The sequence below is a fragment of the Rousettus aegyptiacus genome, unplaced genomic scaffold (genome assembly GCF_014176215.1).
Source record: "Rousettus aegyptiacus isolate mRouAeg1 unplaced genomic scaffold, mRouAeg1.p scaffold_m13_p_7, whole genome shotgun sequence".
NCBI classification, from domain to species: domain Eukaryota; kingdom Metazoa; phylum Chordata; class Mammalia; order Chiroptera; family Pteropodidae; genus Rousettus; species Rousettus aegyptiacus.
This window is the reverse complement of record NW_023416310.1, coordinates 108569234-108630181: the sequence shown is the minus strand read 5'-3', so window position 1 is coordinate 108630181 and position 60948 is coordinate 108569234. Positions and strand designations below refer to the sequence as shown.

The 60948-nt window shown below is 42.7% G+C and overlaps 1 protein-coding gene and 1 pseudogene across 1 annotated transcript; both read right to left on the bottom strand.

Moving 5' to 3' along the window:
• Positions 1-13542: 13542 nt before the first annotated feature.
• On the bottom strand, positions 13543-30676 carry GRM6 (glutamate metabotropic receptor 6). Its single transcript, XM_036225073.1, has 13 exons — positions 30439-30676; positions 30218-30312; positions 25286-25404; positions 23665-24565; positions 21024-21240; positions 20570-20705; positions 19812-19966; positions 18601-18741; positions 18298-18498; positions 16478-16623; positions 15759-16382; positions 14493-14804; positions 13543-13740 (listed from the first exon to the last, which is right to left on the bottom strand). Exons 1-13 carry the CDS (start codon positions 30674-30676, stop codon positions 13543-13545), a joined length of 3483 nt encoding a protein of 1160 aa, XP_036080966.1.
• Positions 30677-59196: 28520 nt separating this feature from the next.
• Positions 59197-59315, bottom strand: LOC118605963 (annotated as a pseudogene).
• Between the last annotated feature and the right edge of the window lie 1633 nt (positions 59316-60948).

Genomic DNA, 60948 nt, shown 5'->3' with positions numbered 1-60948 from the left:
TGCAATTAATATCCTTGGATATATGCCATTTCATACTTTGGCAAGTATACTGTAGGAAAAACTCCCTGAAGTGGGTTTCTGGGCTCAAAGGGTGAGTGTGATTTTTAATTGAAAAAAACAGTGCCATCTCACCCTCTGTATACTGGTATGCACCCACCCACCACAGAGGTGGGGGTGATGCCATATACCTTGTCATACAGAACATTAGCTAACTCTTTTATCTTAACCAGTCTGATAAAAGAGTGTCTCAGAGTGGGTTTCCCCCACCTTTACTGAGATATAATTGACACCTAAACCTTGTGTAAGTTTAAGATACACAATGTGATGATTTGATATGCATATATATTGTGAACTGTTTACCACAATGAGGCTGATTAATACATCTTTCACCTCACATCATCACCATTTTGCAGTTGTTCTGGTGAGAACAGTCAACTTTCATAGCAACTTTCAAGTGTTTGATAGGGTGTTGCTCACTGTTGTCACCATGCTGTCTATCCACTCCCAGGATTTACCCATCTTAAAACTAAGTGCAGTTATCCTGCTAGGAGTTAAATTAGGCATCTTTTCATACGCTTAAGTGTCACCATATCTCTAATTATAGGCTCGTTGGTTTTCAGAAATCGATTTATAACAAGATGGTTAGCCATGTTAGTTTTTGTCATAAGATGCAAATATATTTTATTAGTTTTTGTTGTCGTTCAAACTGTACATAATGGCATGTTTGTTACAAAAGATTTTGATTTTTATATAGAATCAATTAATCTTTTCCTTCATGGCTTCTGAGTTTTAAATCACAGGTAAAAAATACTTATCTATACCAAGGTTACTTTTTAAATTGTCCACTCTTTTCCAGTTTATTTTTTAACTTTAAAAACTATGATCCCTTGGAATCATTTTGGTGAAAGATGTGAAATCGTAGGACCAATTTAATTTTTTCCAGATGGCTATCCAGATGTTACAATATTACCCAATGCAAGAAGTTCGTCTTGTGGTGAGCATAATCCAATGAACCTTGACCAAGACAGAATCTGAGCAAGGAAAGTTTGCTTGAAGCAAGCAAGGAGAGCCCTAGGGGTGATAATTCAAGCAGTGTTTCTCTGAATACACAAGGGAAATTATACCTTTATTGGGACTAGTTATGCATAGTCATCAAAAAAGTGTAGGTCATTATATGTAGAGGCTGAGCCATTCTGGCACAGGTGCAGTAAGGGATCATGCTTTATCAAACAGCATATGTATAGAAGATGGTAGATAACCTCTGTCTGGGGAGAATTCAGTATGATAATTGAGCAGGGTTAGTCTTTGTTCCTTTTAGGCAACCTTACCTGGCTTCTGTAGGAACAAGGTGTTATAGTCTTATGGTCAGCCTTTCAGGGAGTGTCCTTGCTCTGCAAGATAGCTCAGCAAATATGTTAGTTTCACAACTCAGCAACCTCTTTCACACTATTCAGCTTACAACAACCCCATTTGTTAACTAAGCTATCTTTCCCCCACTAGTTTAAGATGCCATCTTTATCTTTTACTGTATTTCACACATATTTCAATCTTTTCCTGGACCACTCTGTCCCATTGGTCTATCTATGACCTATGAACCAGTACTTTAAATTATTAAAGGTTGATAATAATATGACTTTTTAAAATATGAATTGACCCTAAAATATAGACAATAAAATTAATTTATATTTTTTAAAGTAATTTCTTATTGCAAAATCTTGTCTTCTTTCACTGTACTTAAGAGGATAATCAAAACTTGATTTTAATGCTGGGAAGAATGTCTATGAAGATTTTCAAAGTCCTCCACTTCAATGAATGTTTAAAGAGACCTTCATTATACTTTACCTTTTAGGCCCAACTTTCAAGGATATACTTTAGTCCTTTACACATGTCCTTTTCTTCACAGTTGAATTTCCTGACAACCAACCTAGTCTAAAGAGCATCTCTAAGTAGAGCTCAAGGGTCCCTGCTTTTGGAGTGTTTAAAGGTGTCTACATGTCTTCATCTCAATGTGATTTAGTGCTTTATCTCCTTTTGCCTTTTTTTCATATGAATTATTGGATAAAAAGTCTTCTATATCATTGGAAAGAGAAGAATTGATCAGCATAGTTAAGAAACTTGACCTTATGGAACTGCACACAGAATGCAGCATTGGCACCTGCAGAAAGCCAAATGATAATGAAAATACTACATATCAAAACTAAGGCCAATCTTTCTATTCAAAATTCTAGATTACGTTTTACAGTAAAGATATTTTCAAGCTTGTCTTCAGTTTCTTAACCATAGTAAGCAGATTATTTTATTTTTTGTTCTTGAAACTATAGTTCTTTATTATTATTATGATTCACATTGATAACTCAAAGGAAGTCATTAGTAGCTTTTGTTTAATGTAAAAAAGAACCCCATCCACCCTCCAAAAAAACCCCAAAAAACTTGGGCTTAAATCTGTCATCAGGAGCCTGGTTGAAGAGCCTTATATTTTCACAAGGGAAATACAGTGCAGATCTCTCTGGAAAGCAGTTTTTAAAGAAGAAATGCTGGGCAGGGTGGGGAAAGAGGGTTTATTTGCAGGGTATTTTAAAATTTGTATCCAATAATTTCAGTATCAGAAGTCTTTACTGCTGTTGTTTTTTATTTCTACTGGTTCTTTATGATGAGTCTGTAGTTCCCTTTGTGACTGATTTTTTTTGACCCTATACTGTTCTTTGTCTTTGAATAACTGTATTAGAGGAATCTTAAGCCCAGATAGGGTATATTCTTCCAGGGAATATTTGCATTTGCTTTTGCAAAGTACCTCATGGATCACAACATGAGTAAAATATTTTGGAACACTCAGGAGATGTGAATCTGGCTACATGTACACACAAGGGCTCTCATGTGTTTATAACATCTTGGACTTGATTCATTTCTCTTGCTCTGAACTTCACAAAGCACCCTGAAGTCCTCTTGGAGCAGGAGAGAGGGGGACAAATTCATTTCTGGTTTTTGCCCAATCCTGAAATGGGTAGCCCTTTGAGAGTCCAGCTTTAAAAGGAGAGGGTCTCTCATTAGATGCTCCCACGGAGTTGACCCATGCCTTTGAACTCTGAATTTTTTGCCCCAGCAGGTTGTCAAAACCAACTCTGAAATCTGCCTGAATCTTCAAATCCCACCAGGCAGCAAGCAACTTCACCAGTCACTTACTTCTCCAGGATTACATTTCACTGCGATTTCAATGTAAAAACTTTCTATGATCTTTTCAGCTTTTCAATGAAGATTTTAAAAGTATTTTTATTATATCTATCAGTTGCTTTAACCAGGAGATTTTAGTTTCAGTAAACTTGCCTTCCCACTTCCTATAAATAGAACCCTCTGCTCACAAACCCACCCAGTCATGTGCCTCCACTCCTTTGCTGAAACTGCTCTTGACAAGATTATAGAGCTCTACATTCTTGCTAAACATGATTATCAATTCTCAGTTCTCATCTTACATTACTCAACAGCAGTATTTGATATAGTTTATTACTCTATTTACTTGGCTTTCAGAATGGCACATTTTTTTGATTTTCCTCCTACTTTACCAGGCTGCCATTCTCTCTTCCTTTCTTCCTACTAGTCCTTGGTAACAATGTCTTCTGCTACTTTGTCCTCACCTCCCTGAACACTGACTGTTGCAGTGGCCTACCACTCTTCCTTCTGTCCTTTTCTCTTCACAGTCTCTCCCATGGTGAAATCATCAAATGAATGACTTTAAATATCGTTCTGTAGACTGAAAACTCCAAATCTTACATGTTTAGTGTGAGCATCCTCAGTGTCATCCAGACTCATGTCTGTAACAGCCTACTCGAAATTTCCACTTGGATGTCTATTCAAACTCTCAACCTTAACACATCCAATGGAGCACATGTTTCCTCCTCAAATCTGCCTGGGACTGAGGCATGAGAGAACAAAGGAAAAAGAAGAAATGTGGGAGATCTCCCTTTTCTCTGAGCTTCAGGAATACCCTTTCCTGACCTTGATCCAGAACTAGAGGGATGCTTTTACTGTCCATACCCTGGTGCCCATATCTAGGTTTCAGACTAGGGGAAATAGGACAGAGAGACTTGCTGCCAGTTCACTAGTACCTCAAATTTCAGTCTTTCCCCCAAATCTGCCTGCTGTGATTTATTCACCAGAGTCCTCAGATAGCTATTTTATGCTTTCCATCCAAGTTTAAAGCAATATTCAGTGGGAGACACAGGATGGAGTCTACTTACTCCATATTATTCAGAACTGGAATCCAGAAAAAAAATTATTTTTAGACAGCATTGTAATTTTCCCTAAGCTAACTACCTTAAATTTTCTTATACTAACTCCCACAGATGTTCAATTTTTTTTCAGATGTTTCATCATGTGAATCTATTATTTTTTCTATTGATTTTACTTCTACACCGTATTCTCCATTTAGAACCCTTGGTCCTCCCCCCATTTTGGACTTGCTCTCTAAAATTGCAACTGGATCTTCTCTTCACTTTCTTGATTTAATTCACAGTTTGGTGGAGCATATCCTCCAAAGCTTTCCAAGAAAGGAAATAAAAGAGGACTTCATGTCTAGCATGTCTGAATGTCTTCATTCTACCTGTACATTTGATTGGTAGTTGACCAATTACAGTTGTAAGGGATAAGTTAATCTTTCTGGAAGCAGGTTTTCCAATACTACCCTTGTTTCTAGCCCAGTGCTTCACCTTGCCTCCTACCATGCCTGTGTACCTAAGACCTCAGGCTTTCCCAGTCAATCAACGTCACTAAGAAAGATAACTACTCTCTTTCTCCACCCTTGGTGGGCAGGTATCTATTGATGGTTTTCTGTGTCTGGAATGAGTGTGGGAGTTCATCGTTTCATAGATGGATTTTCAAAATAACTTCTTGTTCTCTCTGCTCCCCTCTTTGCACACTCCCGACTCCTTCCTATACCTACTGCTTCAAATTGCTCACTCCTTGTGGGGTACTCTGGTACAAAATAGCTCTCTCTGAACTCTGTTTTCCAAAGTCCTGCTGCTGGGTACTTTCCAAAATCCTCTTGGCTACCCTGCCCCTTTTTGTAGTTCGTTTTTGTGAGTTTCTATAATTTTTATACTTCTGCTATCATTTTAGTGGGGCTTTATGTAGGTAAGAAGAAAGCATAACTGTTTAACCAACTGCTTAAACCAAAAGTTTGTATCGATGTATTTAGGTGAAGGTAAAAGAAGAGTAGAACTTGGGCCTAGTCTTGTTTTCTACTATTTAGAATTGAAATTTGTTCTCATGTCCACTTTTGTTCTTTTTATGACATTGTTAATAGTTGAAAAGGGTATTAATAGTCAGGCATTAGCATTGAAATTTAACAATCTGGTAAATCAGAAGCTTCCCACAAGTAAATAAATACATTACACAAAATTATCTTTTAAATAAAGGATGCTCAGAGTTGGCATAGAAGAGTTATAAATAGAGTCAGGTTTTTGTGTAATCTAGAAGATTCAGTAACCTCTTTCTGGAAAGTATGTATTTCCAGAAAACTTAAGTATGTAATTTGGGAGTAGTATGATACTTATTGAACATAATGTGAAGTTAGAGTTTGATCAATTCTAAAGGAGCTAACCTTGATTAGTTCATCATAGTGCCTATGATGTTACTGTGTTATTATGAAACTTTCACATGAGAAGAATTCTGAGATGGATAAATAATGAAAGTTACTGTGCCTCAGTATCAGGAGAAGTTCTCCTTCTTAATATCATTGTTTACACGGTTCCATTATTGGTTTTATGCTGATCTTAGCCTATTGATAACCAACACTGTGGCTGGGCCAGCCCTTGTGGTTCTTGTTATGATACCCCTCAGCAATAACTAGTAGGAAATTTGGGAGAAAAAATAAAGGTTTATTACTCACAGGACCTGGAAATTACACAGCACACCTGAGGCCACACAGTGAGGTCACAGGTGGAGAGAGTGCATGGGCCTCAGTTTTATTGGGGATGAGGGTGGGCCTAGTGTTTCATAGGTTCACTCTTTATTGGTGAATTTAAAACATAAGAGTGAGAATTTAAAGCATGGGAAGAAAAAAATAAAACAAGTAGCTCAAATGTCAGTGGTTGAAATCAACCAAGATCTCTGAAACAAAGGAGCCTCAGTGATGGGAGGCCACCGGGCTTTTTATCTAGTCGTGGCTGCAATGTGCTTATTCAAAATGTGAATGCCTCTGTGAAGTGGATGCTTCCCAATCAAAACCTGAGTCAGGCATTTGCCTTACAAAAATGAAAAAACAAAAACAAACAAACAAAAAAACACTTTCAGGGTTTACACTATAGTCCTAATGTTGTTTTACCCATTTTGCTTTTTTAGAGATGAGAATTGAGAATTTATATTTAATAAATTTCTAAATATCTTAGATTTGATTTGATTATGAATTTTTAGAGTCTTGGGATTAAAAAGATCTATGAACCACGAACTATTCAAGATTATTGGTTTGATAGTAATAAGCAGCTATGATGCATCACAGAACTCCAGCTGGTACCATGAAGAGAAAAGAACAAATTATTGGAATTCACAGAAATAACAGAGGTGTTGGCAAAGGCTTCATAAAATGGCTACATGCAGTAAGTGGTCTTCAAATCGGCATCAAGTAGGTAGGAATGTGGAAGGAGATGCTTGCATGCTTTTGGCAGAGTCACAGTGTTTTTGTAAGCGTGATGCACTTGGAAATGTAGATTTGCCTGTCATTTCTGTCACTTCTTAGCTGTGTAACTTGGGACAAATCTTTTATCATCCAGTTTTTAGTTTCTTTACTGATTTAAAAAAAAAAGGAATGGACTGGAAATTTTCGAAGATATTTTTTAGTTATATTACTTCTGCCCTCCTTTGTCAATGAGTGTGTAGGCTGAGAATGACTCTTTAAGGGCTTTGTTACCTATGTTATGTGTTTGAACTTACTAAGTGGGCAGTGGGAGTGGACTAGGAAGATAAGATGGAGAGAATGTCATGATTATACATATTCATTATGAAAGTGGTTTCTTACCAAGGGTTGTTATCCGAATTACCTGTGGAGCTATTCAAAAATGCAATTATTTATGTCTGTGGCCCCATTCCTACAGATCCTGTGGTAGGAAAGTATTACGAACACCTAAAGTCAGGGAGAGGCTGGGTGTTGAGAGTCCAGTTATGCGGCTCCATAGTAATTCATCTGAGAGATAATAATACAGGTAAAGGAGGTATCAATGTTGATTCCTTCAGAAGTAGATCATGATCTTCATATTCCTCTTCATCTTTTAGGTTTCCCTTAATCATCAACTTTTCTTACCCTTCCTAGTGGTTTTTATTCTACCATCATAGCATGCTAGGTATGTTCACATCATAGGAAATATTCACTGAGCACTTACAATCAGCCATGTACTGTGCACTTTACCAACTTTATGTCATGAAATTTATGCAAAAACTCCAAGTTTGTAGAAGTGGATGATTACTTGTGAGCTAAATGTGGTTATTATACTCACTTTATAGATGAGAAATCTATGACTTGTCCAAGATCACAGTATTAGTATAAGAGGAGGGTTTTAAATGTGGTCTTTCTGATTCCAGGAACCAAACATTTAACCACTAACCTGTATTGTCACGGATCTTGGAGAACTGATTGCACTCACTGTCAGAGTCCTTGCTCACCTCCCCTCTTTATCCTTGTTATCCCCTTCCTGAAATATAAGGCAACATCGAAAGTTGTTTCTAAGAATGCTAGTGCATATGCGATTGAGAACAATGAAGGTGTCCACTACACTATTAAGTGTGTAAAACACTCTGAAAAAATACATGTACAAAAGGTGTTTCTAAGATGCTGTTAACCTTAAAAAACAAAAGAGCCAGTTATTTTACCAGCAAGATAGGTTTATTCAGGAATAGCAGAGAAACTGCCAGTTGGAACAAGTAAACTATGGTGAACTATAGGCAGATCTGAAGAGCCAAAGAATTTCCTTTTATAGATGGAAAAAGGAAGTTGGGAGAGGCCACACTGAAGAGTTCCCATGTGGCAACAGCTTCTCATTGTCCCGGCTATTGCTGGGCAAGTTTTTCCTTCCTTCTGCTAGGCAACGTAAAGTAAGCTTCCTCCTGTTTGGAGTATGAGTGGTAGTGTGTGAGAGCTCCCCCTTCAGGCCTTCCCTCCTTTATTTTAAATGAGGTTTCCTTTATTTATTTTCACACTATTCTCAACACAGTAGCCAGAGTGCTCCTTTTAAACTTTTTGGACCATCTCACTCTTCTCTTAAAGCCCTTCACTGTAACCCTCCAATGCCTCATTATCTCACCTAGAATAAAAGCAAGTTCATAATCATAATGGCTTGTGGGGCTCCACATGATATACCCTTATCATTTCATGGCACCGTTTTTCATGTCCACTTGGCTAGGCTATTGTATCCAGTTATTCAAACAAACACTAATCAACATGTTTCTGTAAAAGTATTTTGTAGATATGGTTAACACTCCAATCTGTTGATTTCAAGTAAAGGAGAGAGAAGTAATTATCCTCAATAATGTGGGTGGGCCTCATCCAATTAGTTAAAGGACTTTTAGGAGCAAATAACCAGGCTTCCCAGAAGAGAAGTGATTCTGCCTCAAGGTTATGGCTTCAGCTCCTGTGTGAGCCCCTACCTGCCACCTGCCCTAAAGGTTTCAGGTTTGCTGGACCCCACAACCATGGGAGCCAATTTCTTAAAATATATCTTGTGTGTGTGTGTGTGTGTGTGTGTGTGTGCGCGCGCGTGCCCGCCCTATTGCCCTTTTGGGTATAGGATAGATAGATACGGTGTAGATTATCTATGTATCTATTATCTATCTATCTAGCTATCTATCATTTTCTCTGTCTTCATATCATATATATGTATCATATATATATGTATCATATATGTACTATACTCCCTCTCATATCTTATATCTTTGTTCATATCTGTCTGTCTATCTATCTATCAATTATCTATTATCTATCTATCCATCCATAAAACATGGATATCTTTCTCTATGGATATAGATAGAGATCTATATCTCCATTTATCTATCATCTATCATCTATCTGTCTGTCTGTCTGTCCATCCATTCACCTATCTATACCCAATAAGAGATATATGTAGATATCTTTCTATATATTTGATAGAGATCTTTATCTCTGTTTATCTATCATCTATTTATCATCTATCTATCATCCATCTGTCTATCTATCTATCTATCTATCTATCTATCTATCTATCATCTATCTATCTATCGAGATTCTCCAGAGAAATGAATATGGCCTATTGGTTCTGTCTCTATGAAGACCCCTGACTGATACACCTGGCCTATCCTTCTCACATTTTCCCCTCCCCTCACCCTGCTCTAATCACACCAGCCTCTTTTGTAGGTCCTCAAACATACCAGCTATGCCCTGCCCTAGGGCTTCTACTCGGCTGCTCCATCTACTGGACTTCCTCCCTCAGATAACCCCATGACTCTCTGCTCACTTTCTTCAAATACTGCTTCAGTGACACCTATGCTGAACCACTCTATTTAAAATTGCAGCCCATCCTCTCTGGCCTTCCCAGCTCTCCTTACCCTGCTACTATTTTCTTTTTTCCACCGCACTTGTCATCTTCTGACATACTACATAATGTATTTATTTGTCTTAGATATTGTTTATTGCTTGTATCCACCACTTGGATATAAGTCCCATGAAAGAAATAATCCTTGTCTATTTTGTCGATAGATGCATCCCAGGTGCTTAGCACAGAAAACACCCAATGACACGTGTTAGAACAGCAATGAATGAGGAATCTGCGGGGGTCAGTAGATAGGGGACCCATTCATCTGAGATGGGATTTTGGGGTTGGTCAGTTGAGGGCTTTGCTTAATGAGTGGGGTCTCTGTGGCAGTGACTGGTAGGACTAGCGGGTTCGGTGGTAGGTGAAGGGCATCAATGATTTGGGCATCTCTGTAGGGATCATTAAGGAGACTCTGGCTGTCAGTAACTGTGGGAAAGGATACCTATCATGCCCAACATCACTCATCTAGTAAATGGCAGAGCTGGAATTGACCTCAAGAAGTCTTAACCTTAATGTTGTACAATTTTAATATGTGAAAGCTGACCAAAGGAAGCATATAGTGGCAAGAGCAAGCCAAGGTCTGTGAATCCTGGAAAATTTTCCCTTTCTGGAAAATCAGAATGAGAAAAAGAACACAAGAGTTGATATTATGGGTAAGTTCAATATTCAAGAGCTTTGGTAGGATAACTGAATGATAATTAATCTGCCAGATTATTTCAGGAAACAGTAGATGGGACCATGACATTCTAGACTAATGTACCCTTCCTGCTATTTCTGTTTCTGAGTATGCAGGCAAATATGAGAAAGAATCACAGCCAGATGCAGGTGCTGGGAAAGGGCAGGGTCCACAGCAATGTTCCTCTAAGTATAGGGAGCTGGTGCCCTGCAATGATGACTTTGATATTGGTGTGTAGGATGAGAGGGGAAAGATAAGGGGGCAGAAAGACCAGTCAGTCATTATCCTGACATAGTAATCCATGAAAAAAGTGATGAGGCTGAAAATGTCCATATCCAGTCCCTTCACGAACCTGCCTCTCTACACCTTGTCTGCTTTTTCCACTCACGCAGTCTCTCTCTTTTCAGAGCCTTTTCCATCTCAATTCCTGCCCTTTGCTCCATAGGTTGAAAGGTCATCTCCGAAATGCCCAACCTATTTGTCATTGCTATCAGTACACTGCTGTATGTCCACAATGAAGCAGGTTTTCCTTCTCAAAGCCCAAGAGATGGAAAATGTTTACACTTAGAAAATTTTTATATTTAGAAACAAAGATGTCACTGTAAAAGAGTATTCCTTATGAGGTTTCACTCTGTTAAATGATGGCAGAAAGATTCACTTGGAATTGTGCATTTATTACATTTTAGATGGAGTCTTGCATATTGATAATTGTATATAAAAAAGAGAAAATCCAAGTCAAACTTTTGAGAAAAGTTACATTTATTTAACCAGAATCACTGAATAAAGTGAGAGGCAATGAGTATAATGACTTTGGAGAAATTTTCCAAAAAAAAACAAAAAAACAAAAAACCCAAAAAACCCAGAATGTAATAAATGTGACAAGCTGTAATAAATGTGTCAAAAATTCATAATAGTGAAAAGTCATTAGAATATAATTAATATAAAAAGGTCCTCCTATACAAGTTGCAACACAACGGACACATTGAATAGGTGAGTAAAAGCTTATGTCAAAATGTAATCTTACTCTGCATTAAAAAAACTCACTGGAGAGAAATACTGATTGTCTTGTGGAAAAGCCTCCAATCCAGAATCCCATTTCCACTGGAATATAAAATTCATACTGGGGAGAAATCATTCGAGGGCAACAAATGTGAGAAAGCCTACAAGTATAGCTCAGCTCTTATTCAACATAAAAGAAACCATGTGGGTAGAATGCCTTATGGATTCCAAATATTTGGGAAAAAAAACTTTATTCATGAGTTCAGATTGATAGATTTGGCATCAGAGAATGCAAAACTATGCATGCAAATAGCAGGGGAACTTCAGGGATTTGTGAGCCCCATGGAGTATCAAAGAAATGACCAAAGGGAGAGACCTTACATACACTGATTGTGGAAAAGCTCTCTTCCAGCAGTCAAACCTTTGAACTCATTCAAGAATTCACAAGCGTACTAAATACAATAATGCCTTTAGGAACAGAGGATGACCACTGCAGACAGAATGGCTCATGCTGCAGACAGATATGAGAAGGCTGTAAGAAGAAAACAAAATTCATTGTGCATCAGAGAATTCACATCAGAGGCAGGTAGAAAAGAAGGTGGGAAGTGAGTAGAAGTCCTCAGCAGGAAGCCAAGACTCTGAGTCAGAAACCTCACATCATAGACCATATGAGGAGAACACTGAGTCATAGAGTTCAGAATGGGAAACCACAAAAATATGATAAATGTGGAAAATTTCAACTAGAAGCCCAGGCTCATTGCACATCAGAGAATAATAATGAGAGAAACACCAAGAAAACAGTAAACGCAGGAAAATCTTCATTCGAAGATCAGAGCTCACTGACTCTCTACAAGTTCATATAGTCATATAGGAGAAAAACTCTAGCAAAACACTAAGATGGAAAAGCCTTCAGCAAGAAAACACAGTTCATTATATATCAGAAAACCCACTCAGGAAAGAAGCCCCATGAAATAATGAATTTGAGAAAGCATTCAGCAAAACGTGAATTTATAATTAACACAGAAGAGAAACAAACCCTGGGAATGCAACATGTGTGAAGGAGAATCTGTGCACCAAAATATTACTCTGAGAAGAAGCCCTATTCATTTAAGGAACACGAAAACGCCTAGTCCCAAATTCAAAACCTTCATGCTCCAGAGAGTCTGTACAGGGAAGGGTCTCTATGTTGCATGGTATGGTTGAGCTCCAAAATTAGTGTCAGACATTAGATGCTAGAGCATTTACACTGATAAATAAAAAGTGTCCGTTTTAAATTTAAATTGTACCCTCAAGGAAATAAAGTTACATCACTTAAACCAAGCTTTTTATAAAAAAATGAAATTACTGAAAAATGAGCATCCATGCATCTGCAGTGCAAGCATTTTCCTCCCCATGCCTCATGCTCTCCTTTCAGGGAGGACTTCCCAGAGAGTATTGGAGAAGAGTTATCATATCTACCCTATGTTATCCACTTGGAACTAATCCTCACCATGGACACAACTCTCTCTCCATCACTGGTCCCAACCTGGAACTCCTGGGCACAGTCTTTCAACAGGTATCAGAGGAGGGCAAATGCCACCCTCTTTAGTTTATTCTCACACCTGCACCACCACACAAGTGCATCTGATTTTCTTGAGGTTTCAGGGGTGGTTCAAAGAAGTACAGATGGGAAAAAAAAGGTCATACTTTGAGTGTGAGATGCTCAGATCCTAGGGGACTGATTCTAAGGAAAATGCCTTTACAGAGGAATCATCTTGGGGTGCACCCAGTCCCTCTGCTCACTGCCGTATCCCCACAGGCCCATCCTCCCTCACATAGTTCTCCCCAAGGCTCCATCCCTCTGTGCCCAATTTGCTCAGTCTGGAGTGCAGACCTACAGTCTCTTCTTGTGCAAACTGCTCCTCCTGACCCCAGCCCTGCCATCTCACTCTGGTATGTTGTACTCTGCCAAGTCCCTAGGTTCTGGTGGTTGATAAAGGGGTGGAAGTCTCACTCACACAGGGACTCACTGCAACCTCTCAACCTCAGAGTAGATAGTGTGAGTGTGGTCCCACTCTAGAAGTACAAGCCTCTGGGTGGCCATTTCCCAACATGAGTAGAAAGCGTTGTGTGCAGTGAGGAAGTGTGATGCTGACAGGCACAGAAAAGCAGAATAACATGTGCTCATGTGTCCAGGTCCTTCTGGAGGCCAGCCCATGCTGTTTGAGATGGCCTCCATGAACCCCCTTCTCTGATGCTCTCTGCAGGCCTGGACCCCTCACAGCTTCCATTGTGAGGCAAGGAAAAGAAAGGAAGAGAGAGGAGGACACAACTATCTCCCTACTTAGGGGCCTCTGCGTCCTCGCCCTTGGGTGAGGCTGCCACCGTGGATGTTGCCTTGAGGCTCCGCTTCCGCTTCTGCACGTTCTGCTCTGGGTGGAACAAGATGATGTAGGTTTTGGGTACATAGAGCATGCCGAGGGACACCGATGCACTCAGGCTCAAGGACACAGTCAATGTGGTGGTCTGGATGTAGATCTGAGCCATGGAGGAAGAGACCAAGTGGGACTGTGACCTATTCTCTCCCACCTCCACCCACACATAGCCCTGAGAATGAGCACTTATAAAGGACAACTGCATAAGCAAAGGCCCTGTGGCATGAAGAAATGGTAGTCACAGTGTGGCTCTCATGTAGGCAAGAAGGAAGGTGAGTGAAATGGCACTGAGTGGACCAGTGACTAAAGGAAGAGTGTTTCATTCACAGAGAGTGACACCTGGGAAAATGGTGGGTCTAGATGCCTAAAACATACTAAAGCATGGTAATGAGTGAATGAACATGTTTTCAAATGTACAAATGAATGAATGAACCAAGATTGAATAAAGGAGTAAATGGGCAAACAAATGGATGACAAGAATAGATAAGCAAATGTTGACTATATATGTGAATAGATGAATGAATGAATAATGATCAATCAAATGGACCAATACATTAATGGATTAGCAGATATAAAGTATATGAAGAGTAATCGAATAAAAAGTTAATCGATGGTTAGAAGCATGGATGAACAAATGAATGAATGAACAAAAGAAGAGGCGAATGACCAAATGCACAAGCGGAGGGACCCTGGAAAGACAAATGAGTGAACAAGTATCTGAGTACATGAATGAGTCAACCAACCAAGCAGTCATTCATATGTGTGGCCCAGCTCTTGGGACAACCGAGCCCTTCCCTTCTGTGGGCAGGCAGGAAACAAATATGGTAGCAAGACCAACAGGAGACCCCAAATTACCTTTTCAGCTGACTGGGCAGTGCCAAAGAAGATAGGCACAAAAGCCAGCCAGATGATGCAAGTGGTGTACATGGTGAAGCCGATGGGCTTGGCCTCATTGAAGGTCTCGGGCACGCCACGGGCCTTGATGGCATACACTGTGCATGTGACCATGAGCAGGAGACTGTAGCCAAGGCAGCCAATGAGAGATAGATCTGACATGTCGCACTTGAGTACCCCTCTGGCCTGCTCCGGATCCACTGTCCGCTGCTCCTCATAGTCAATCACACTGTGTGGGGGTTGGGCCCCCAGCCACGCCATCACTCCCACCACCTGCAGGAGCCAGCACTACGTCAGAGACACACTCAGCCTAGCCACCAACTGAGGTCTCTGGCAGGTTAGGATTCCTTGAGGCTCCTGGCCTACTGGGAAGGAACTAACCTGGCAAAGGCCTATGACATGGTCCAGTGGAGAGAAGGGGTTACAGTGGAAGTAAGTGCTGGCAACATCAGGGGTGCTTGGGTAAGGGCCCCCTGGATGTCCTCTTCCTGCAGTCTAACCACTACTAATGCCATTTACTGAGCCCTGCAAGGTACAGTGACCCTAAATACATTTTCTCCATGTACAGAATGGGACCCCTTAAATCTGTTGTGAGAACCTGCTGCCAACTCAGAGGAAGAGCAGTGTGCGGACCACTGACCAAGGGCCAGGCGCAGCAGAGATAGCATCTGCTCATGCTCCACCAGGCAGACAGCACCATGTCCATTCTGCAAATGTGAGCCCTGGCTTGACCCCATCTGGCAATATGGCAAACCTAGTTCCTGGGGATCCCTTTCTTCTCCGGATCCAGAGAACGGCTGAACTAGATGTCATGACATCATGGGTAACAAAACCCTCAGTGTGGCCCACCCTAGGAAGGCCCTGCATGGAGGGCAGTGAGAGTGTGGGCTGATGTTGGGCAGCTGGGGAGGTCATCTGAGTCAGATACAGGTCCTACCAGGGAGAAGACAGAGTTTCAATTCTTTCAGGGTTCAGTTGACAGTATTAAGTTCACTGTTTTACAAAGAAACAGCTGGATGCTGGTGCCGCTGCCTTGGCGACCCATTTCCCTTGCAGGAGGGTGCAGGGAAATGGCTACCCTCAGTGCTGTCTCTTCACAGGAGAATAGGAGAGCCCTACCTCCTGAGGCTGCATGTGTTTTAAACACGGGAACCAAAAGGAAGAGTGACTCTCTGATATTCCAAGTGGAGGTCAGAGCCCCCATCACTGAGGAGCCTGGGGACCCACCTGCACAGAGGTGAGGCTGAAGGTGATGACGAGCTGTGAGGTGGGGCTAATGAAGGGCGGGGGTGTGACGGAGCGCTTTCCCTGCTCGAAGATGCGGTAGATGCGGTTGGTCTTGGTGAAGAGGGCAGAGTAGCTGAGGGTGGTGCCCAGGCCAAGGAAGAGTCGCCGGGCCGCGCAGACAGCCGCCCCAGGCTCCGCCACCATGAGAAAGGTGATGGCGTAGATGAGGAAGATGCCGGTGAGCAGCACGTAGCTGAGCTCACGGCCCGAGGCCCGCACGATGGGTGTGTCGTTGTGCCGCACGAAGGTGGCCACCACAGTTGTGGTGGCCGTGATGCCCAGCACGGCCAGGAGGAGGGGAGGGGCAGCCCAGGGCGAGGCCCAGGTGAGGCGGACCACGGGCGTAGGGCGGCAACCTGTGTGGTTGTGTGTTGGCCGCATGTCACCGGGGCAGGCCTCGCATGTGAACTCGTCCACCTGGAAGCGGTACCCGTCACAGGCCTCACAGTGCCAACAGCAGGGCACACCCTTCACCATCTTCTTCCGCTCGCCCGGCCCACAGGGGAGGCTGCACTGAGACGGTGGCACCTCCCGGGAGTCTCCCAACCACTGTAGAGTGTCCACCTGCGACAGGACACAGGGCCTGTGACCTAGGCCGCCTGGACTGGGGTCCTGCCTATCCCCTCCCCCTCCACCCCAGATCAGCCTGTGATACTCACATCCAGCCTGAGGGTCTCCGCCCACTGGCCTACCGCCTGATAGCCTCCGCTGCCCGCACTGCCATTGGCCGCCTGGTACTGGAAGATGTCATACCGGCCAGGTGCATCCCCATTCTCGTTGAACATCACCGGAGTTCCCGCGCTGCCTAGAAGGAGAGCCTGGCATCCTCAGCTACTTCTCCAGCCCATCTCAGCCAGCCTTCTGGAGAGGCCAGGGGCCCAGCCAGGATAAAGGCAGCACTCAGCAGACACATGCAAAAATGCTCAATGTCATCAGGGAAATGCCATCAAAACCACAGCCAGGTACCACCTCATGCCCATTAAGACGGCCGTTGTCCAAACCACAGAATATAACAAGGATCAGCATGAACTAGAGAAATTGGAAGCCTTATGCATTGCTGCTGGGAATGTAAACTGATGTAGCCACTGGGGGAAACATTATGGCAGTTCCACAGAAAACTAAAGCACCACGTGAGCCAGCAATCCTACTCCTGAGTATAAGCCCAAAAGACCTGAATGCAGGAGTTCAAAGAGATACTGCTACACCCGTTCCCAGAAGCATATTCATAATAGTCAAAAGGTGGAAGCAACCCAGGTGCTCACTGGCGGTTGAATGAGTGAATGAAATGCAGTCCATCCACACAATAGAAAATTATTCAGCCTTAAAAAGGAAGGAAATTCTGACAGATGTACAACATGGATGAACCTTGAGGACATTGTGCTAAGCGAAATAAGCCAGACTCAAAAATATAAATACTGCGTGATTCCACTCACACGAAGAATTTAGAGGCGTCTGGATTGTAGAGAAGGGAAAGTAGATGATGGGAGACAGGGGCTGGGGGAGGGGACTGGGAAGTGGCTGTTTAACCAGAGAGAGTTTCAGTTTTGCAAGATGAAAAGACTTTTGGAGATGGGTTGCACATAACTGAACTGTACATTTAAACATTGTTAGAATGGTAAATATATATTAGGCTATGCATATGTTACCACAATTAAAAAGGAAAAGAGAAAGCTTAAGTGTCCAAGCAAAAGGATGGGTTCAGAGTTGCACAAAGGTCTGAGTGTTGGTACAAAACATGTACTGATTTGAACAATTGACTGTATTTCTTTTAGAAGCTTGTTCTATCAGCTTGGAGAGCTGGTCTAGAGTGAATTAATTTGCACTATTTAACAGAGAGCTTGGCAGAGAGAAGGCACTCAATATTTGGTGGGAAACCTGAGTTTTAATTATATAAAGGATGGTAGCTGTACCAGAAGAATAGAGTTAACCCGCAAATCATGAGCACAGCCAAGTCTGTTTAGGTCTTTTCAGAAGCCCCGCGCATGTGCCAGGTCCTCTGCTAGTACCAGGGCACGCATAGCTTATGTCTTGTGCTCAGGCAGGGCAGGGCCCAGCTGGGGAAACATTTGGAAGCCTGAAACTCAGAGTGGGCAGCATGTTCGCAATGTAGGCGGTGCCTCCTCACTGACTGCCTTGTGCCCCACATATGCCCCGAGACACCAGATGTCTCCAAGCTCTGTGCAGTGGAGGCAAGAATTGTGTGTGACCTGCTAAGGGTTCTAGACATAAAGGGTCACAGAGAAGTTCCCTAACACCTGAATTTTGCAAGATGGGGCAGGGGATGCTGACACCTGGGGAAGGAGGAATATTAAAAAGTAGTTCCCAGAACTTGGCTCAAGTCACCAGCTCTCAGGCCCAGGTGCTCCCTGACCATGCTGCCTCTCCCATCCTCTCAATTCTGCCTCGTCCCAAGTCCCACAGAAAAACTCATCCTAGTGGGCTTCCCCTCAGTCATGTAAGGGCTCTGTCACCTACTCACCATTGAAGCGGACAGCTCGGATGTACTGTAGCAGCGTCCGCCCGTCGGTGGGCTCCATTGCTGGGCACAGGCCCGTGTGGCCAGGACAGAGTGCCTGGTGCATGCTGTGCAGGGCATGGGCAATGGCGTACACAGCATCGATCACAAACTGCACCTTCCCCTCTTGCTCATAGGTGGAGTCTCGGCCAATGCGTTCCTCACCTGTCCTAGGAAGGCCCAGAGGAAGTGTGCCCGGACCCTGGATGCCCAACCTGGCTTCCTACCTCTTCCCTCGCCTCCCTCACCACCCTGGGCGGCTCTCACCTGTGCATTTGCGGGTAGAATCGTCTGACTGGGTACCTGAGCTGATCAGTTTGCAATTAAAGTTCTCTTCCCAGAACTCCGCAAACCAGATGTTCCTGCGGTTGTTCTCCAGGGAGCGGGTCATGAAGTACTGGTCAAATCCTGAGAGGGAGGAGGGAGCGGGGTGGCGACCATCTGAGCCAGCTGACGTTCTCCTGTGTTCCTTCACCATTTGCTCACTTTGCAGCTAGGAGTGGCCACGCGACAAACTCTGGCTCATGAGTTAAAACCATCTGGGGACTCCAGGATAGAATTTGAACCCTGATGAAAACTCAGAGCCTCACCACACAAAAGATTTGTGCTGCCTCTTCTTTCCTGGTTAGGATGCTGCTGTGAAGCTGTAATGGGTGGAGCTTCAGCAGCTTCTTTGTAAATATGATGTTACAAGCATGAAGACACATAGCAACCACAGTTGAAACAGAAGCAGGGACAGAGCTCAAGGCTTTGAGAACATGATTGACTCACTGCCCCAAATCTGAGGTTGCTTTCTTTCAGACCTCTCGTCTTGTGATGAAATGCCTCCATTGCTAAAACTACTCGGTGTATTCAGTTGCAAGTGGCAAACATGGGAAAAATGGGAAAAAAGAGTGTGAGGGTGGGTGAACACCCCAAAGGCATCAGCGTGGGTGTTGGGGCTCAGCGTTATAAGCGTCCCTGCTTCATAAATAGCCCTGAAGCCTCTCATCAAGATGTCTTAAGTTCGGGCTTGGAGAAAATGAGCAATAGTGTTGTAAAGTGAACATTCCTGCTGGATTCTTCCAGATAGTCATAGGTGGGATGGTGAGAGGGTGGGGGATGGGGGGAAAGCCTCATCCCTTTGATCAGCAGGATAGTATGTCCCACATCTTTGGTTTCTCTCCCTCCCACTCCCACCCTCAAGTCACAGTGCCTTTGGCAGAACCAGAATACGGGCGTTGAATTAAAAAACAAACAAAAAACATGAATAATTCTTCACCCTATATTGTGGGTGTGCTTTTCCTATTTGCCAGCTCATTCAAGCACTGTTTGGAGGGGTGTGTTGACAGAGTCTCAGACTCATAGAACCTGGCAGTCCTAGAAGGGAACTGGATCACAACACGATTTTGCAGATGGGGAAAATGAGTTCCCTAGGAGGAAATGGCGGGGAAGGACAGTGGGGTGGGGTGCAGTGGGTAGGGCATCCTTGTACTCACCATCGATGGAGGCCCTTTTGGGCAGAATGGTGACAGCCCCCACTGCCACTTCCTCTAGGTTCAGGATGGGTGAGGTCTTAGCTCCCCAGCTGTCTGAGCCAACCCACAGGAAGTGACCAGTCAGGTTGGCCTGGCGGGCAGCCTCCAGGACCCTCCTGGCAGGAATGGCTGGAGTGAGTAAGGGCCTGAGATCTTCCTCCAACTCACCCTGGGTTCGTTCCCATTCTTCTCTCTCCATCTATTCCATCCCACATCACTCAGTAGACTCTCCTTTATCAGGAAACATGGGGTACAGGGTGTTTATGACATGTGCCTGGGCTTTTTGGGTCGTTGAGGGTCCAGCCAGGCTCTGGGCTGGGCCTGCCTTCTTGTACTCTGCACTGTGTCCACTTCACATGGCCTGGGAGCAGAGTCACCAGTCTCTTGCACAGCCTCCTGCTGGCTCTGCCCCTGGAGCTCCTTCTCTGATGCTGGTCTTCTGTACTGAGATCTGCCCACAGTGTCCCCCCAACCCCGTGAATTATAAAAATGGACATGTTTTCTTGCATGTTTCTCTGGCTAGACTTGGAGCTTCTCAACCCAGACTGGACCTGGTTCATTTCTAGGGGCACCAGACAGACATGGCAACAGGAGAAGTGTGCAGGGGGAGGGGGAGAGGGAAAGCAGGAAGGGAGGGTGCGCATGTGCGAGTGTGTGAGGAAGCAGGGCCCTCAAGAAGAACCTCTGAGGAACAGTGACCGAAGCGCCCTCTGTCCCACCTGATGTCGTCCTCATTGGCAAAGATGATGATGCCCCGGGCGTTGGGCGTCTCCATGAGCCGCTTGATCACCTTGTTGAATTCTCCAGGCTTTGGTTCTCTGGGAATCTTGATGGACTGGGCAATACAGACCCCCCCTGGGTGTCGGGGAGGCCAAAGTCAGCTTTCGTCCATCCCACCTACCCACTGGGGGTTCCACTGTGCATAGCTGTGTAGTGTGATCACTCAGGGGCCTGGACTAAGGTCTGAAGGGATAAAGCCTAGCCTGGATCCCACCTGCCAGATCATGAGGCAGGGGCTGAGTCCTTCAAAGGAAGGGGCACTCATCCACAGAGGACTTCATCCAGGCTCCCACAGTGTACCCAGTGCCCCCATGGCTCTGCCTCATTTGATGGCCCCTGGCTCACCCCCTCTGTAGGCTTCTTGGTGCCTCCAACCCTCCTGCCCCAGCTCACCAGCCTCACGTGAGATCTGTACAAAGGCCTCAACCCCGCTCTCGCCGTAGTTGCCCTCGGAGGCCAGTGTGGACACATAGTTCCATCCCAGTGCCCGCACGATGTCCACCATGGCCTGGGCCTGGTAGGAGTCGGGTGGCACCACTCGGGAGAAGAAATCGTAGCGTGTGGAGTCACTGAGCTCAGGGGCCGTGGAGGCGTAGCTGATCTGGGGGATCTGGGAGGGGGAAAGGAAATCCAGGCTGTGGAAGGAGGGTCAGTGACCCCAGGAAGGGAAGGCTGTAGAGACTCTGGGCATGGCAGATTTGGGGCAGGGAGCTGAGAACCAGCTGGAGTGGCTGGAAGATGTGGGGAAAGACATGCATCTTGTGACTGAGTCTGATGGAACAAGGGAGAGGAAGGGGCCATCATAGACAGGTGCACGGGGTGTGTCTGGGCTAAGGGGAGGTGGGAGCTCAAAGCCAGCGTGCAGCCAATCCAGCCACTAGACTCAGGCTGTGTCTTCCATGGAAAGGGGCATCTTTGTCAGCTCCAGAGAAGATAAGTTTTCCCAATTCACTCAAAGGAGTCATCTCTGTGGGTGGGGACAGCCCCAGGAGGGGTCAGAGAAGGAAGGGGAGCTGGGCAGGGACATTTGACTCAAAGCCGTGTCCAGCCTAATGGAGGGGCTTGTTGGGAACTGTGTTGTTTATCTGTGAGCGTCGGAGCGATGGATGCCAGAAACGAAAGGGCCACGCTGGTCCAGGAGAGGCAGGCGGTACGTGTGAAAGGAGAGGGGGGAAGGCTGAGGAAGCTGGAAGAGGGGGCTGGCAGAGAGAGGGGTAAATCAAAACCACAGAGAAAGACACAGTAATCAAGGAAACAGCAAGTAGGAGCTGGTGAGGAGGTCGGAGAGGGGGATGGCTCTGGCAAGAGGGGGCTGGGTGGGTCTAGGGGAGCGGGGTTGTTTTAAGAAAGACAGAAGGAAAGTGTGGAGTGCTGTGAAGACCTATGGAAAGGGGAAGGTACAGCAGGAAGGAAGAAGGATGGACAGGAGGAGAAAGAAAAAGGAGAAAGGCAAAGAAAGAGGAGAAATCAGAGAAAAGGAGGCAGAGAGAGGCCTGCTGGCTGCAGTACAATTAATTACTGGAGACTGTGGGTACTCTGGCAATCCAGACACTTTGTTTGTCTCCAGAAAAGCCTCCTCATGCAGGTCGATCCCCATTTAAAATGCCTGAGAGCACAGGATGTGGTTGAGAAGTGAATTCAGAAGCTCTCATTCTTGCTTCAGGACCAGGAATTACAAAACAAATCGCAAGGGAGTCAAATCTGGCTCATGGTTATGCTTCACGCACTGCGTCTTTATTATTTCAATGTTTGAATTAGTAACCGGCATCTAAAAGTGGGGGTGCAGCACCACCTTAGTCTTGGGCTGACAGGGTCCCGCTCACTCAGCTACAGTCCCAACTCCAACCCTGAAGCCCTTGAGTTTGAGATCTCTGCACTGATCTAGAGGGAGAGAGACAGAAACCAGAGTTGCAGGCAGGGAAGGAGACAGAGCCCACAAACGTGAACACACACACACACAGGGTACCTCTCTGGGTACCTCTCTGAGTCTGTATGCTCTGCACCAATGCTGCCATCCAGTGGAAACTGGGATGGGAGGAACGAAGTAGATGTAGATGACAGAATGGGGCCCAAAGCAAACTTCCACCCAGTGCCCATTGGGTAGACACAGAGGCCGCTCCTGGGAGAATCCCATAAACTCAAGAAGGACAAGACCCTCCCCTAGCCAGACAGAAGCAAAGCCTTCCTCTTTTCCCAGAAAGACAAAAGGACAGAGTCAACCTCACCTTGCAGAACTCCAGCAAAACTGGCCCAGAATTCCCCCACCGCTGTGCATGTACAGAAACCCTAATGCCAAAGGACTCCAAATCCCTGATTCCTAGGGCCCCCAAATCACCGCCCCTCAGATCTCAAGGAAGATGCTACCTCCCACAGAAGACAGTTCTCCAAAGATGAGGGCTCGCAGGGCCTGTCCCAGCATCTCCAACAGAGCAGGGCGCTGGAGAGGAGCACTCCAGAAAGGGGACTCCAATGTCGCCTTTCAGAAGTCCCTTAAGAGACCACTAGAGACAGACGTTTTGAAACTGAATTTAAATGAAAGGAGGGGCGAGGTCCCAGAACTTACTGGTCTACCCACCACCCAGAACAGCCAGCAGCTGTTTCAGCTGCCAGTTGCCCCACCAGGAGGAGAGCCCTGGTCTCAGGGAACACGTGCTCCTCGTCGCCCAGAGCTCTCCGCAGGGACCAGGGACAGGACCTCGGTGCACAGTTGTGCAAGTTGTGCCCCAAACGAAGACATCGGCACAAGCAGCGCGATGGGGGCTACGGTCCACTCTAACTGCCCTGTCAGCCCAGGAGGCACGTTTCCTTGGTTCACAAAAAGGGCCTTGTGCGCGTGCGGCAGCGGGGGAGGGCAGCACAGCGGGCTAGGCAGCCGGAGAGGCGGGGTGCACCGACTCCGCGGCGTGTGGTCAGACGCACAGGCTTTCTTTGAAGTAGCCGTTTGTGAACAAGAGCGATTTCTGCAAGGACACAAGACCTCAGGGCGAGGGCAGGAGAGAGGGGCTGGACAACGAACGCGTCCCGCAGCCCTCACCGCAAACAGGCGCAGCACGTTGGCGACCATGATGGAGACGGAGCTGGCCGAGGCGCCCACGACAGCCACCACGCGCTCGGGAGGCGCGGCGCGCAGCGGGGGAACGCCGCCCGGGCAGCGCACCGCCGCTTCGTCACCGTCGCCGCGGCCGCGGATCAGTGCCTGCACGAAGCTGAGTGCCTGCTCCAGCGCGTAGGTGTCCCGCGAGCAGGTGTCCAGCAGCCGCGCGCCCAGGCGCACGCCCGGCAGCAGCTCGGGGTCGGCGTTGACGCGGTCCAGCGCATACAGCATGGCCTCCAGTCGGTGCACGCCCTGCTCCTTCTTCAGCGCCCCGCACGCCCTGCCCGCCGCTCCCCGCGCGTGCACAGGGAACAGCCCGCCCAGCGTGAGACCGCCCGCCAGGCGCACCGAGCCCGCCGCGCCTGCTGTCCCCGCGTTCGCCAGTACCAGCACCAGCAGCGGCGGCAGCAGCAGCGCCAGCGACGGCAGCTCCAAGGTGCTCCGGCCAGGGGCCATCAGCTCGCCGGCTGCGGGAGGAGACCTGGCCGCGGGGCGGGGGAGAACAGGACCGAAGAAAACACTGAGAGCCTGGCCGGCGACAACTGGGGAAACTGGAGCCCTGAGCCTAGGGAGAGGAAGTCGCACAATAAATGTTGGCTGAGGCAGAGGTGGGACAGCAACTCGGCCACCTTCTCGGGCTTCCCCCTTGCTCTCTGACACTCTGATCCTTACCCTTGCCGGACCACTGTCTTCAACGCGCCAGCCCTTCCCTTCCCCGACAGTCCTGGGACACTCTACCTGGGACTCATCCCCCATGCACACCCAGGCTTGCTCCGTAGCCACGCTCACCTGCTCCAGCTGCTGTTGAGTCAGGAAGCTGCGGTGACAGATGCAGAGAGCCCTATCGAGAGAGGATTTAAGGACTGTGGGGAAGGGATGAGAGTCTGCTCTGAGGGCGCGGGGCGGGGGCTCCTGAGCAGCGGTGTGCGCAGACTGGCTCTCTCACATCTTCCCCCTGGGCCTGTTTCCTCCGTGTTCGTATGTGTGTGTGTGTGACCTGACTGTCTGACTGTCTCTCCTGGGCTGTCTCTGATACACACACTCTGTCCTCTGTTTCTTGGTCTCTTTGTCTATTTCTCTCTCTAGTTCTGTCTTTACCTTCACTCTCTCCGCTCTTCTCGTTGTCTCTTTCTCTTGGTTTCTCTGTGTCTCAACCTTTCTCTGTCTCTGTTTCCCTCTCCTTTGTGGCCACCTCAGCTGTCTCCTTGCAGAACTCTGCGGGAACCCCTTGAGTGCAGGGAGAAAGGAGCACAGACTGTGAGCTGACTGACCTGGGCCAGAGGGGGGCGGGTGGTGCTGGGAAACAAGCCAATTTTTAATGTCAGCAAGGACCCTGCCTAGCACACTCACAACAGCCTTGCAAAAAAGAGACTTTTACCATCAGCCTCATTTTGCAGATGGGAGAATAGAGACTTAAGGAGTCAAGTGACTTGCCCAAGGTCAAATAGTTGGCATGTGTTAGCAGCAGGATTGGCACCCAGATTGGTGTGAAACCATCAGCCCACATGGCCTCTGATGGAGAGAGAAAAGGGCCAGTGTGCCTTATAGCTCATAGCCCCACCTCCTGCAGCTGATGCAGGAGCCCTCAGGGATTGCTCCTGTGGTCCTTTGCAAGCTGTCCTGGGCTCTGGGGTCTGAAGTGGTGACTCGCACCATGTGAGGCTCTGTACCTGAGTTTCTCTATCTCAACATTAAGGGCCAGAGATGAAGGAAGTTGACCAAGACACTTTTATCATCATCTCTGTCTGAGGCCCTGATTTGGCTCTCTGAGAGCAGAGCACATCCTGGAGACAGGTGGTGAGCTCTTAGTGCTAGGGATTAGCAGGCTTGTCCTGTTGGGCCTGAGCCGGCTTGAGCTCCATTAGACAGGGTGGATTAGGGCAGCCACAGGGATTTGGTCAAAGCTGGCAGTGGGAGCAAACAAAAGCCATGTCACTCTTCTGTCTTCCTTCACCATATCCAAGAGCCCCAATAGTCTCTGTTTTCAGAGCCATCCAGGTACCTCTCTCTGGCAGAGGCTGGGAGTTGGGAAGCCTGAGTCAAGTGTGGTCTCTCCCCACTTCCCAAGTTGGAAAGGATAAGGCACTAAGCTGGTACTTGATATTGCACAGATCTGTACAAACATAATGCTTGAGGTGGATGGGCCAGCAGCTGGGCTCACAACCCATTTCCAGGCCTTCCCCAATCAGGACTGATCAGACAGGGCCACTGCTGACATCCTGAAGCAGGTTCCCCACACACAGGATCAGAGCATCCCTCTGGCTCCTGAGCACTGGATGGACCATCAGCTGGCTGGAGCAGAAGCCCTCACAACGGAGCGAGAGGGAGGCCAGTGGGTCCGATCAGCATGCTGGAGCTGGAAGGGGAGAGAAGGGTGTGCTCCAGAGACAGGAAGAACTGGCTATGAGGTAAGGGAGAAGAAGGCATGGGAGCTGGGGCACCTGGGAGAGGGGCAGCATCCCTGAGATTGTGAGGAGTAGAACCAGGCAAAGCAGGACCATGGAGAGCAGAAATAAGAGTTTGACTTTTGGACACAGGAGAATCTTATTTGAGATTTGAAGGGTAGGTTGAGCTTATGGTTGAATTCGAGAGTCTAGAATTGAGGAAAGGGTTTAAGACAGGAGGCAAAGCTGATTTAGCATCAGCAAGGGTGTGCTAAAGTCTTGGAACGAATGGAATAGCTCTTGCACTTTCCTAGGCTGAAGGTGTGGACAGATCCTCAGGCATTTCAACATCTCAATCAAGAGGCTGAGCAAAAAGAGGATGCTGGGAGGGAGTGGCCAACTTAGTGGAGAAGGGACAGGAGAGTGGGTGGCACTGAGGCCAAGAAACAATGGTTGAGGAAGGCAGAAAAGTTCGTCACAGTTAATTCAGCCCCATGCAGCAGCCAACAGTTGTTCACTTCATCTAGATGAGATGGCTGAGGCAAAGATACCTCCCCCATGGCCACACAGCACAGGGGACATGGGGCTGCTCAGACAACCTGGGATAAAAACCCCAATAGTCTTTACTTCTGAGTTCATGATTTCAGCTCCAACTTTTTCAATTGACAAGGTTCAATGCAATTAAAAGCCCAGGGCTGCTGTCTGCAGTATGTTTTCCACAACTGTAGTCCCAGAGCTAGATGTGAGATATATTTTTTAGACTGGCCTCCAATTTAACAACCATGTGACTTTTATTACACAATTCACTGAAAACCATATGCTCTTGGGTTCATTTAATGGTTAGCTTCAAAGCCCCTGGTCCCTGGATTGGGTGGTATACATATTTCACCTTCCTTTATTTAAAGAGAGTGTCCGGGACATGTTTTGTGAGAGAAATGGTGCATATGGCACAGTCTCTAGCACAGCGATGTTCAAAAGCATGGTGTCTATACCTGAGAATGTCCCTCTGACCCTTCCCTGAATCTCCTATGTGTTGGACAAGTGTGAGGCATGTGTGCCTTAAGAAGCCTGCCACCCTGTTGCTTCCATGCCACTCCTGCTTTTTGCTAGCACCTTTGATTCAGGACAGGGCAAATTTCCCCGAGACCGAGCACCGTATAGAGAGAAGAGAGTTCTTTGGCGGAGAGTGACAAAAGAATTCAACACACATGCCAAAGATAGAGTCAAAAGGAAAGTTTATTGGAGAAAGGGTAACACTTCATAGGCAGTGTGGTCTCGTCTCAGAAGCAGAGAGTGAAAGGGACCAAGAGAGACTTGGAAAGACAGTGAGCAGAGGCCTAGAGGGACAGAAACAATAGAGATGAGAGACAATAAAGATGAGAACAGAGAGACAGAGTAAAGGCACTGAGAGGGCCCCTGAGTATTCAGGGAATTCAGTTTATATGTCATTCTTTAGTTCCCATTTTCTTTTATATGGACATACAGTAAGGAAGGGGAAGAGTATGTAGCAGTGAAAAAGTAAGAATGTATAGAGTGAAAGGCCCGCCGGCCATTTCCAGACTTTAATCTATAGGTTTCCCATGGTTTTAGCCTTAAGGACTGACTCTTGGGTCCTGTTTCCCCTTCACAGGTGTGGTGAATGGATTGTTAGCAATCCCAGTAGATTCCTTTGTTCTAAAGGTGTCCTCTTGGTCTGGCTGCAGGGCTGATCAGCATATTGCTATCTTTGAATGTGGCTTGATTAACATTTTTAATTCTCTACATTACCTTTTCCTAATCATCACCTCCCGCACTGGGAATGGGAGCATCTGCTAGTGTCCAAGCCATGAGGCGCCTCTCTGCAGCAACGGAGTGCACCACAGGAACTGGGCTGTCACCAAGCCACAGCATCACCTCCTCCCAGGATTCCTGTTGACTTCTGGCCTCCAAGGGCCAGCTTATCTCATCCAAAGGCCAGTATGTCCCATCTATGGGCCAGTTTGTCCTACCCATCGGTCCCTGGAAGCTTATAGTCCCCAAGCATTGCGCTCTCTAGAGCTCAGCTGCCAGGTGACAGTGTTGCGGAATTCTTGAACAGAGAGATGAGACACTGAAGCTATAAGCAGTGTATATTGATGCCGGCACCTGCTCAGCAGATTCTTATCCAAAGGCTGAGCCCCGATTGTAACATGGCAGGCAGTTTTATACAATCTTGTACTTCCGCATTCTTACACAGCTATAGATATTCCATATAAGGGAGGAGAATATAAAAAGAACATTGATTGACTGCCAAACTATGAGGAAACCGGCTTAATCATCAAAGTGGGTTTTCGGACTGCCGCATCAGCTGGAGAGTCCTGGGAAGGGGGGAGAGGTGCAGTCAGAAACTAATTCGTTCAATCAGGAAGTGGTCAGGCAAGGTCAGGCAAACATTCCCCACTTTGACGCTCCGACCTAGTCCTGGATCAGAGAGCATCATCTTTTTCTTCTAATTCTTGGTTCAGGGGCTAGCACTTCCATAGCATGAGGACATTTGCTGCAGTTTTTCTTTCTACTATTGCCTTATAAGGGGAGGTAGTTGACTGGACAACATGAGGCAATAGACGTGGGAGGAGGAGGCAGGTCCCACGTGAAGAGGAATTTTCCACTCAAATGGCTAACTTTGTTATCAGCTCTTTGTTCTGCTTCTGTAAACATGCTTGCTGCATAGGCCAAAGAGTGATCTCAAAATCAACTGAAGACTTACCCTTCCCTTTGATTGTTCTGTCTAGATAACAAATGTATTGCCTAAATTCTTGTTTGAAAATCTCATGCTCTGTAACTGCCTGTAGCCCATAGCAACTCCCCCACCCCCACCAGTAACCCATAGCAACTCCCGAGGTCTGTAACCAGCTGAGGACAAATCAACCAATCAGCTCATGCCAACTGTAACAGCTATAACAGTGTGGATACAAAAGCAAAATCTCCCCTAACTTCAGGACCCACATCTTCAGAGCACTAACTCTTCTGGGACCACTGGCATAATAAACTTGAGTTCTCCAACTCTCCGAGTGTTGCTTGGTTTCTCACCAGTCTGATTTCTGCAATTTTTCTGCAACACGAAGAGGAGAAGTACTATCCCAACTAAGGTCTTAAAGCCATCGAAAGCAAAGAACAAGCCTCCAAAGAGGCTACTGGGTCCCATCCTGATGTGATGTTGCTTCCAGGCTTCTACTGCGCATAGATTGGTCAGCTTACAGTGCAAGCAAAGCAGGGCTGATGTCTTACATTAGTCTGTCTGCACAGTTGGTGTCTTCTTCTGGAGGGTTGCCTTGAAGGGCTCAAAAGAGTCTGGAATACATTCCTACACTGTAGCTGCGGGCTTAAGTCTGCTGTGATGAATCAAAGGTGTTATTTCAGCAACCTTAAAAGAAGTGGAGGTAGAGAAAATGACAGTAAAGGGGCCTCACCACAGGGGTTTTAGGAGCTGAATGTTCCACTCTTTTACCCAGATGGAGTCTCCTAGCTTAAAAGGATGAACTTCAGTGGTTAAACTGACAGAAAACCTTTCTCTAACCCATTGGTTGAGAGTCTAGAAGGTGGACCCTAGGGCCTGAAGCTGTTGTCTCAGAGTCAATTCACCTATTTCCTTGAGGTCTCCTTGTAGTCCTTTGATGAGTGGTTGTGGCTGCCCATATAGATCTCGTAGAAGGGAGAACCCAGTCTTCTTGGTTGGGGCCGACCCAATTCTTTAATAGTGCCATGGGAAGGATGTTGTCCCAATGTAGATGTGTCTTCTGACAAATTTTTTTCAACTGAGTCTTAAAGATCCTATTCATGTGTGCGACCTGTCCCAAATTCTATGGTCAATAAGCAGTACGTAATTTTCATTTAATATTTAAATACTTGCCTAGTAGCTACACTATTTCTGCTACAAAGGTTGGCCCATTATCTGAGCCAATAGTAGTTGGTAGGCCAAATATTGGAACAATTTCTGGGAGGAGCAGTCTGGCTACCTCCACTGCCTTCCCAGTCTAGGTGGGTAAACCTCTACCCAAATGGAATAGGTGCATACAAAGACCAAGAGATACTTGAGGTCCCGTAATCAAGGCATTTCAGTTAATTCCATTTGAGCTCCTCAAAGGGGGTACCTCCAACACTTTGGACCCCCAGTGGGGCACACTGCCCTTGCCTGGGGTTGTCACAGGCACAGAATTTGCACCATTCACATACCGCTCGGGAGATGCTAGAGAGCCAGGGGACATAGAAGTACTGGCCCAGAGTGGTTTCTAGGGCAGTGCGACCAAGGGGAGTCCTTTGGTGAAAATGGTTGACAAACGCTGGCATTAGGGTCCCAGGGACTGCAATTCACCCGTCCTTGAACTTCCACCATCCATCGAGAGGAGGCTCCCCTCCTCAGTCTTAAACCAGGCTTCTTCTTGAGGTGAGTACTTGGCATCCCATTCGGTTAAGGGACTGGGGAACAGGGAAGCAGTTAGAGTCGTAGGACTAGCCATCTCCTTGGCTGCTGCCCATTTGGCAACAAGGTCTGTCCCGGAGTTGCCCCAAGCCATCAGAGCATCCCTTTTAAGATGTCCTCTGCAGCGCATGACTGCTACTTTCTTGTGGGCCCACACAGCATCTAAGAGTTCTAGAATTTTCCTTTTCATATTTTATGTCTTTTGCCCCGGAACTGATTAGACCCTTCTTTGTACAGAGCTCCATGTACATGGAGGGTGGTGAAGGCATGCTTAGAGTCAGTATCTATGTTAGCACACACTCTTCCTGCCAGCTGAAGGGTGGGGGTCAAGGCAATGAGCTCTGCCTTCTGTGTTGAGGTTCCCCTAGGCAGAGGTTTTGCCCCAATAGTAGAATGTAGGGTCACCATAGCATATCTTGCAAAGCGTTCTCCTTCCTTCACAAAGCTGCTACCATCAGTGTAATATTCTACATCAGGGGCCTTGAGGGGCTGGTCTGTCAAGTCGGGTCGGCTGGAAAACATTCTATCCATGACTTCAATGCAATCATGGTCTGGCTGGCTGGGCCCAACAGGTAGCAAGGTGGCTGAGATCAAGGTTCGTATTACCTCTAGGCGGATATGTGGATTCTCTCACAGCAGTCCTTGGTATCTGACCAACTGGGCACTAGTTAGCCAATATTGTCTCTTGTACTCCAGTAATGTTATTACTGAACGTGGTGCTCAAACTGTCAGTTCTTGCTCATAGTCAGTTTGTCATCCTCTGACACAAGGAGGGCCGTGGCCGCAAGTGCTCGCAAGCAGGGTGGCCAGACCTGGACAACAGAGTCACGCTGTTTGGAGAGATAAGCCACGGGTTGGTGCCAAGATACTAGCAATCAGATTAAGACTCCCTGCTACGACAATTGTGTGTGCTCATGTACATATAGAAAGAAAGATTAGGTCAAGTCTGGGAGTCCTAGTTCGGGGTCAATTGGTAAGTGTCCGTTTGATTTCTTCAAAGGCCTTCTGTTGTGTAGATTCCCAGAGCAGGGGCTCCCATTCTCCCCACTTTGTGGCTTCATACAGGGGTTTGGCCAGGATGGAGAAATTAGGTATCCAGATTCTGTAGAAGCCAGCTGCTCTGAGGAATTCATGGACTTTTTGCCTGGTGCTAGGGACGTGAATTGATAGATCATTTGTTTCCTTTCTGGACCAAGTTGGCTCTGTCCCTGCGATGGGTGAAAGCCAAGGTATTTGACTTTCTTGGCAGATTTGAGCCTTCCTTTTAGAGACCATGTAACCCGCTTCCCAGAAGAAATTGAGGAGAGGTGCATTTCTTCTATGCTTCTTTATAGGTCTTTCCTGCTAAGAGAAGGTCATCTACCTACTGGAGTAGCATACAGCTGTGTTGGTCTGCCAAGAAGGTATTTAAATTCATGGCTAGAGCTGTCCCAAAAATGGTCAGGGAGTTCTCGAACCCCTGAGGCATTCATGTCTATGTCAACTGGCCCTTGTGTCTGCTTTCAAGGCTTTCCCTTTGGAAGGCAAAGATGACTGGCTTGAGGAGCCAGGCAAGTGCAGAAAAAGGCATCCTTGAGGTCCAGACAGGTGACATAGGTGCCCTCAGTGGGGATAAGGCCTAGGAGGGTATATGGGCTTGGGATGACGGGATGCAGAGTGACAGTCTCCTGGTTGACTACTCGTAAATCTTGGACCAGCCAGTATTCATTGTTCCCTGGTTTCTGAACTGGCAGGAGAAGTGTATTCCAGCATGACTGGCAAGGATGGAGAATTCCATACTTCAGAAGTTTATCTAAATGTTTTTGGAGTCCCACTTGTGCCTTGTGGGGGATGAAATACTGTTTCTGGTGGTCTGGCTCAGCTCCTGGTTTTAACTCCACTACCACTGGAGGAATGCGTTGGGCCAGTCCTGGAAGGTTGTCTTCAGCCCACACTCCCAGCACTTCGAAAGGAAGCTTGGGTCCCTATTGAGACCCTCCTATGAGACTATAGAGGTATCACTCTTCTTCTTTGGGAACCCTGAGTGATGTAATCCTTGCTTCCCAAGGTTAGGGTTGCTTGCCCATGTGAGTCAAAGGTAATTTGTGACTTCAAGGAGTTGGCTGATGTTCATTTCAGTGAAGCCTTCCAGTTTTTTGCAGTTTGTGCCGAAAGTCTTGTTCAGCCTGCATGACAAAAGATGCTTTGAACATCCTCTGGTTTTTAGCTGCTTCTGGGTCAAAAGGGGGTGTAGAGGTGGAATGCCTCACTAAGCCTCTCATAGAACTGGCTTAAGACTCTCTTATGGTCCTTGGAGGACCTCTGAAGTATTGCTCATATTCATGGCTTTCTTTCCACCTTCCTTCAAACCACCTAGGAGAGCCTCCTGGGATTGCGCTAACATCTGAAGTCCCCTGTCGTAATTGGGGTTCCACTGGGGGTCTTCTTCAGGAAACTGATGCTGCACATAGGTTTGCACATTCAAGGTGCCTTCTGGGGCATGTTCCTCTAGCCATTTCAAGGTGGCCTGGGTGACATGCTGGCGATCTTCAGTGTTGAAGAGAGTCAGGAGTTGTTGGTAATCAGCACGAGTGGGTTTGTGAGTCTGGATGATCGATTGGAGGAGGCCAATAATGGCCTGAGGCTTCTCAGTGAAGGAGGGGGTATGATTCTTCCAGTCAGAAGATCCGGTAGTGATGAAGGGTTGATAGATAAAGGTACGCCAGCCTCCCTGAATCTGACGACATCCTGATCATAATAGATGGGATCTCAGGTTTCCCTCAGGGAAACTGAAGCGCTTCCCTTCTGACTGGAGCCTCCTCGGGCTGGGCTCTGGTGGGGCCGTAGGGGTCAAGACAGGAGATTGTGGCGAGTTAATGGAGGCTGGTGTGGATGGGGTGCCAAGAGAAGTTGAAGGATCTAGAGTGGATGGTTTGAAAGGAGAAGCTGGCTGTTCAGAGACCTTCAGAAAAGGTGGGTAAATGGGTGTGTAAGGTGGTGGGAATTCCTCTGGGTCTTCCGGCAACACAGGTTTTCTTTCCTTCCACTCTCCCTGGAGGATGCCAAGGCTCAGGCTAGGAGGACCCTACAGTGCTCTTCTAGGCAGACTCTCTACCAAGGGGGTTGGGTGAAAACTATTGCCTCCTAAGAATTGATAAAAGGAATTGGTCTGGGTGGCCAGGTTGACTGGTAATGACTTGAGAGTCTTTTGCAATGACTTCCCCGAGAGACCCCTCCACTGGCTACCCAATGCCAAAAGAAGGCCAGTCAATCTCACAAAAGGTGTGGGGTTTCTGTGGGGTGAGTTTAAATCCATAATCTCCTGAATACTCTTTTTGAAATTCTTAAGCCTACAGCCTAAAGGTGTCCATTTACTCTGTTGTCCAGCCATCCTTCCACCCGTGGTCGGTGACACCCATGCACTCAGAGATTTGCTTCATCTGTCTCCAGCTGCTTCCCTTATGGGAATCTTTCAGGCACCTCTTAGCAGTGGGTGGATTGGTATAAATCCCAACCGGGATCACTGGAGTAAACTTCTGACAGAGATCCAGTGACTCTACCGCAAGCCGTATGAGGTTTGCCACAGAACCGCGGATAGGGGCTCGACTCTCACTTTTGTAGTCAGGACACGTCTCGGTCACACACAAACACAAACCAAACACACTCTACTCTCTGTCTTATGTACCTGAGAATTCACGGTTTCCTCTAACAAATGTAGGGTACTCAGGTGACCTCGGGAGTTGATCAGACTCCCCTTCTGTCCTCTAATGGACAGGATGTTCTTGGGACCCAGGTCCTTAGCACTCAGTCGGGCAGTGCTTCTGGGCTGGTTCCTACACCTCTCCGGGTTCTGTTGAGCTCTCAGAGCCACACCCTGATCTGCTGGAAGACTTGTCCTCTCCTACAGACAATAGGTCCTCTGGTGCACCAGGTGAAGTTCACTTCTCCCAGCATCCTGGGGGCCAGACCCCAAAGACAAAGAAAGTGAAAAACTGCCCTCTCCAGATCCCAGACAACCCCCCAGAAATGCTGCAGGGTTCTTGAACAGAGAGAAGGGACACCAAGGCTATAAGTAGGAAGAAGCATTTATTGATGGTGGCACCGGCTCAGCGAATTCTTATCCGAAGTCTGAGCCCTGATTGTAACATGGCAGGCAGTTTTATACAATCTTGTACTTCCACATTCCTACACAACTATAGATATTGCATATAAGGAAGGAGAACATACAGAGAACATTGATTGGCTGCCAAACTATAAGGAAACTGGCTTACTCGTTTAAGTGGGTTTTTAGACTTCTGTGTCAGAGATAACAGCCCAGTCAAGAGAGAAGCAGCCCAGGACTGGAAGTGCAAGGATAAATGAGGCAAGGATAAATGGAAAGACGCTGCCAGACTCCACACCTCAGTCCTCAGAAATGTACTCACAGAGCCAGTGACCTGACCCTAGAGGGGAAGTGGGCCCGGCAGGAACACATAACCACAGGCCACTGCAGCCGTGACTGACCACATTCACCACATGTGCATTCTCAGAGTTTTTTGGAATCAATGAAATAGCACAGAGTTTTTTAAATGCTTAGGATAAGTATCGGGATAAGAAGTCCTGATACTCCCTGACCAATGATTCAGTGTCCTAGTCTCTCTGGATCCCTTAGATAATTAGGGGCTTTCTAGAAGTCATTCTATTAACATAACTAAAGGCACTGTTACTGCTCTCAGCACTTAGAAAATTCCAGGAGTTTTAGGATCTCTTTGTACCCAAAATGGGGACAAAGACCAAATACGTGTTTCTTATGAGAAATCATAACATCACTGCCTTCAACATATAAATGTGGGGAACACATTTCAGTTCATAGCCCTCAGACTGGGTCTGAGGAACCAGGGTAAAAAGCAAAGGAAGTTCAACTCAACTGGACTCTGACGGCTCATAGCACAGACTCCGAGGCTAGGGAGCCTGGGTTTAAATCTGGACACTGACACTCTTTAGTTAATGACCTTGAGAAAGTCACTGCACTGTTATTTTACCTCAGTGTCTTGTAAAGCAAAATTAATTTAGAACAATAAGTAATAAAGAATAATAAGCATTTACTTGAGCAAAAAGAGCTGGAGCCCAGGAGAGAGATCCAGGTAGCAAACTAAATTGTGTTCTACCGAGACAAAGGGGAGGCCAACTTTTATAGTGAAAGTTCCTGCCCAGGTTCCCAATTAGGTTCGTTTTAAAATGATGTACCCAAATGAGCAGTTCTGATCGGATGGGGCAGGTCTCTGTTTACCTCTGTTGTAGATGTAAGCTTGACAGAAAAGGAAGAGAGAATTCTAGAATTTGTGACTAGTTTATTTTAAACATGTAGTTTTTTGGTTCCTAAGGACACCTATTCTGAATTCCTTAGGAAAAAGATGTGTCATGGGTTTTAGTCTGCTCAGGATGCCATAACAAAGTACCATGAACAGGGAACTTAAACAATACATATTTATTTTTTCACAGCTCTAGAGCCTAGAAGTCCGAAATCGAAGTGCTGACAGGGTTGGCTCCTTCTGGTAGCTGTTGGGCCTTTCTCCTTGGCTTATAGATGGCCATCTTCTCCCCATGTCTGCACATTGTCTCCCTCCGCGAGTGTCTGTATCCAAATCTCTTCTTCTTATAAGGACGCCATACTGGATTAGGTTCTGCCATATTAGTGACCTCATCTTAGCTTGATTACCTCTATAAAGACTCCATCTCCAAATAAGGTCACATTCTGCAAATGAGCGTCCTTCCAAGGCTGTCAAGCCTTTGCCTTGAGACAAAAATAACTGATAACATACATTATAAAGTAATGTATGTCAGAGCAGGAACTGAGAGGGAACTCGGTGGGCTCCAGTCCCACTCACGCCAACAGGTTGACACTGGGGACCCAAGTGCAAACCATTGTAGCTATTAACAAATGAAGTTCAATTGAAAAACAACTGTTACAAAATTCTGATGGCTCACAATCGGTCAAATAAGCTTGTCTAAGTGTGACACATAGAAATCTTTGGAACTTATAATGTGTCTCTATTCTCAATAACACAGGGTACAGTTTTGCCTGTTTGCGGCATTATATAAGTGGAAAGAGTATTTTCAAAGGGAAAAAAACCTTAAGATGATTTCACCAAATCTGAATCTTGCCCTCAGTGTAAAGTACACACTATTTAACAAATGAATCACGTGCATCGTACTGAATTTTTTAAATTGTTAGTTTTTATTATATTAGTCTGTATGATCTTTATTGATTTCAAGATCAATATGCATATGAACATAAACATTCGGGTTCATGGTTTTGGTAATGGAGGAATTTTGAAACAAATGTTTAAATGCACCAAAGATTCATTTATAAAGACCGTATTTTAATCTGCCTTGCTACAAGGCAATGAGGAATTTTAGTTGTTAAATAGACTTGAAAAACTCTTCACTTTAAAATTTTATTTACTAAATATCAGAGAATTCTTAGTTGAGAGATACTGCTTAAATTTTTTAATGGCAAAGCCTTTAACCAAAGTACACATTTGCTTCAAAATTAGAGAAATCAAAGTGGAAAAGTTCATAAATTCAATCTTAGAGAAGTATCCCAAATATAGTGTAGAAAAGGGATAAGAAAACTTAGATTAAATGGAATTTTCTTTATAACACACAGTGTCAAGTTATGATAATAGCAGAAAACATTTTCTTAAAGGGCCATGTGATAGGCTAAATAATGCCCCCCACCACATCTGTTCAAGTCCTAACCCCCAGGACCTGTGAGTTATCTTATATGACAAATGGGACTTTGCAGATGTGATTAAATCAGGGATTTTGAGATAGAGAGATGATCCTGAATTATCCCAGTGGGTCTCATGTAATCATAGGAGTCTTTATAAGAGAGAAGGTAATGTGAAGTAGGAAGTAGGAAGAAATGTGAAGATGCTAAGGGCTAGCTTTGAAGATACAGAAAGGAGCCACAAGACATGGAATGCAGCTCTAAGACCTGGAACAGACCAGGAAACGGGTGGTCCCCTAGAGCCTCCTAAGGGAGCACAGTCAGTCCTGTTGGCACTTTGATCTTGACCTGGCGAAACTGATTTCAGAATGTTGTATGAGAATAAATGTGTGTCGTTTTAAATAACTAAGTCTGTGGCAATGTGTTACAGCAGCAATAGAAAATGAATACAGACCAGATAGTAAATATTTTAGGCTTTGTAGGCCCCATAGTTTCTGTTGTAACTATTCAATTCTGCTGATGTTACATGAAAATATTCAAAAACAACCCCCAGAGCCAGGCTCAGGATCATAGCAGGAATGGGAACAAGCCACACGTGGATTGTATGAGTGGGATTCTCATTCTCAGTATCAATTTAGTTCAGGAACCCTAACTAAGAGGCCCAAATTGGGGTGTGGAGGGCCTGCTGGGGGCCACCACAAAACTGATGGGGAAGGGACAGTGGCACTGCAGAGCTATGGATAAAAGACAATCTTTTCAATAAGATGTGGGAACATTGGTTGTCCATATAAAAATGAATGGAATCTTACCTTACTTTATTCCATATGCTATAATCAATTCCAATGCATTATTGACCCAAATAGGAACTTGAAACCAATAAAGCAAGTAAAAGATTGAATATAAAAGTATTTCATGACCTTAGGGAAAGATATGTTAAAACAGACACAAAAATATGAACAATAAAAGAAAAAAATTATAATCTGACAACTTTAAAATTAAGAACTCTATCACAAGATAATGTAAAGATAAAGTGTTGATGATTATTGAAGATAGATGATAGGTTTAGAGGGTTCATTACATTATTTTCTCTAGAAAACAAAATGAAGATAAAACAACAAAAGGAGAGTGAAAAGGCAAACTGCAGAGTGGGAGAAGATATTTGTTACCCATATAATCAACAAAGAACTAGTATCTAGAATGTAGCCAGAACTTCTATGAATCGATAACAAAAAGACAAATTACACATTAGAAAAAGTGGCAAAAGATTTAATCAGTCATTTCACAAAAGAGGCTATCAAAATATTAAAATATCTATAATCATATAAAAATCAACATCATTAAAAATTAAGGAAATTTAAATTAAAGGCATAATGAGCAGAAAAGTTTCACCAGTGACTGAAAATTCCATGTGTTAATGCAGTTGGAGAATAATAAGAGTTCTCATACATTACTGATAGGAGGGTAAATTGGTGTAATCCTCAAGAATGCACTTTTGCATTAAAACTAAAACTTGTATTATAACTAAAGTTGGAGATATACATGCTGTATTTCTCAGCGATGTTACTCCTAGCTATATTCCTTGGAGAAATAAATGCATAGATATATGCACAATAGTATTCAAAGTATCATTATTCATTAATGAGAAAGAAAATTTTAAACAAACAAAGGTGCATCAACAGTAGAATGAATAAATAACTTTTGGTATACTTATGTACTGAAATGAAATATTATATAGAAAAATGAGTGAACAAAAACTATACATAAAAACACAGAACAATCTTACATATTGTTGAATACATATACTGTTATTTCATTTTATATAGTATTCATAAAGAGGCATAGTAAATCATAATGTTTAGAGATGCATACTTCAGTAGTAAAATCACAGAGAAATGCAAGGAAGGATTGTATTAAGGAAGTGGTTTGTGAAGATGCTTATGGGTTGTCAGAAATTATATAGGTTTATACTAATGCATTATACAGAACATTTATGATCTTACATTTAAAATTTTATGTGTTACTTTTCATAGTTAAAAGATTTTAAAACATGGAAAATGTAGGACGACTAGATAGCAAAAGTAAAATATGAGAACTCAATTGAAATATATCAGTAATGAAAACAAATGTCATTGGACTAAATGCTTCAGTTCAAAGACAAAAAACTTGAGTTTGAGTAAAGCAAAATCCAGTTTTAAGTTACGTATAAGAGACACACCTAAATATAAGAGTACAAAGTTGTCATTATTTGACTTATCTAGTGGTTTTCTGGAAGACCCCATTTCAAAGGATTGTCTTTATTTTGCCCGATTTAGTGCTTAACCAGTGCTTAAAGTCTCTCCCTGAGGAGCATTTGTCAAAAAAAAGTTATAAGCATATGTCACAATACTGAGGCCAATTTAAGGTGATAGATAACAGCTGGGGCAAAACAAAAAATAGTCAAAAAAACTTGAAAGAGAAAGCTGACACATGAGACATCCACTAGAGCTTTGAAAGGCTTTGACATGCTTCTTGGGCTCTAGAAGGCCACACACATGCACAGCCTGTGATCACACTCAGGAAAGTTACAAGAAACCCTAAGCTCTCACTTCTGGCTGACCTTGAGCCTCTATAGAATCAGGAAGCAAAGGCTAAGGCTGAATTGTCAACTGTCTATCTTAGTATTGAAGATATGCCCCTTGGCAAGAACTGGGAGATTATTAGTTCCAGGCCTTTAAAGAAATCTCTATTCAATCATTAGCTGGCCACTAAGACTTTATAGAATTAGTTCAAAATGGTTATTAAACAAACAAACAAAAACAACAAACTTTTGGGAAAGGAAAGAATCTAATTCTAGGACTTATCACATTATAATATTTTAAATATCTGGTTTTTCACAAAAAAATCATGAGGCATGAAAAGAAACAAGAAAAAACGGCCCATTCACATGGGGAAATAGGAGCAACTTACTGAAACGATTTATGAGGAAGCACAGACATTGACAGTTCTAGATAAAAACTTTCAGTTTTTAATTTAAGTTTCAATCAGATATTTTAAATGTATTTAAAGGACTAAAAGAAATCATACCTAAAGAATGAAAGGAAAGCATAAAAATGACTGTCTCATCAAGTAGAGGATGTCAACAAAGAGATAGAGATTATAAAAGGGAAACATATAAAATTTAGAGCTGAAACATACAATAGCTAAAATGAAAATTTCAACAGTAGATTTGAGCAAGCAGAAGAAAGAAACAAAGAACTTTCAGATAGGACCATTGAGATTATCCAGTAAGAAGTGAGGAAAATGAAGGAAAAAACCCAGAGCCTCAGAGATTTGTGCAAAACCATCAAATATACAACATGTGAGCTAAAAGAAAATGATAATACAACATACCAAACTATGGGATGCAGCAAAAACAGTGCTCAGAGAAAAATTTATTATAAATGCCTATGTGAAAAAAGAAGGAAGGAGTTCTGGTCAAGATGGCAGAGTAGGTAAATGCTCTGCTCACCAAGTCCCGCGGCCACATCAAAATTACAACTAAATTATAGAACAACTATCATTGAGATCCACCTGAAGCCTAGCTTAACATAAGTCTTATAACTAAGGATATAAAGAAGAAGCCACGCTGAGACTGGTAGGAGGGGTGGAGATGCTGAAAGGACTGGTCCCACACCCATGTGTAGCTGTTGAGAATCTTGAGGTGATGTCCTGAGTGATGTCCTGAGACTCTGCCCCACTGAACTTGCAGGCTCACGCAAACCACTTATAGTGGATTTTCCTCACAAATGGCCTGTCTTGGCTCATGTATGGACTTTCCTAAGATCTTTCAAAGGTTCACAAACCACAAACAAGAAGCACTTGCCTCTGCATGCCCCATACCTCTAAATGGCTTCCAGCCCAGCTCTAGTGGCACCTGGCTTCAGTTCAAAACACAATCTCTTCCTGGTGCCGCCAAGAACAGCATAGGCAGTTACCAACCACAGATTGCTTTGTAGTGCCTACTAGGTCACCCCAGGCTGGAAATAGGTAGCAGCTTACCTGGGCCTCAACCAGGGCCTTTTCCAAGATGCCCCAGAATCATCACGCCCAATGAGCACATTCAAGCCACATAAGAACACCACCTGATTACTTCCCCAAATCATGCACTCAAAGAGTAGACTCAGCAGAAACCAGAGCCCTGCTTCCGTGAATCCCATTCAGTGGGGTCAGCCCTCATACAACAGCTTGTACACTGTAGTCATGGCCAGTCCTCACAGTCAGCCTGAAGGACAATCCCACCCACTGTTGTGTTAACAGCAATCAAAGCTCAACTATAACAAGAGGGTATACACAATCCATACAAAAGACACCCTTAGAGCACCCAGCTCAAGTGACTAGGGAGATTGCAACACTGGCCCACATAGAACTCCAACCACATAAGGCTATTCTGCCAAGACTATAAGACATAACTGATCTACCTAATATGTAGAAACAAACAGAGAGAGGCAGCCAAAATGAAGAGACAAAGAAACATGTTCAAAATGAAGGAACAGAACAAAACTCCAGAGAAAGAACTAAAGGAAATGGATGGAGGCAATTTACCAGATAACAGAGTTCAAAACATTGGATATAAGGATACTAAATGAACTTAGGGGAAGAATAGATGAACTCAGTGAGAACTTACACAAGGAGATGAAATCATTAAAAAAGGACCAGTCAGAAATGAAGAATACAATAACTAAATGAAGAATACATTAGAGGGGGCAAACACACAATAGAATGTACAGATGTCAGATTATGATGTACAACTGAAAATTATATAATTGTATTAACCAATGTTACCCCGATAAACTTAATTTTTTTTAAAAAAAGAATACATTAGAAGGTATCAAACAACTTATTAGATGAAGCAGAGAATTGAACTAGTAATTTGGAATACAAGGTAGTAGAAAATACTCAAAACAACAACAACAAAAATAATTTTTATAGTGAGGATAGTTTAAGGGACAATATCAAGCATAACATTTGTATTATAGGGATATGAGAAAGAAAAGGGAGAGAACAAGGAATTGACAACCTATTTGAAGAAATAATGGAAAACTTCCCTAACCTGGTGAAGGAAATAGACCTACAAGCCCAGAAAGTGCAGAGACCCAAACAAGATAAACTCAAAGAAACATTATAATTAAAATACCAAAAGTTAAAAACAAAGAGAGCATCTTAAAAGCAGCAAGAGAAAGGCAGTTAGTTACCTACAAGGGAGTACCCATAGACTATCAGATGATTTCTCAACAGAAAATTTGCAGGCCAGAAAGGATTAGCACAAAATATTCCAAGTGATGAAAAGGAAGGACCTATAACCAAGATTTCTCTACCTAAAGAGCTTTCCAGATAAGAAAAAGCTAAAGGAGTTTATTACCACCAACCCAGTATGACAAGAAATGTTAAAGGGACTAGAAAGGAGGAGGAAGAGAAGGAGGAGGAGGAGGAGGAGGAGAAAAGATACAAAATATGGATAATAAAATGGCAATAACTATATATGTATCAATAATTATTTTAAATGTAAATGGATTAAATGCTTTAATAAAAAGATGGGGTGGCTAAATGGATAAGAAACCAAGACCAAACATGTGTTGCCTCTAAGAGACTCACTTTAGTTAGAAAGGCACAGAGACTAAAAGTAAAGGGATAGAAAAAGTTATTTTATGCAAATAGAAACAAAAAATAAGTTGAGGTAGCAAAATTTATATAAGACAAAATAGACTTTAAAACAAAGGCTATAATAAGAAACAAGAAAGATATTTTATAATGGTAAAAGGATCAGTCCACCAAGAAAATATAACCCTTGCAAACATTTATGCACCCAACACAGAAGCACCTAAATATATAAAACAAATATTGATGAACATAAGGGAGAGATTGACAGTAACACAGTACTAGTAGATGTTAACACCCTATGGATATCAGTGGATAGATCTTCTAGACAAAAAAATCAACAAGACAATAGTGACTTTAAATGATAGATTAGACCAGATGGATTTAATTAATATTTTTAGAGTGTTTCACCCCAAACAGTAGAATATACGTTTTTTAAGTGCATGTGGAACATTTTCCAAGATAGACTACATGTCAGGCCAAAAAACAAGTCTCAATAAATTTAAGAAGATTGAAATCATAGCAAGCAACTTCTCCAATCACAATGATATGAAAATAAAAATCAACTACAAGAGGAAAAATTTAAAAAACACACGAACACATGGAGGGTAAATGACATGCTACTAAACAATGTGTTAACAATGAGATCAAAGAAGAAATCAAAAGATACCGTGAGACAAATGAAAATGAAAACACAATGACCCCAAATCTATGGGACACAACCAAAATTGTTTTACAGGGGAAATTTGTAGCAATATAGGCCTACTTCAAGAAACAAGAAAAATCTCAAATAAACAATCTAATCTTACACGTAAGAGAACTAGAAAAAGAACAACAAACTCCAAAGTGTGTAGAAGGAAGGAAATAATAAAAGTCGTTGTGTCTTTTGTATTGTTCTTTTAGAGTCTAAAAGAACAATACAAAAGATCGATGAAACCAAAAGCTGGTTCTTTGAAAAAATTAACAAAATTGATAAACCTTTAATCAAACCCATCAAGAATAAAAAAGAGAAGAGCCAAATAAATTAAATCAGATGTGAAGGAGGAGAATGACAACTAACACCACAGAAATACAAAATACTACAAGAAAATACTACAAAAAAATACATGTCAGCAAATTGAATAATCTGGAAGAAATGGATAAATTCTTAGAAACGTAAAATCTTCCCAGACTAAATCAAGAAAAAAACAGAAAATCTGAAAAGACCAATAACTACTAATGAAATTGAATCAGTAGTCAAATAATTTCCAACAACAAAGCCCTGGGCCAGATGGCTACACAGGTGAATTTTACCAAACATTCAAAAAAATTTACACCTATTCTTTTCAAACTATTTCAAAAAGTTAAAGAGAAGAGATGGCTCCCAAGGTAATTTTATAAAGCCAGTATACCCAAATTCCAAAACAAGACAAAGATATTACAAAAAAAAGAAAATTATAGGCTGATATCTCTAATTAACATAGATGCTAAAATCCTCAACAAAATATTAGCAAACTGAATTTGGTAACACATTAAAAAGATCATACAGAATCAATTAGAATTTATTCAAATTTGATTAATTAGAATTTATTCAAATTTGGCTTGATATACACAAATCAACTACTATGATATACCACATCAATAAAATGAAGGATAAAAATCATATGATCATATCAATAGACACAGAAAAAGCATCATGCTAAGCAAAATAAGTCAGACAGAGAAAGACAAATACCATGTGATTTCAGTTATAGTGAAATCTAAAAAACAAAACAAACAAAACAACCTCTTAGATACAGAAAACACATTGCTGGTTGCCAGGCGGCAGGGGTGTTAGGGCAGCTGGATGAAAAGGTGAAGGAATTAAATGCAAATCAGCAGTTACAAAATAGTCACATGGATATAAAGTACAACAGAAGGAATATAGTCAATAATATTGTGATAATCGTGTATGGTGTCAGGTGGGTACTAGACTTACTGGAGAGATCACTTCGTAAGTTATATAAATGTCTAACTAAGCTGTACATCTGAAACTAATATCATACTGAATATCAACTGTAACTTAAAGCATTTTTTAATTAAAACAAACAAAAATATATTTAAAAAGATAGATCTCCAGTTATAACCTAACTATACACACAAAGGAACTAGAAAAAGAGTAGCAAACTAAACATAAAGCTAGAAGTAGGAAGAAAATAATAAAGATTAGAGCAGAGGTCATTGGAGAATAGAAAAATAATCATGAAGGTGATAAAACCACAGTATGTTCTTTTAAAAGGTAAAAAAAAATTTTAGCTAGATTAAAAAAAGAGAGAGAAGATGCAAAGAATTAAGATCAAATGAAAGTGGTACATTACTACCAACCTTACAGAGATAAAATGGGTTATAAGAGAATACCATAAACAATTGCATGGTATAGATAACCTAGATGAAATGAACAATTTCCTCAAAACAAACTACAATAAAGGGACTCAAGAGGAAATAGATAATCTGATCAGATATATACTATTATCAGTAACAAAAAATTTTCCAACAAAAAAAAAATCCAGGGCCAGATGGCACCTCTAGGTGAATTCTACCAAACAAGTAAAAAACAATTAACAACAATCCTCAAAGACTTCTCAAAAATAAATAAATAGATAGATAGATAGATAGATAGATAGATAGAGAGATAAATAAATAAATAAATGAGAGGGAACACTTTCTAAACCATTCAATGGGGCTAGCATTAACCTGGTACCTAGTAACACAAAGGCATCACGAGAAAATCACAAACCAATATCCCTTGTGAATATAGATCAAAACACTTAATAAAATACTAGCAAATTGAATCTGAGCACATGGGACTTGTCCCAGGAATGCAAGGTGGTTCAACATAAGAAAACACAGGACTTTAATAGAAAGAAGAGGAAATATACATGGTCATCTCTATTAATACAGGAAAAGCATCTGACAAAACTGAACACCCTTTTATGGTTAAAAAAAAAAAAAGAAACTCAGAAAACTGGGAATAGATGGAACTTCCTGAACATGGCAAAGGGAATTTATGAAAAACCTGGAGCTGACATCATATTCAGTGGTGAAAAATGAATGATTTCTCCCTAAAATCAGGAACAATGTCTGTATACCAGCTTTCACCACTGGTATTGGAAATCGTACTTGAAGTTCTTGCCAGAGTAATTAGGCAGGAAAAAGAAATAAAAGACATGTAAATAGGAAAGAGAGAATTAAAACTATATCTATTCACAGATGGCATGATCCTTTATACCAAATCATAAAGAATATACAAAAAACCACTAGAGCTAACAAATGAATTCATCAAAATTTCAGCATGTAAGAACAATACGAAAAAACAGTTGTGTTTCTGTTTTTACACCAACAGAGCAATTTCGAAGGGGAGTTAAGAAAATAATTCCATTCACAACAATTTCCTAAAGAGTAATACATGTAGGAATAAATTTAACCAAGGAGGCGAGAACTTGTAACTTCAAACTATAATAAATATAGAATTATCATATGATGCAGCAACTCCATTCCCAGGTATACACTCAATAATATGAAAAACAGGTTCTCATGTAAAATATTTATACACAAATGTTCATAGTAGCCCTATTCATAATAGACAAGGTAGAAAAAACCTAAATGTCTATTAGTGGTATATTGTGGTATATACATACAATGGAGTATTATTCAGTTGTAAAGGGATGAAATACTGATGCATGCTACAATGTGGAAAAACTTCAAGGACATTATTCTAAGTAAAAGAAACCAGACCCCAAAAGTGACATACTGTATAATTCCATTGATATGAAATGTCCAAAATAGGTAAATCCATAGAGACACAGAGCAGACTCATGGTTGCCAGGGGCTGGGAAGAAGATGGAATGGGGAATAATTGATTAATGGGTAAAGTGTTTCCTTGAGGAGTGAATAAAATATATTGAAACTATATAGATGTGGTGGTTCTCAACACCATGAATGCCCTATGACCAAAGTCAGTGAAAAACTACATCAACCCAACCCAGGGAGGGCTACTCATAGCCCAGATCCTTCAGGAATAAAGGTTTGGGTCACATCACCAGGTTAGGAATCATGACCAACTGTGGTGTTTGCTGAAGGCAAAGGTGATACAGAATGGGTGGTAAAAGAAGGTGGTTATAAATACCAGCTGTGACATGTGACCAGTTACAGAAATGAGGAGTAAAATTATCATAATTTTTTATGACATTTGTTCATATACCTTTGTTTTCTTCTTTATTTCTTTTTCATGTAACATAAGATGTATTGACTTCATGTCATAGTATTTAAGTATTTTTACTTTATATCATTGTATTTAAGTTACAAAATATCAAGGAGAAGAGTAGGTAAGGCCTTTCTTCCTCTTCTGGGGAAAATGTTAACACATTTTCAGTTGCATGCAGGCTCATTGTATCATTTTAGATGTTAGTATGACTTTGTTATTGTTTTTCTTTGGAGATTAAGTATGGTTTAAGGAGATGTATATGGGTGCCGAGATGACAAGGAGTGGACTATGATGGCTAATTTATATGTCAACTTGTCTGGGCCACGGTGCCCAGATATTTGATCAAACATTATTCTGGATGTTTCTGTGAGAGTGTTTTTGCATTAGATTAATATTCAAATCAGTTGAGTTTGAGTAAAACAGATTGTCCTTCACAATATGGATGGGCCTCATCCAATCAACTGAAGGCCTGAATAGAACAAAAGACTGACCTTATCTGAGAAAGAGAGAATTCTGCCAGCAGATGAGATGACCTTCACACACTCTGCAAATTTTGGACGTGCCAGTCTCCATAATTGCATGAGCCAATTCTTTAAAATAAATCAACTCTCTCTCTCTCTCTCTCTCTCTCTCTCTCTCTCTCTCTCTCTCTCTCTCTCTCTCACACACACACACACACACACACACACACACTCCCTATTGGGTCTATTTCTCTTGGAATCCTGACTAATATTATATGTTACTCATTTTCTTGGTTATATAGCCAGGAGTAGAATTGCTAGGTCATATGATAATTGTATATTTAACTTTTTAAGAAACTATAAAACTGTCTTCTGTAGTGAACCATTTTACATTCCCATCGACAATGCACAAGAATTCCAATTTCTCCACATCCTCATCAACACTAATTATCTTCCACATTTGGATTATCTACTTCCTATTGTGTATGAAGTGATATCTTATCGTGGTTTTCATTTGCATTTTCTTAATGACTAGTGATGTTGAGCATCTTTTCACGTACTTTTGCCCATTTGTATATCTTCTTTTTGAGTACTAGTTGAGTATTTTGACCCTTCTTAAATTGGGCTTTTATCTTTTTCTTATTGAATTGTGAGTGCTCTTTACAGATACCAGATACTACATCTTTATTAGATATGTAATTTGAAAATATTTTGTCCCATTCGATAGGTTTTCTTCATTCTTTTGATAATGTCCTTTGGTGCGCAAAGGTTTTCAATTTTAATAAAGGCCAAATGATATATTTTATTTTATCGTTTGTGGTTTTGGTGTAATTTCTAAGAATCTATTGCTAAATCTGAGATCATGAAGATTTACACCTAGGTTTCATTGTAAGATTTTAATACTTTTTACTTTCAGATTTAGGTCTTTGATCCATGTTGAGTTAATTTTTATATATGATGTGTAGTAGGGGTTCAACTTCATTCTTTTGCATGTGAATATGCAGTGGATATATAGAAGGTCTACATGGTAGGTGATATTTGGGCAGAGACGTGAATGAAAAGTGTGATTAAGCAAAGTTGATATCTATCAGGTAGAGGGGTCAGCAATTGGAGATTCCAGGTACAGAGAAGTGACAAAAATTAATCAAGGAATGAATACAAGTTCTTCCACTAGAGCCAAGTATCTATACTCCTGAAAAAAAAATGTGTTGAGTAAAAATGCCAACAACAAATAAATGGAGTTACAGAAAGAACAGTATTTGAACAGATCACTTAAACCATAGCAGGTTTGGAAACAGAACACTAAAAAAAATACACATTCTAATAAAAATTATACCATAGTTAAAAAGAGGTATAGGTTATTAGATACATAAATACACATACAAGAGAGGGAGAGAGAGGGAGAACTTCACCTCTAAGAAAAGTGAAAGTACCTTGGAGAAAGAGGATAGTACAAAGGGTTGATGCCACTGAGTTATGAAGACCCCACAGAAGTGTTTCTGAGCAAGAGAAGGCGTCCACACTGAGCTAAGAGAGATTGTAAGAGTTGAAGGGGTATCAAGGATAGTTTTGTTTCCCCCAGTTTTACTGCTCTCAGCTGTATGGGTTTATCTGCATTAAGATTCTTTTATTTGGAATGTAAAATGCTAATGTGCTGGGGGAAATCTTATACAAACCAAGAAACCTCCCACATAAAACTGAATTAATCCACAATATAGATGTATGTGTTACAGCAAAACATATTTCTTCACAAAATTTTTTTTAAAAAGAAAGCTGTTTAGCAATACATTTTTTGAAGCTAAATACATAGCTAGGACAAGACATAAAATTTGCAGTCAAACTAAGAAGCATAGGTACAAATATGCTAAAATATTTGCTGACTGAAATACATAAAAACATCATAACAAGACTGGTTTGTCCCAGAAATGCACTTTAGGAGATTAATGACTTAGGAAATTTATTAATGTAATTCACTGCATTAACAGATTAAAGGAAAAAAGAAACATGATTATCTAAATGGATGGAGAAAAAAACATTTGATGACATCCAATATCTATTCATGATTTTAAAACATAGCAATCTAGGGATTTTCTTTAACTAGTAAAGTTACCTACCAAAAGCCTATAGAAAGTATACTCAGCGATGGTCACTTTAAGTATCTATTTCCTTTAAAATCAGAACAAAACAATAATTCCAATTATTACTCCCTCCAGGGGCACTAGTCATTGCAAGAAAAAAAATAAGCATAATGATTGAATTAAGAAATTCACAACTCTGATTTGTAGATATAATTGGCTACTGTATTATTCACAGTTATTCAGGTAAATGGAATATATATGTATAAAATAAGGACTCAGCTCATGTGATTATAGAGGCTGAGAAATGCCAAGATCTGAAACTGACAAGCTGGAGACCCCAGAGAGCTGATGGTTTAGTTCTAGTTCAAGTCTAAAGGCCTGAGAATCAGGAGAGCCCATGGTGTAGGTTCCAGAACAAAAGCCAAAGGCTCAGGATCCAAAAAGAACTAATGTTTCAGTTAGTCTGAAAGCAGAGAAAGACCAATGTTCCAGTTCAAGTCAGTGAGGCAGAAATTCCCTGCTACTCTTGGGAAGGTTAGCCTTTTTGTTCAATTCAAGCTTTCAACTGATCAGATGAGGTCCATCTACTTTATGGAGGACAATCTGCTTTACTCAGTTTCACAATACAAATGTTAATCCTATCTAGAAACACCCTCACAGATACACCCAGAATAATAATTAACCAAAATCTGGGTACCCCATGGCCTAATTGAGTAGACACAATAAATTAACCATCACAAGTCTATTCCTTATCAACTTGGCACCCATATGCATCTCCCTAAGTCATACTTGATCTCCAAATAAAAACAATAACAAGGTCATACTTCCACCTAACACGATACAACAATCCTGCATACAACTGAAAATGTATTAACCTTTTCTCCAGAAGATGCGTTAAAGTCCTTAAGGATGTTTACTCTTCTTACTCTTCTCGATATTTCATAACCTAAATACAACTGACCCTAGAACAACACAGCTTTGAACTTCACAGCTCCACTTATCCACAGATTTTTTTCAATTGATGACAGTTCAATTGACCTGTACAGTTCAAACAGTTCAAGGGTTAACTTCATGGTTGGGAATTCATGAAGCTGACTGTAGTTATACATAGATTTTTGCCTGTGTGAGAGGTTAGCACACCTAACCCCTGCACTGTTCGAGAGCCAACAACACTTAAATCATCTTATGTTGTATGATAAGAAAACAAAAGAATGAAAAAAAAAAGATACATAAATCAACATAATTATGAGCAAAATGATAATTACAGTCTTCATTTCTGTAACTGGTAAGAGCTGCTATTTATAACCACCTTCTTCCACCACCCGCTCTGTATTCCCTTTGCCTTCAGCAAACATCTCAGCTGGGCACAATTTTTAACCTGGTGGAGGGACCCAAGGCTTAATTCCTAAAGTGTCTGGGCCATAGGTCATCCTGCCTGCATTGGGTTATTGTACTTTAACCACAGAACATGGTGATATTAAAAGGTATCCAGAGGAATCTTCTCTATTGCAGATATGCGCCTCTTTATGTCCACTGTAGAGCAATAGTTTGACTTCCCCTTGGTTGTCAGGATAAACCCTCTCAGCCAGCACAGTGACTTCCTGCTTTGCCTATTGAGTCAGAGGCCTGAGGAGTCCAAAGTGGCCAGATGGCAAACCTAACTTCCAGTTCAATGCATCACTGTTGTGTCTCCAGAGGGAAATACTCCTCTGGTACTAAGACCTCTAGGCCAACAGAAAATTAGGCCACAGGAACAAGAAGCAAAAGAATCTCTAGTGAGTCACTAGGGGTAGGAGCAAATGATGCCACTTCCATTCCCATACCCTTGAGTTCTTAGACCCATGAATCCTGGCTATGGGAGAAATGGCACCATATATCGGACACTGATACAGAACATATACAGACCGAGAGAGAAACTTGCCCCAGCCCTGCAAGGTATTGCCATTTAGTTAGTAATGTAACTAAGTCTTCAAAAGTCCATTCCACACTTATATCAATTCTGCTTCTTCAGGATGGTGGGGAACAAGGTAAGACCACTGAATTCCATGAGTGTGGACCCATCAGCCCACTTCATTTGCTGTGAAGTGAGTTCTTTCATTACAAGAAATGCTGTGTGTGATACTGTGACAGTGGATAAGGCATTAACCTGCCACCACATACCTCGCTGATCACCACTGAGTACTCGGTGTTGGTGGCAGATTGGGTACCTAGTGATTGACATGCCCAGGTTGACCTGGGTGAGTGGGAGTCCATGCTACTGAGACCGTGCATCACTTCCACCTCTACCACCACGGCCACTGTTTCTGTGAGCTCCGTGGGCAATGACAGGAGTGCCTTGGGAAAGAGGCTGCTGGTATACACAGAACAGGCCATCCCACCCACTTTTTCAAAATCCTCCTCTGCTAAGGTCACCGTTTGGTGAACATTCACATAAGACACTAATATCTTCACATTTTCAATCCATTCAGAGAGGTTCATCCACATACTTCTGTGCCAGTCCTCCTTGTCACCAGTTTTCCAATCGTGTTCCTCTCGGGTTGCTGACCATCCAGCCAAAACAAGAATCAGCATATAATCACATGCTGGCTGTTTCTCCTTTCACACAAAGTGAACAACCAAGTGCATTTCTTAAAGTTCTGCCCACTGTGAAGATTTCCTTTCACAACTGTCCTTCAGAGATGTCCTGGAGAGGGACTGTCGTGCTACAGCTGCTCCCTTCGAGTGATGTCTGCATTTTGACCATCTGTCACTCAGGCTCAAGTCTTCTCTTCCTCTGTTGACTGGTCATGGGGAGGTCCCCATGAGGCCACAGATACAGGGTTCTTGAACAGAGAGATGGACACTGAAACTATAAGCAGGAAGCAGCATTTATTGATGCTGGCACCAGCCCAGCAGATTCTTATCCAAAGGCTGAGCCCTGATTGTAGCATGGCGGGCAGTTTCTTACAATCTTGTACTTCCACATTCCTACACAGCTATAGATATTCTATATAAGGAAGGAGAACATTGATTGGCTGCCAAACTGTAAGGAAATCGGCTCAATTGTTTAAGTGGGTTTTTGGACTGCTGCTTCAGCTGGAGAGTCCTGGGAAGGGGAGTGCAGTCAGAAACTAACTCGTTCAAGTAGGAAATGGTCAGGCAGGGTCAGGTTGCCACAAGGAGGCCATAGTCTGTCTGTGGAGTTTTACTAATAAACTTTTCTGATAAACTTTCCTTTTGACTCTAACTTTGGTGTGTGTGTTGAAGTCTCTCTTCACTCTCTGCCAAAGGACCCTATTCTCTCCATACACGGTTTGATTTCTACCCCCCAACTCAGAGAAATCTGCCTTTTTTTGCATCACTTTCAGGGTACACACAGAGGCTCTCGGATCATCTATGTGGCATTTGAGCTCAGGAGTCAAATCCCTGAGCTCATCCATTGCTTTTACTACATTGACTAATGACATTCGGAGCAACCAGCCAATCTCACTGTGTTCATCATTTTGCCAAATTGTTTAAAAGTGTCATAACAGTCATGCAGATCCTTTCTGTTTGTAAGTGATTGAGTAGGAGGAGGAACCAATGTTAATATTTTGTGTATATCTATTGCCAGATCACCCCATGGATAATCAATGCTCTCTCTATTACCAAAAAGAGTCATTTGCATCTTTATATCTAATCAGATTAGAAAGTCAGTTCCAGAAACCACAAAACCAATTTTAAGAACTCATCGTTAAAATTCTGTTCCTTTAAAATCACTCTTGGTACCCAAATCTGTATTACTCAGGATTATCCAGAGAAACAGAATCCACAGTGCATGGGGGAGAAGCAGGGAAAGAGAGAGAGAGAGAGAGAGAGAGAGAGAGAGAGAGAGAGAGAGATTATAAGGAATTGGCTCACATGATTACAGAGGCTGATAAGTCCCATGGTGTGCAGTAAGCAAGCTGAGACCCAGGAGAGCCAACATCCATACTAATAATAAGGGGGTTCATGACTCTTAGAAAAGAATTAGGCAGGAAAGTTAAGGGGTTTGGGGTCTGCCTGCAAAGACACTGAGGTCATCCTATCTTAGAAGCAGTCCGCCCTAATCCACTCCCAATTAAGCAAGCCAGAAGGCATTTTTTTTTAACTCACACAAAGAAACAAGTAGGCAGAGATTTAGGTACCAGTTTAAGCCAGTCACTCGCACCTGTTCAATGAAGACCCCAACAACCTACTTGGCAGACCAACACAGCTGTATGCTACTCCAGTAAGTAGATGACCTCTTAGCAGGAAAGACCTATAAAGAAGCATAGAAGAAATGCACCTCTCCTCAATCTCTTCTGGGAAGCGAGTTACATGGTCTCTAAAAGGAAGGCTCAAATCTGCCAAGAAAGTCAAATATCTTGGCTTTCACCCATCGCAGGGACAGTGCCAACTTGGTCCAGAAAGGAAACAAATGATCCACTCAATTCACGTCCCTAGCACCAGGCAAAAAGTCCACGAATTCCTCAGAGCAGCTGGCTTCTACAGAATCTGGATACCTAATTTCTCCATCCTGTCCAAACCCCTGTATGAAGCCACAAAGCGGGGAGAATGGGAGCTCCTGCTCTGGGAATCTACACAACAGAAGGCCTTTGAAGAAATCAAACGGACACTCACCAATTGACCCCGAACTAGGACTCCCAGACTTGACCTAATCTTTCTTTCTATATGTACATGAGCACACACAATTGTCGTAGCAGGGAGTCTTAATCTGACTGCTAGTATCTTGGCACCAACCCGTGGCTTATCTCTCCAAACAGCGTGACTCTGTTGTCCAGGTCTGGCCACCCTGCTTGCGAGCACTTGCGGCCACGGCCCTCCTTGTGTCAGAGGACGACAAACTGACTGTGGGGCAAGAACTGACAGTTCGACTACCACATTCAGTAATAACATTACTGGACTACAAGGGACAATATTGGCTAACTAGTGCCCAGTTGGTCAGATACCAAGGACTGCTGTGAGAGAATCCACGTACCCGCCTAGAGGTAATATGAACCTTGATCTCAGCCACCTTGCTACCTGTTGGGCCCAGCCAGCCAGACCATGATTGCATTGAAGTCATGGATAGAATGTTTTCCAGCCGACTCGACTTGACAGACCAGCCCCTCAAGGCCCCTGATGTAGAATATTACACTGATGGTAGCAGCTTTGTGAAGGAAGGAGAACGCTTTGCAAGATATGCTGTGGTGACCCTACATTCCACCATTGAGGCAAAACCTCTGCCTAGGGGAACCTCAACACAGAAGGCAGAGCTCATTGCCTTGACCCCCACCCTTCAGCTGGCAGGAAGAGTGTGTGCTAACATAGACACTGACTCTAAGCATGCCTTCACCACCCTCCATGTACATGGAGCTCTGTACAAAGAAGGGTCTAATCAGTTCTGGGGGAAAAGACATAAAATATGAAAAGGAAATTCTAGAACTCTTAGACGCTGTGCAGGCCCACAAGAAAGTAGCAGTCATGCACTGCAGAGGACATCTTAAAAGGGATGCTCTGATGGCTTGGGGCAACTCCAGGACGGACCTTGTTGCCAAACGGGCAGCAGCCAAGGAGACGGCTACTCCTATGACTCTAACTGCTTCCCTGTTTCCCAGTCCCTTAACCGAATGGGATGCCAAGTACTCACCTCAAGAAGAAGCCTGGTTTAAGACTGAGGAGGGGAGCCTCCTCTCGATGGATGGTGGAAGTTCAAGGACGGGTGAATTGCAGTCCCTGGGACCCTAATGCCAGCGTTTGTCAACCATTTTCACCAAAGGACTCCCCTTGGTCGCACTGCCCTAGAAACCACTCTGGGCCAGTACTTCTATGTCCCCTGGCTCTCTAGCATCTCCCGAGCGGTATGTGAATGATGCAAATTCTGTGCCTGTGACAACCCCAGGCAAGGGCAGTGTGCCCCACTGGGGGTCCAAAGTGTTGGAGGTACCCGCTTTGAGGAGCTCAAATGGAATTCACTGAAATGCCTTGATCACGGGACCTCAAGTATCTCTTGGTCTTGAGGGAAGGCCGTGGAGGTAGCCAACTGCTCCTCCCAGAAATTTTTCCAATATTTGGGCTACCAACTACTATTGGCTCAGATAATGGGCCAACCTTTGTAGCAGAAATAGTATAGCTACTAGGCAAGTATTTAAATATTAAATGAAAATTACATACTGCTTATTGACCATAGAGTTCGGGACGGGTAGATCACATGAATAGGATTTTTAAGACTCAGTTGGAAAAAATTTGTCAGAAGACACATCTACATTGGGAGAACGTCCTCCCCATGGCACTATTAAGAATCAGGTTGGCCCCAACCAAAAAGACTGAGTTCTCTCCCTACAAAATCCTGTATGGGCAGCCACAATGACTCATCAAAGGACTATGAGGAGAGCTCTAGAAAATAAGTGAATTGACTCTGAGACAACAGCGTCAGGGCCTAGGGACCACCTTCTAGACTCTTAACCAATGGGTTAGGGAAAAGCTCCCTGTCATTTTAACCACTGAAGTTCATCCCTTTAAGCCAGGAAACTCCTAAAACCCCTGTTGAGAGGCTTCTTTACTGTCATTTTGTCTATCCCCACTGCAGTTAAGGTTGCTGAAAATATCCCTAGATACATCACAGCTGACTTAAACCCGCAGCTACAGAGTGGAAATGTATTCCAGGCTCTTCTGAGTCTGTCAAGGTAACCTCTGGAAGAAGGGCCAACAAACCAAGGGTAAAAAAGTGGCCCTGCTTTTGGCCAAAAGCTGGCCAATCTATGCATGGCAGAAGCCTGGGGACAGCATAACAAGTCCTGGGTCCAAGCATCAAAGGGGACAATGTGGCAGCCTGTCTCTGCCTGACCATTTCCTGCTAGATCAAAAGTTAGTTTCCGACTGCACTCCCCTTCCCAGGACTTTCCAGCTGAAGCAGCAGTCCAAAAACCCACTTAAACAATTGAGCAGGTTTCCTTGTAGTTTGGCAGCCAATTAATGTTCTCCTTCCTTATATAGAATATCTATAGCTGTGTAGGAATGTGGAAGTACAAGAGTGTATAAAATTGCCTGCCATGTTACGATCAGGGCTCAGCCTTTGGATAAGAATCTCCTGAGCTGGTGCCAGCATCGATCAATGCGGCTTATAGCCTGTGTCCCATCTCTCTATTCGAGAATTCCGCAGCAGCAATATTCCCGTCTGCATACTTACCTACTGGTACTAGTGGGACAGTGAGATTGCCAAGGACAGATTCTTGCCACGTCTTTTCAAAGCTACATATAGGACTGTGAAAAATTTCATGGGATTAGGTCTGCCGAAGAATCTTCTGCAAAAGTCTGATACAATATTTGCATGTTAATTGTAAATCTATATTCCTTCTTGCAGGGGAGAGAGATCATAGATTACTTTGTTTTATCTTTAAGGAGTTAATGCTGCACTTATATACTCCAATCCTTGAAGCTCAAACAGCACAATTTTCACTTTGAAGTTTAAAATATTTATAATGTAATTGCATGACAAAAGACTATGTAACAAAATCTTGCATTTTGATACAAATATTCCTTTATTTCTATTAAACTTAATAAACAATTATGTTCCCTATGTAACCAACCTTTGATTATAACTACAATCTAATTTCACATTAACAGAATACAGACAGTGAAAGATAACTTTGTGAAGATCTAATTATAATAATAAATAATTTGTATTAAAAAGACTGTTGAATGTAATTTAAGATTATTCTGTGGCTGATTAGAAAGCCATATATTGTATTTCTATTTGTGTAGTGCTTTCTATTAAATATTTAACATACATATTTAAACATATTTAAAAATTTACATCTAAAGCTAATTTTTATCTATATCATCCACCTTATATTTACTTTATAAATCTCAATGCTATGTTGTTTTGCCAATAAGGGTTCATCATTTTTATATCTTTATTTTGTACTGTTATTTTTATTGTGGTAAAATTCACATAAAATAAAATTTAGCATTTTCACCATTTAAAGTGTAACACACTTTAGTAGCATTAAGTACATTCATATTGTGCAACCATCACCACCATCTCCAGAACATTTTCATTATTTCAAACGGAAACTCTGTACCCATTAAACAACAAATTTTTCATTTCCCTCTTCCCTGAGCCCCGGGTAACCATTAATCTACTTTCCGTCTATAAATCTGAGTGTTCTGGATACCTTATATAAGTGGAATTATACATTTTACAATTATACAATTAGACGATATTTGTCTTTTTTTGAGTTTGCCTTATTTTACTTAGTGTGTCTTCAAGATTCATCCATGTTTCAGCATGTATTAGAATTTCCTTCTAAGGCTAAATAATAAATCATTGTATGTATTTATCATATTTGTTTATCCACTTAGTGTAGGGAGGAGGCAAGAGAATTAAAACGTTAATCAAGCTACAATTAGAAACTACAATATACTGGTCAGCCCTGCAGCCAGGCCAGGAGGACACCTTCAGAACAAAGGAAAATTTCTATTGGGATTGCTAAAAACCCATTTCCCCACACCTGTGGAAGAGGAAACAGTAACAATGGAGTCTTTAAGTGGCACCCTACACAAATAAAATCATTCATTCCCTATGGTTAAAACCATGGAACACTCAGCAGGCCTTTCAGGTTACACACTCCTCCCCTTCCCCGAAGGAAATGGAAACTAAAGAATGATATATAAATTTATTTCCCTGAACACTTGGAATCCCTCTCACTCTCTGTCTCTGAGAGGGTTAATCTCTTCTCTAGTAAACTTTCTTTTTGACTCTAACTTTAGTGTATATGTTGAATTCTTTCTACACTCTCCACCCAAGGATTCTCTTCCCTTGGTGCAGGCCTTGGTCTACCCCCACTTGGAGAAATTTGCCCTGTCCTGCATTACACTCATCTCTTCATTGACAAGGGGGTTATTTCTATCTTTTGGCTTTGTGAATAATGCCACTATGTGCATTGCTGTACAATTACCTGTTTAAGTCCCTGGTTTCAGTTCTTTGGGGAATATACCCAGAAGTGGAATCGCTAGATCATGTAGTAATTCTATTTTTAACTTTTTGAGAAACTGCCATACTATTTTCCACAATGACTGTACCATTTTACATTCCCACCTGCAATGCATAAGGATTTGTTTCTCCACATCTTCACCAGCTTTTGTTTCCTGTATCATACTGTTTTGTTTTCCTAGCAGCCATATTAATAAGTGTGAACTGATATTCTATTGCAGTTTTGATTTCCATTTCCCTAATGGTTAGTAATGTGTATCTTTTAACAATAGGAAACAACCCATGGTGTCCAATTTAACTATTTTTACTTCGAAATGATGTCTTATTGCAACAATATGATCCCAGAATTCTTTTTTTATATTACTTTCCTGGCATATTTAATCTCTTTATTTTCAACCATTAAGTGCTCTTTGATTTTAGGTTTGTTTTTGTAAATTGTAATGTTGAATATTTTATTTATTTATATATATATATATATATATTTAGTTTTAGAATGAGGCTTTTATTATTTATTTATTTATTTAATTTTTTTTAGGCTAGGTAATCCTTAGCTGACCTCACAGATTGCAAGGACCTTGTCAGTTTACAATCCCTCATTGTTTTATTTTTTACACCTACAGCACCTGGTCTTCCTAGGTGATCTCCCATCCAACTACTAACCAGGCCTGACCCTGCTTAGCTTCCGAGATCAGGTGAGATCAGGCTTGTTCAAGGTAGCATGGCCATAGATGTAATGTTGAATATTTTAAAAATCATTTATTCAACACTTATTGAACATTTATTAGTCAGTATGTACAGTATCAGAAATAGAGGATGTAGCTTGAAGAAGGGGATTATAATGAACTCTGGAAGACAAGATTTATTTTTTAAATGAATCATTTTAAATGAATGTGTGTCATGAAAAGAGAAATACCGGTTTTGCTACTGGAGAGTGGGGATCCTATCCCAGAGCTTGGGCCAGGTTCTTGATGTCTCGAATAAAGAATTGAGCAAGACACTGAAATACAGTAGAAAAGAAAGTTTTATTAGAAAGGAAAGTACACTTCTGGAAGTGGAAATGGGCCTGAGCAAGAGAAGCGTAGCTCAAAAGGCCTGGTGACATAGCCTTTGTGGTTTTTATCCCTATTTGCAGTGGGTGGTTACTTTTTTTAGAGGAGTGGGCTTCCTTGATTGACAACTAAGATTGACAGGACTCAGTGATTCATCATTTTGCTTTCTGCACATGTTTGTTCCCAGAATTCAGTCTGTTATAATGATATTAATCAACTTCTGGCATATGCATTATATTATAAATGATGGTACAATGAGGCTCAGGTGAGTTTAAGGTCGTCAGGGTCTTCATTGCGCAGGTGCGAGTGACTGGCTTAAACTGGTACCTAATTCTGTGCCTACTTGTTTCTTTGTGAGAGTTAAAAAATGCCTTCTCCTTGAAAACCCATATCCAAAAAGATATTTGCACACCAATATTCATAGCAGCATTATTTACAGTGGCCATGGAAGCAACTGAAGTGTCCTATGAGAGATGATTGGCTATTCTTTATATATGTGGCACATGTATACAATGGAATATTACTCAGCCATAAGAAGAGATGTAATATTGCCATTTGTGACAACATGGATGGATCTCGAGATAATCATGTTAAGCGAAATAAGCCAGCCTATTAAAGTTGAAAATCTCATGATATCACTTATATGTGGGATATAAACCTAAAGGCAACAAATGAACAGTACAGAGACTTAGGGACATGGACAATGGACTAGTGGTTACCAGAGAGTAGGGGGTGTGGGAGGAGGGAAGAAGTAGATGGAGCAAAGGGGGTCAAATATGGGGGTAGGAGGAGGGTGAAGTGGGTAGGGGGATCAAAAATATGGTAGCTGAAGGAAACTGGACTTGGGGTGGTAATCACACAATAGAATATATAGATGTCAAACTATATCTACACCTGAAAATTATATAATTGTATTAACAAACGTTACCCCCAATAAACTTAATAAAAATAAATAAATAATACATAAATAAATAAAAAGTTATAAAGAAAAAAATGCCTTCTGGCTTGCATAATTGTGGGCAGATTAGGGCGACCCCCTTCTAAGATAGGATGACCTCAGTGTCTTTGCAGGCAGACCCGAACCCCCTAACTTTCCTGTCTAATTCTCTTCTAAGAGTCATGAACCCCCTTGTTATTAGTATGGATGTTGAGGGATGGGAGATCTCTTCTTCCAGATTTGCTTCCTCCTGAGAATGGCTGTAGTCCCTGCCTACAGGGGTTTCACGGAGCTCTTTCTCTTTCTGCTTCAGTCAGGGTGGGGTCTTCGGTTTTTTGCAGAAGTGCCACCTCAACCCCTAGACAAGGAAAAGAAGA

Coding starts and splice junctions, on each gene's coding strand:
- GRM6 (XM_036225073.1), bottom strand. CDS start 30,676: ATGCGCTGCAGAGGACATCTTAAAAGGGATGCTCTGATGGCTTGGGGC. Junction 30,313..30,438: donor TGGTGGAAGTTCAAGGACGG/GTGAATTGCAGT, acceptor CTGGCTCTCTAG/CATCTCCCGAGCGGTATGTG. Junction 18,499..18,600: donor TTCTACCCGCAAATGCACAG/GTGAGAGCCGCC, acceptor TTCCTAGGACAG/GTGAGGAACGCATTGGCCGA.